The sequence below is a fragment of the Procambarus clarkii genome, chromosome 3 (assembly GCF_040958095.1).
Source record: "Procambarus clarkii isolate CNS0578487 chromosome 3, FALCON_Pclarkii_2.0, whole genome shotgun sequence".
Lineage (NCBI taxonomy): Eukaryota > Metazoa > Arthropoda > Malacostraca > Decapoda > Cambaridae > Procambarus > Procambarus clarkii.
In genome coordinates, this window is record NC_091152.1 from 38,669,328 (window position 1) to 38,741,416 (window position 72,089).

The 72,089-nt window shown below is 46.0% G+C and overlaps 1 protein-coding gene across 1 annotated transcript; it reads right to left on the minus strand.

Moving 5' to 3' along the window:
* Positions 1-634: 634 nt before the first annotated feature.
* On the minus strand, positions 635-57,164 carry LOC123760939 (zwei Ig domain protein zig-8). Its single transcript, XM_069331595.1, has 6 exons — positions 56,918-57,164; positions 49,345-49,422; positions 38,343-38,475; positions 33,848-33,895; positions 9,004-9,176; positions 635-772 (listed from the first exon to the last, which is right to left on the minus strand). Exons 2-6 carry the CDS (start codon positions 49,411-49,413, stop codon positions 635-637), a joined length of 561 nt encoding a protein of 186 aa, XP_069187696.1. The 5' UTR covers positions 49,414-49,422; positions 56,918-57,164.
* Positions 57,165-72,089: the final 14,925 nt, after the last annotated feature.

Sequence of the window (72,089 nt, forward strand, 5' to 3'; positions counted from 1 at the left end):
AAGTAATCTTTCAGAACATTATATACCACATATGTCAGACCAATCCTGGAGTATGCGGCACCAGCATGGAGTCCATATCTAGTCAAGCATAATACTAAAATGGAAAAGGTTCAAAGGTTTGCCACCAGACTAGTACCCGAGCTGAGAGGTATGAGCTGCGAGGAGAGACTACGGGAATTAAACCTCACTTCGTTCGAAGACAGAAGAGTTAGGGGGGGACATGATCACCACATTCAAGATCCTCAAGGGAATCGACAGGGTTGATAAAGACAGGCTGTTTAACACAAGGGGCACACGCACTAGGGGACACAGGTGGAAACTGAGCGCCCAAATAAGCCACAGAGATATTAGAAAGAACTTTTTTAGTGTCAGAGTGGTTGATAAATGGAATGCATTAGGAAGTGATGTGGTGGAGGCTGACTCCATACACAGTTTCAAGTGTAGATATGATAGAGCCCAATAGGCTCAGGAACCTGTACACCTGTTGATTGACGGTTGAGAGGCGGGACCAAAGAGCCAGAGCTCAACCCCCGCAAGCACAACTAGGTGAGAACACACACAGTCACCCACCAGACTGGACGTGCACACACACACACACACACACACACACACACACACACACACACACACACAGTCACCTACCAGACTGGACGTGCACAGAGATGGACGAGACTCCGCCAGTATCTGGTCGACAGGTGTATCTGCCAGAGTCGTTGGGGGTGACCGCTGACAACATCAACCTGCTCACCGTTCTGCTCGGCGCCTTCTCTGTCTGGGGAGTGCACACACACACCTCCTTATTATTATCTTCACACAACACACCCTTCACTCTACCAACTCCCATAATATACATATCTATATATCTGTTTAGGTGTGAAATTATTGGCTAAATTTTTCCAGCTTCGTCTTGTACTTGATATCATGGTATATCTGTAAAAAAAATATATGTTAAGGAAAGAGTGAGTATATTTGTATATGTTAAGGCGCATGGGAATGTTTATAATGAAGTATGATTTATATTTAATAATTCTAGACTATGAAGGTGATTGACGCGGCCAACCACACCACCTGTGTGCTGGAGTGTGTGTGGGGATCATGTCGAGTAAACTGCGTGTTTTGAGTTTGCACGATATTTCCTAAAGTTTACTTTGAACTTTGCAAACTAAAATGGCATTTTTGTTTTTGTCTACAGTTATATGCAGTAATACGAGGATGTTATATTGGATATCACTATGTTATGTTAGCTATGTCTTTACCACATTTTTCAAGTGGCAGCATATTTCAGTCGTCAGAATATCGGCGATTTGCGTTCCATAATCTTGTGTATTTCGTGTGATAAGATCATTGATTTGTGTGTGTTGGTGCAGCGGTGCATGTATCCGGCTGTCACATTTGTGTGTGTTGGTGCAGCGATGCATGTATCCGGCTGTCACATTTGTGTGTGTTGGTGTTGCGGTGCATGTATCCGGCTGTCACATTTGTGTGTGTTGGTGCAGCGGTGCATGTATCCGGCTGTCACATTTGTGTGTGTTGGTGCAGCGATGCATGTATCCGGCTGTCACATTTGTGTGTGTTGGTGTAGCGGTGCATGTATCCGGCTGTCACATTTGTGTGTGTTGGTGCAGCGGTGCATGTATCCGGCTGTCACATTTGTGTGTGTTGGTGCAGCGATGCATGTATCCGGCTGTCACATTTGTGTGTGTTGGTGCAGCGGTGCATGTATCCGGCTGTCACATTTGTGTGTGTTGGTGCAGCGGTACATGTATCCGGCTGTCACATTTGTGTGTGTTGGTGCAACGGTGCATGTATCCGGATGTCACATTTGTGTGTGTTGGTGTTGCGGTGCATGTATCCGGCTGTCACATTTGTGTGTGTTGGTGCAGCGGTGCATGTATCCGGCTGTTACATTAAGTGTGTGTTGGTGCAGCGGTGCATGTATCCGGCCGTTACATTAAGTGTGTGTTGGTGCAGCGGTGCATGTATCCGGCTGTTACATTTGTGTGTGTTGGTGCAGCGGTGCATGTATCCAGCTGTTACATTTGTGTGTGTTGGTGCAGCGGTGCATGTATCCGGCTGTTACATTTGTGTGTGTTGGTGCAGCGGTGCATGTATCCGGCTCTCACATTTGTGTGTGTTGGTGTAGCGGTGCATGTATCCGGCTGTCACATTTGTGTGTGTTGGTGCAGCGGTGCATGTATCCGGCTGTCACATTTGTGTGTGTTGGTGCAGCGGTGCATGTATCCGGCTGTCACATTTGTGTGTGTTGGTGCAGCGGTGCATGTATCCGGCTCTCACATTTGTGTGTGTTGGTGCAGCGGTGCATGTATCCGGCTGTCACATTTGTGTGTGTTGGTGCAGCGGTGCATGTATCCGGCTGTCACATTTGTGTGTGTTGGTGCAGCGGTGCATGTATCTGGCTGTCACATTTGTGTGTGTTGGTGCAGCGGTGCATGTATCCGGCTCTCACATTTGTGTGTGTTGGTGCAGCGGTGCATGTATCCGGCTGTCACATTTGTGTGTGTTGGTGCAGCGGTGCATGTATCCGGCTCTCACATTTGTGTGTGTTGGTGCAGCGGTGCATGTATCCGGCTGTTACATTTGTGTGTGTTGGTGCAGCGGTGCATGTATCCGGCTCTCACATTTGTGTGTGTTGGTGCAGCGGTGCATGTATCCGGCTCTCACATTTGTGCGTGTTGGTGCAGCGGTGCATGTATCCGGCTCTCACAGTTCACAACCCGTGTTTGGTAGTTCATTCCTGACGGAGAGTCTTATACAGAAGGTAAATATGATACATGAAAGTGCAAAACTTTACATAATACACACACTCTCTCTCACACACACACACACACTGTTACGAACCCGATTCCATCGTCGGAGCATGGAGCAGCGACGTCAACGCCATCTGTGAGTCCGCACCCGAAACTCCCACAAATTGGACGGCGCCATCTAGTGGTGGCAGGAACATACTAGCAAGAGGCGCTAGATTCCTGTCCGAGTCAGCTGGAGAGGTAGCTGGTGCTGACCTCTGGTGAGGTGGCGCCTAGAAAATCAGCGCCATCTATTGTGGGAGGAGTTGTATGTCTATGTCAGAGTACGTAAGTGATGTTTCCTAGTGTCCCATGTACTGACCAGTGTACTGATGACGTGTCTGTATCCACAGAGGCGAGGTAGGGCTGCTGTGGTACGAGGACAGTCAGTCTACCCAGGGCAGCCAATATCTTTCTACTCCATTCTGCTTTACGGAAGCAGTGAGCCGCTGCCGAAGAGGAACTGTGTAGTGTTCTACTGTCTGCCTGTGAAGTGGCAGTGACAAAATTCGGTGTATCCCGGGACTGGCTAGAGGAAGAGACGACTGACAGTGAGGTGCTACGGAGGAGTGTAACTAGCTAGTTGCAAGAAGCTCCTGCCAGGGGTTCGCTACCCTTGTATTTGTTCGTGAAGAGGCCCAGCAGCGCGAGCCTGATGTTCTCTGCCAGCACCAGGCTGGAGAGTGATTGTGGGCGTTCACAAGGAGCACCTAGTGAGACTGTGTATAGGCTGGCCCGTGGCTAGGGTAGACTCGTTGGTGTTTCCCAGTACTGGTTGAGGACGGTACTGTGTGTTGAGGAAACACGGAAGTTGACAAGACTGCATCGATTGAGCATCGAGGAGCGCTTAGTGTCCAATGATAGTGACACTTGTGTATATATCAGTGTAGTAATACTTCCTTTATGATTTTATATGAGGTGATGGGAAAGTGATTATATGTGAATATATTGATAATTGGTGAAATGTCGTATTCAATGCACCTCCACCATTGTGTTTTACTTGCATTACCAAGCTCACCCCTTGAAAGCCACTACTAACTTGGGGTTGGATACCAGAACTTTAGTTCCTCTAGCAAAGAACCCGGTTGGGACCCATCGTGGCCGTAACACATACACACACACACACACACATGAAATCTCGCCATGGGTATTGAAAGAGTGTGCAGGAGCACTTTGCCTACCACTCTCCATAGTATATAGTAGGTTACTGGAAATGGGGGACCTACCAGAAATATGGAAGACTGCTAATGTAGTACCAATATACAAAAAGGGTGACAGACAAGAGGCACTGAACTACAGGCCAGTGTCCTTAACTTGTATACCATGCAAGGTGATGGAGAAGATTGTGAGAAAAAAACCTAGTAACACATCTGGAGAGAAGAGACTTCGTGACAACCCATCAACATGGGTTCAGGGAGGGTAAATCTTGCCTTACAGGATTGATAGAATTCTACGATCAGGTGACAAAGATTAAACAAGAAAGAGAAGGGTGGGCGGACTGCATTTTTTTGGACTGTCGGAAAGCCTTTGACACAGTACCCCATAAAAGGTTGATGCATAAGCTGGAGAAACAGGCAGGAGTAACTGGTAGGGCGCTCCAGTGGATAAGGGAGTACCTAAACAATAGGAAGCAGAGAGTTACAGTGAGGGGTGAGACCTCAGACTGGCGTGAAGTCACCAGTGGAGTCCCACAGGGCTCTGTACTTGGACCTATCCTGTTTCTGATATACGTAAATGATCTCCCAGAGGGTATAGACTCATTCCTCTCAATGTTTGCTGACGACGCCAAAATTATGAGAAGGATTAAGACAGAGGAGGGACAGCTTGAGGCTTCAAGAAGACCTGGACAAGCTGCAGGAATGGTCGAACAAATGGCTGTTAGAGTTTAATCCAAGCAAATGTAATGTAATGAAGATAGGGGTAGGAGGCAGGAGACCAGATACAAGGTATCACTTGGGAGATGAAATACTTCAAGAGTCCGAGAGAGAGAAAGACCTGGGGGTTGATATCATGCCAGACCTGTCCCCTGAAGCTCATATCAAGAGGATAACAGCAGCAGCATATGCCAGGTTGGCTAACATAAGAACGGCCTTTAGAAACTTGTGTAAGTAATCTTTCAGAACATTATATACCACATATGTCAGACCAATCCTGGAGTATGCGGCACCAGCATGGAGTCCATATCTAATCAAGCATAAGACTAAAATGGAAAAGGTTAAAAGGTTTGCCACCAGACTAGTACCCGAGCTGAGAGGTATGAGCTACGAGGAGAGACTACGGGAATTAAACCTCACTTCGTTGGAAGACAGAAGTTAGGGGGGACATGATCACCACATTCAAGATCCTCAAGGGAATCGACAGGGTTGATAAAGACAGGCTGTTTAACACAAGGGGCACACGCACTAGGGGACACAGGTGGAAACTGAGTGCCCAAATGATCCACAGAGATATTAGAAAGAACTTTTTTAGTGTCAGAGGGGTGGACAAATGGAATGCATTAGAAAGTGATGTGGTGGAGGCTGACTCCATACAGTTTCAAGTGTAGATATGATAGAGCCCAATAGGCTCAGGAACCTGTACACCTGTTGATTGACGGTTCAGAGGCGGGATCAAAGAGCCAGAGCTCAACCCCCGCAAGCACAACTAGGTGAGTACAACTAGGTGAGTATACACACACACACACACACACACACACACACACACACACACACACCAGTCACATCTCTCCTGTGTGAAGAAGGGAAGGGAGCAATCAGATTAAAGCACCAAGCCATTACGACTATACAGCACTGGGAAGGGGTCAGGAGAAGGATTTGGGATGGGACGGGGGAAAGGAATGGTGTGAATAGACTCTGAATGTATATGGTATGGGGTCAAACACATTTACGATGCCTCTAACCAGATGAATAAATCTATCATGAACTATGAACAACCAACTTTCAATAACACTGAGGCAGGATTTCGAAACTTGTGATGGTGGTGTATTAAAAAATTGGTTTGTTGCAGAGTATTATACATTTAGGTGATGCGCTACTCTCCTTAGACCAGCCAGAGTTTCCTAGTGCATTTGGAGGCAACATGTTTGTACATTTGCACTACCATTATGGTAATTGGCGGGTTGCATATTTAGCGTTTTTTTTTGTCTAGTCTTATGAGATATGATATATTTGGCGTCTCCTTGAAGTAGTCTTCAGTTGGGGTCTTATCTTGAGGCAACAATAGCTGGCCTCCCTCGTCCTCACGATCAAGAGTTTTAAGTTTATTATCAATGTGATTCTCATCATATTGTCTCCAGAGGCGTCAGCGTTCACACATTAACATGGGCGCCGGCTTCGGGTAGGAACTATGGTGTCGCTGAAGCAGATGTTCCACAGGAGCAGTTCCCTTACAGTGATCAAGAGTTATCTTGAGATGATTTTGGGGCTTTTAGTGTCCCCGCGGCCCGGTCCTCGATCAGGCTTCTATCCCCAGGAAGCAGCCCGTGACAGCTGACTAACACCCAGGTACCTTTTTTACTGTTAGGTAACAGGGGCACAGGGTGAAAGAAACTCTGCCCATTGTTTCTCGCCGGCGCCTGGGATTGAACCCAGGACCACAGGATCACATGCCCAGCGTGCTGTCCGCTCGGCCGACCGGCTTCCAGCGGGTAAGAAGCACTATGGACACACCTGGTGAGAGCGGCAGACAGCGCACATGCCCTAGGGTAGGGTGCCCTATTCTTCATGGTGTACTCCACAGGAGCACTCCAGTCACACTACACGGGTAAATAAGTGACATCTGGCGTGACCAATTCATTATCTGCCCCGGAGGAAAACTAATGTTTTTATGGTACAGAAGCAAACATTTTCCGCTGGAGATATAAAGCTTGTTAAGTCTCGTCTACGACCTAGAGAGAACCAGTAACTGCAAGAGCACCTTTGGCAGTGAGAGAGGACACACCTGCATATGTGTGGGATACATCCAAGAGAACAAATCCACAAGGGCCGTGATGAGGGTTCGAACCTACACTCGGGATAATCCTAGACGCGCGTTAGTCGACAATGCCACGACATGGTTAAAATAATTACAACCGGGAGTGCTACTGCCCTCACACGGATCCTGCAGCCTCTCCGAGACACAGACCGGGGTTGTACACAATTCTCCCATGCACCCGGGCTCTGTCAACCAGATGTTCTACCTCTTCATCATCACTTCAATACACACAGAAATATTTGTGCTTGGGAGAGGCTGCGGAAGCCTCGTGAGGGCAGTAACACTCCAGGTTGCAATTCTTTTAACCATGTAGTGGCATTGTCGACTAAGGCGCGTCTGAGATAATCCCGGAGGTGGGTTCGAACTCTCATCACGGCCCGTTTGGATTTGTTCATTTGATTTGTTCACACAGAAATCACTCTATTGTGATTTCTGTGTGAACATCCAAGAACTAGGATACATAGGTGGCTGACAACACACACACACCTGCCACACACACACACACAAACACACACACACACACACTGCCTTCAACTGATTTTTCAGGCATCCCTGTTTACAGGAGTTGTAGCTGATGTGTGGAAAAAGGCTAACATAGTTCCAATCTACAAACGTGGAAGCAGGGAAGACCCCCTTAATTATAGACCGGTATCATTGACAAGTGTAATAGTCAAAATATTGGAAAAAATAATTAAAACTAAATGAGTAGAACACCTGGAGAGAAATGATATAATATCAGACAGACAGTATGGTTTTCGATCTAGAAGATCCTGTGTATCGAATTTACTCAGTTTCTATGATCGAGCAACAGAGATATTACAGGAAAGAGATGGTTAGGTTGACTGCATCTATCTGGACCTAAAAAAGGCTTTCGACAGAGTTCCACATAAGAGGTTGTTCTGGAAACTGGAAAATATTGGAAAGGGTGACAGGTAAGCTTCTAACATTGATGAAAAATTTTCTGACTGATAGAAAAATGAGGACAGTGATCATAGGCAATGTATCGGAATGGAGAAATGTCACAAGTGGAGTACCACAGGGTTCAGTTCTTGCACCAGTGATGTTTATTGTCTACCTAAATGATCTACCAGTTGGTATACAGAATTATATGAACATGTTTGCTGATGATGCTAAGATAATAGGAAGGATGAGAAACTTAGATGATTGTCATGCCCTTCAAGAAGACCTGGACAAAATAAGTATATGGAGCACCACTTGGCAAATGGAATTTAATGTTAATAAATGCCATGTTATGAAATGTGGAATAGGAGAACATAGACCTCACACAACCTATATATTATGTGAGAAATCTTTAAAGAATTCTGATAAAGAAAGAGATCTAGGAGTGGTTCTAGATAGAAAATAATCACCTGAGGACCACATAAAGAATATTGTGCGAGGAGCCTATGCCACGCTTTCTAACTTCAGAATTGTTTTTTAAATACATGGATGGCGATATACTAAAGAAATTGTTCATGACTTTTGTTAGGCCAAAGCTAGAATATGCAGCGGTTGTGTGGTGCCCATATCTTAAGAAGCACATCAACAAACTGGAAAAGGTGCAAAGACACGCTACTAAGTGGCTCCCAGAACTGAAGGGCAAGAGCTACGAGGAGAGATTAGAGGCATTAAATATGCCAAAACTAGAAGACAGAAGAAAAAGAGGTGATATGATCACTACATACAAAATAGTAACAGGAATTGATAAAATCTATAGGGAAGATTTCCTGTGACCTGGAACTTTAAGAACAAGAGGCCATAGATTTAAACTAGCTAAACACAGATGCTGAAGAAATATAAGAAAATTCACTTTCGCAAACAGAGTGGTAGACGGTTGGAACAAGTTAGGGGAGAAGGTGGTGGAGGCCAAGACCGTCAGTAGTTTCAAAGCGTTATATGACAAAGAGTGATGGGAAGACGGGACACCACGAGCGTATCTCTCATCCTGTAACTACACTTAGGTAATTACACACACACACACACACACACACACACACACACACACACACACACACACACACACACACACACACACACACACACACACACACACACACACACACACACACCTGCCACACACACACACACACACACACACACACACACACCTGCCACACACACACACACACACACACACACACACACACCTGCCCCACACACACACACACACACACACACACACACACACACACACACACCTGCCATACACACATGAGGTACAGACCTGGAGAGCTATTCCGCCTCTCGGAGCATCGTAGTCCAGTCTGCGGGCGCCCTGGTACCACACCACGGCGTGAGGACCCTTCATGTGGTGGTGGGCGACGGTACAGGTCACCGCCAGCACGCTGCCCTCCTGGATGTACCGTTCCTCAGCCCCCGAGATGTGTACCTGGGTACCTGCAAGTATTAGTTCACATGTACTTCAGTTCCCCTTGTACCTGTAACGTTACATCATATGTACATCACCAATTATACTTTCTATAAGTCCTGATTTGTAGTAGAGTAATTATCAGTTCGGATCACAGAGTTTACCTTTAGTGATGAATGTGATTGATATATTTAATAATTTCTTGATTTTAAACAAATGGATTTGTTGTATGCAAATATTTATCAAACATACCTCATTAACTAAACAATATAATCAGGACAGAGTAAAAATTTTTACGCCATAACCAAACATTCAGTTAGATTGACAATCTCGGCTGGACTCCTTAAACGAAGGGTCAAACCAGAGGGGATAGGGCTTTGCGGAGTAAGATTACCTCAGGGATCACATACACTCATGACTCGCTGTGTACAACATAAGCACACTCACATGCACACACACGCACACTGACGCACTCAAACATGTAAATGTGATTCTCATTTGTTCACGAGGGTGAACACAAAAGAGGACCTGATAGCAAGGAAGAGCGGATTAGTTAATGTACTGAAGTTCAAAAAGTATTCCTGCCGAGGGATAAGACAAGGTGAATGAGTGCAGCAGCCGCGAGGAAGGAGCGCAGGGAGAAAGAAAGGAATTAGGGAAACACAACCCCGAACCCTACAATCCCAGAGGAGAGTGGGAAACCCTCCACAAGCAGTTCAACAGACACAGTGAGAGGAGCACCACTTGCACCTTCCACCCAATAGACGTCCTACCTGCCCCAACCCTTGCTATCACCCCACTAAGTGCCCATCTTGGGCCTCCTCCCCCAATCCCCCCCTCTTCCCAGGACCTCCCATCTCCCCCCCCCAAGCCCTCCCTTCTTCCCCACCCCCCTAGGCCTTCCTTTCCCTCTCCCCACCCACCCAAGCCTTCTCTTCTCCCCCACCCCTAAGCCCTCTCTTCTCCCCCACCCCCTAAGACCTCCCGTCTCCCCGACTCCACCTAAGCCCTCCCTTTTTCCTCTCTCCCTAGGCCCTCCCTTCCCCCACAGCCCAACCCCTCCCTCCTCTTCTGCCTCCCCAAGCCCTCCCTCGTCTCCCGCCCCATCAAGCTCTCCCTTCTCCCCCATCCGCCAAGCCTCCCCCTCTCACTCCCTCAAGCATCCCCCTCCCCCCCACAAGCCTTTCCTCCTCCACCACTCCCCCCATGCCAGATCCTCCCAGCACCCTCACACCCCAGATCCCCTAGGTCCTCCTTCCTAGGCCCTCCCATCCCGGTCCATCCCTGTTTCCCCTGCTTCAGGTGAATCAACAGAAACTGAGGAAGGACAGAAGAGAGTCAGTTTTAAGGTGATGTACTCGGACATAGATGGGATTACAGCAAGGCAAGTGAACTAAAGGAAAGAGCACAAAAAGTGAACCCAGATGTAATCGGACTCATAGAAACAAAACTCTCAGGAATCATAATGAATGTTATGTTACCCCAGGACTACACTGTAATAAGGAATGAGAGAGAAGGAAGGGGAGGAGGCAGAGTGGCCCTACAAATAAGAAAGGAATGGAGTTTCAAGGAGATGGTTATCCCGGGCTGCAAGGGATTCAGAGACTACATAACAGGCACCAAGACGATGGGAGGACCAAGAATAGTAGTAGCAGTGATATATAACCCTCCACCAAATGACAGAAGATCCGTGCAAGAGTATAACAACAACAACAATACAATACAATACAATTTTATTTAGGTAAGGTACATACATACAATAAATATTTACAAGGATTGTTTAACTTATAGGTATAGCTAGTACATACAATGCCTAAAGCCACTATTACGCAAAGCGTTTCGGGCATGATAAACTTAAATGACAAGCTTAATACTAATTGAGCATAATGAGTAGAATGAAAACAAGAAATGAAAACATAGATGAAAAAGCAGCACAAATACAATTATGTCGACAAACAGCGCTCTTTAAAGAAAAAAACAGACATTGGTTGACAATAGAAGGGTAAGGTAGGTTACAGGGAATTTATTAGGTATAGCTTCGCTTTTAACTTAAACTGGTTGAGAGAGGTACAGTCTTTAACATAGTTGGGAAGGTCATTCCACATTCTGGGCCCCTTGATTTGTAGAGCATTTCTAGTTTGATTAAGTCGTACTCTAGGAATATCAAAACTGTATTTATTTCTGGTGTGATGCTCATGGGTTCTGATACAACCTTCTATGAAGCTTTTGAGATCAGGATTGGCATTATAGTTTAGCGTTTTATATATGTATAATACACATGAGAGAATGTGCAGTGACTTAATGTCTAACATATTCAGAGATTTAAGTAGGGGTACCGAGTGGTGTCTGGGGCCAGAATTGGATATTGTCCTAATAGCAGCTTTGTGTTGAGTAATTAGAGGACGTAAGTGATTTTGGGTAGTAGAGCCCCAAGCACAAATACCATAGTTGAGATATGGATAGATAAGGGAGTAATAGAGAGTCACCAGGGCAGGGCGTGGTACATAATATCTGATCTTAGAAAGAATGCCCACAGTTTTTGAAACTTTTTTTGATATGTTTAGAATGTGTCCCTGGAAATTAAGCTTGTGGTCAATGAGAATGCCAAGGAATTTGCCATCTAATTTGTTACAAATTTGGGTATTGTTTATTTTGAGATTTATTTGATTAGAGGAACAACATGGCAGTTAACACTATAATTGAGAGGGAAGCCCCTGTTGCTTGTAGAAATAGATCCCATCTGCTCATCGTAGAGGACTTCAATCAGGGAAGGATCGACTGGGAGAACGTGGAACTGCATGGAGGTGAGGATACATGGAGAGCTAAACTATTGGAGGTAAAGACAAGAAACTTCTTAAGCCAGCATGTCAGGGAACCTCTGGCATTCCGAAAAGGGAAGGCTTCCATTCCGAAAGGGAAACTATGAGGAGATAAGAAAATTCCTAACAGATATAACATGGGAAACAGAGCTCAGGGGAAACCCGGCCCAAGACATGATGGACTACATCACGCAGAAGTGTTAGGAGGCAGCAGACAAGTTTGTCCCGGTCCAAAAGGAAAACAACGAAATGCAGATGAGAAACCCATGGTTTAAAAAGAGATGTAGGTTAGCTTAGCGGCAAAGTAAAAGGGCGTGGAGAAACTGTAGAAATAACAGGACTCTTGAGAGCAGAGAAATACCAGAGCGCTAGAAATGATTGTCAGGTTGAGAAGAGAGGCAGAAGGGTAATACGAAAATGACATCGCAAGCAAGGCAAAGACTCGACCTAAATTGCTGCACAGTCACATCAGGAGAAAAACAACAGTAAAGGAACAGGTAATGACATTGAGGATAGGGGCAGACAGATTCATTATAAACGATAAGAAGAGTGCGAGGAACTGAATAAGAAATTCCAGGAGGTTTTCACCATAGTGCAATGAGAAGTTCCAGAAATAATAGAGGGAATAGAACAAATCCACAAGGACCGTGGAGTTGTGTAGAGGGAATAGTTAATCAGGCACCACTAGAAGAATTTGAGATTACCAGTGGGGATGTAAGAAAGCTTTTGCTAGAGTTGGATGTGACAAAGGCTATAGGCCCAGATGGAATCGTCCCATAGATACTGACGGAAAGAGCAGAAGCATTGTGCCTACCACTCTCCATTGTGTATAACAAATCACTTGCAACAGGGGAACTGCCAAAAATTTGGAAGACGGCTAATGTAGTCCCGATATACAAGCAGGGGGATAGGCAAGAGGCACTGAACTACAGGCCAGTGTTCCTAACCTGCATACCATGCAAGCTGATGGAGAAGATTGTGCGAAAAAAGCTAGTGGAACATCTGGAGTGGAAGAACTTCGTAACACAGCATCAACATGGGTTCAGGGATGGAGAGTAGTGGAGAGCAGTGAAAGACAGGGGTCTTAAGAAGACCTTGACAAGGCCACCTACAGACGCCCTAAGGATGGCAAATTCATTTGCCGTGTTGGAGAACAAGTGCTGTAGTGCGCCTGCAGCGAGGAAATCAGCGAGGAACGGCGGAGCGCAGGCCCCTCAGGCTGCTCAGAAAGTTCGGGCGGTACCGAAGCGAATTTTGGTTGTGGGAGATTCCCAGGTGAGGTATTTAGACAGAACGTTTTGTGCCAGAGATAGGGGGAACAGATTAAGGGTTTGCTATCCGGGAGCTGGAATTGGTGATATTGTTGAAAACATGAATGATATTATGACGGGAAATGGGAACAAACCCATTATTTGTATTAGTGCAGGGGGTAATGATGTTGGGCGAGTTAGGAGTGAGGAACTAATACAGAGATTTAGGACAGCCATTGAATTAGTTAGGAGCAAGGGAGGAATCCCGATCATATGTGGCATTCTTCCAAGAAAGGGAGTGGGAAATGAATGGATGTCGAGGGCACTTGGTGTCAATTGCCGGCTGGAAAGATATTGCAAATCAAATGCAATATCTTTCATAGACAACTGGGAACGCTTCTATGGAAGAAATGAAATGTATGCTCGTGATGGGGTGCATCTATCGAGGGCTGGGGTTGTTGCTGTTGCGAACTCGTTGGAACCAGTGGTTAGAGGTGTTTGTTTTGGTTTAAACTGTTAGTAGATAGTGGTATGGGAATTGATTTGGAGGAAGGAGGTAATAAAAGTATGTGTTCGTGGGAGAAAAGAATTGGCAAAATGATCAGGGAAAGAAAAGGGCCTCAAAATAACAATTCACTTAGGATATATTACACTAACAGTAGAAGTCTAAGAAATAAAATTAATGAATTAAATGCTCTTGTCTGCACAGAAAAAATAGATATTATTGCACTTACCGAAACGTGAATGAACGTAGAAAATAGAGAACTATTAGCTGAATATCAGATAAATGGATTTAAACTATTTCACTCAGATAGATATATTGGACGAGGAGGGGGAGTAGCCATATATGTTAGGGACAATTTGAAATGTAGTCTCAAAGAGGGAATCAAAACTGAGCCACACACAGAAACTATTTGGATAGAATTAAACAAAAAAGCAAATAATATTATAATAGGAGTTATATATAAGCCACCAAATTTAGACAGAATGGAAGCAAAGCATCTATGGAATGAAATATCTAGAGCATCTAGATCTAACAGTATTTATGTCATAGGTAACTTTAATTTGAGTGGAATAAACTGGGTGAACAAAACAGGGAATAGTGAAGCAGAAGATTTTCTAGAATTAATTGACGATTGCTTTCTTACGCAACACATTAAGGAACCAACGCGGGAAAATAATATTTTAGATTTAGTGTTTGTTACAAAAATAGATGTGGGGGCTATGGGGTACTGGTAATATTAAGGGGTAAGGGTAGTTAGAAGACAAGAGTATCAAATATGGGAGAGCTAAAAGGCCCGGCCCCCAAAATAAACTATCCACAGTAGTAATAACTTGCTACTAGACCATATATGTTAGTCTAAGGGTTGATCAATGCGCTCCCACACTGGAAGAAGGGATACTCTGTAATTCATGTACTTATTTATTAACCCCTTAACAACCCCCCATATACACTCACACCAATAACAATAATAATAATAACTTTACCACACTATCTTACGTTAAAAGCCTTGGTCCACATAGGCAGGATACAAGGTTACACTAATAACAAGCTAGGGTAAAGTACTACTGGATAAGCACTGAAGCTGGATGCAGCTTAGGGTAGTGAGACCATGTGGTACCCTAATACAAAACACAACACTTAGGGGTAAACAAAACACTGGCAAATACTAACCCCAGGTCTCACCAATATTTACTACCAGAGTAGGTTCACTTAATAATGCCCCGTACTTAACTTAAGGATACAGGAACTTCAGGTAAGGGAAATAAGTAAGAGGAGAAGGGAGAAGAGTAGGGGTGCAACCACAGAGTAGGTCTTATCCGCACGACACCAGCCAGAGAAGAGAGAGCTCCTCGCGACCACCTGGCCTCCCTCATGTCATGGTGCCGGAAGGAGCCTAATTGATCGTGCAGCTAAGCACATTAAAGATCTTCCCCTATGCAACGTATTGTTACTTAATGAATGATTAGAAAGTATTAGTAAGCAAAGTTGGTGCCTATGTTATTATTTAATAATCAACCCCCAGCTCAGTCTTTAAATGCTCTTTGAGAAACAATAATAGTCTTACGTCTGGCAGGGAAGATACAAACAATTGCCATTCGAGATGCACTTAACTGTACTACTAGGAAGTTTAATAGCTCAATTTTGACCTCTGGTTTCCACTGGAGAACCCAGGGTCGTAACACTCCTCCCCCCTTCAGAGAAAAAAAAAATGTGACTACTAGAATAGTAGTCATATTTTTTTTAAGAGTATACAGAGAATAAAAAGAAAAACATATGACAAAACAAAAAATCAATCAAAAACAATTTCTCTGCAAAAAAAAATACAAAGGAGTTCTCTGAAAGAAAAAAAAACACAAAAAATAAAAGAACAGGGAAGTAAAGAAATTGGACACGGAATATTTAATGTCACAGGAGAACCTAAAAAAAATAACTAAAGCATGACAGTTGGTAAATGGCTTCCTGTGGCTCAGATGAATGTAATTCAGGCAACCGGGACAGAGCGTCGGCCATCACGTTGAGTCTGCCCGGTAGGTGGGTAATGGAAAGATTGAAGTCCTGTAGGTACAACGCCCACCTGAGGATGCGTTTATTCTTACCCTTCATCTGAGTCAGGAAAACTAGTGGGTTATGGTCCGTGTACACTTCCACTATATTACCTGTGAGGTAAACTTCGAACTTTTTACAAGTTAACACTAGCGCCAACGCCTCTTTTTCTACCACTGAATAATTGCGTTGCGCCTTGTCGAATTTCACAGAGTAATAATATACTGGGTGTTCCACCTGATCATCCCCAGTTTGCAACAACACTGCACCAGCACCCGAGTCAGACGCGTCAACATGAATTTTAAACGGTCGGTCGAACCTTGGACTAGCAAGCACTGGGGCGGAAGCTAAGATCAATTTCAAATTTTTAAATGCCTCTGCACAGTCTGATGACCACTTAAATTTAACGGCTTTCCGCAACAAGTCTGTGAGAGGAGTGGCAACACTGGAAAAGTTCTGACAAAAACGTCGATAGTACGCACACATACCGATAAATCTTTGAACGTCCTTTTTAGACTTTAGTACTGGATACTCCAGAATGGCATTGATTTTATCTTGCCGAGGTAACACTTTTCCTTGGCCCACTTCATAACCTAGGTATGTCACTGTGCCTTGGCCAAAATGACACTTTTTAGCATTTAAGGTAAGATTTGCCCTTTTCAAGATGGCAAACAACTGGCGTAACCTAGCTATGTGGTCAGCCCAATTACTGTCAAACAGCACGATATCATCTAAATACGCCCGACAATTTGGCACCTTAGCGAGTAGAGAATTCATGAGTCTCTGGAACGTGGCAGGGGCATTACGCAAGCCGAACAGTAACATTTGATACTCAAAAACACCCTCGGGTGTCACAAACGCCGTTAGCTGTTTAGCACGTTCAGTGAGTGGGATTTGATAATACCCCCTCGAGAGGTCGAATTTCGAAACGTACTTGGCATTTCCCAACTCGTCGATGCAGTCCTCGAGGAGGGGCAGCGGATAGGCATCCACAATGGTCACCTTGTTGAGCTGCCGATAGTCGGTGCATAATCGCCAGGAGCCGTCTGGTTTGGGGACCAAAAGGCAGGGCGAGCACCAAGAGCCCTGGCTCGGCCGGATGAGGCCGTGCTGGAGCAAGAAGTCGATCTCCTTCCGTACGATGGCCTTCTTTTCTGGACTCATCCGATAGGGTTGAAGGCGAATGGGAGTGTAGTCCGTCAACTCGACATCATGGCAAATGGCATCAGTCTGGGTCGGGACCTTCCCGAACAGACTGGAGAATTCATCAACCAACGACTGCACCTCTTCACGTTGGGCCATCTGCAAATGGGACAGTTCCTCCACAGCATTCACAGAACTAGAATTATTGAAAATGAGATTAGTTGGGTCCCCAGAACAATCATCCCCTCTCTCACTGGAAATGGAAACATTGGTTAGTGCAATGGGCCTGGGGCCCTGGAACTTCTTCAGTCGATTTACATGTATGAGCATTACCTGGTTACGTTTGTCAGAGTGCCTCACTTTGTACGTGAGGTCCCCCAGTCTTTTCTGTCACAATGTAGGGGCCTTCGTACTTGTGGGACATAGTGTTCCCTAGTCGAGGCTTTAATACCAGGACAGGGTCGCCAGGCTGAAATACCCATAACTTAGATTTAGCATCGTTACGTTCTTTCATCTTTTCTTGGGCCTTGCCAAGATACTTAAATGCAGCCGCCTTGCAGTCCTTGAGTCTCTGGTGGTGTTGCGCAAAGAAAGCCGAACCTTCGGTTAACGTTACGTTCCCTAACAGATTCTCCTGTAACATTTGCAAGGGTCCACGAACTTTATGGCCAAAGACTAACTCAAAAGGAGAACAGCCCAGTGAACTTTGTAATCCCTCTCTAGCCGCAAACAAAACATACGGTAAATTCTCATCCCAGAAGGTGTGGGAACTCTCGCACGATGTCTTCAACATCTGCTTCAGAGTTAGATGGAAACGTTCAATTACCCCCTGACTCTGTGGATGGTATGGGCTGGAAACCTTATGAGTTATTCCATGTTCCTTACAAAATTGCTCAAAAACATCAGATTTAAAATTAGTACCATTGTCAGTTTGCACGACCCGAGGCAGTCCAAAAGTGGAAAAAAATTGCAACATACGAGCAACAACAGTTTTTGCTCGGATGTTCCTTACAGCAAAAGCCTCTGGGTAACGAGTAGTGATACACATCATCGTGATTAGGTAAATATTACCAGACTTAGTTCTAGGTAATGGTCCAACACAGTCCATTACCACATGAGAAAATGGTTCCTCTGGCATGACAATAGGCCTTAGAGGAGCTTTAGGTGGAGTCTGGTTTGGTTTCCCAACCAGTTGACAAACAACATACGCATTACAAAATTTTGCCACATCGCTTTTCAGCTTGGGCCAGAAAAAATACTTTAAAATTTTGTGATACGTAATATTAATACCTTGATGTCCCCCCATAGGATCATCATGAGCAGCTGCCAAAACTCTTTCTCTATAGCAGGTCGGCAACATAACCTGGTGGACTACCTCCCACTCATTTGACAAGGGAGCACTCTGTGGTCTCCATTTACTCATCAAAATCCGATCATTGTAGTAGTACCCAGTTGCTGCGTCTACAATTTCCTCCATAGAGACGGCTGTTTCATGACAATCTGCAAGAGTGGGGTCAGCTTTCTGTAACTCACTCAAGGAGGCATCTAGGCCTTGGTCAGATGCCATTGGCCGAGGCTCAACAGTGTTCTCCTCCACCTCCCCACTACTCTCTGTAGATGGCGGTGGCAGGCTCTCCACAATGTCCTCGGCCACGTCATCAAGTCGGGCCATGAATGTGTCCGCGAGGTCCACTTGGTTTTCACCACTCGGAAAGCTCCTCGTGACCTCGGGATTTACCACCTTGGCAAGCACAGGGCTGCCCTTACATTTAAGTCCCATAGACCTGGTCACCGCGCACGCAGGGTACACAACATTATCCTCTGCGGCGGGTGGATCCAGGCAAACCTTAGGGGTAGGCATCATAATAGGCAGTCTGGAGTCCCCTACCTTATCCCCTGCTAAATCATTACCAACTATTACATCAACATTAGGGAAAGGTAGGTATGAAGTGACTCCGACTGTACAAACACCCTTGTGGAAATCAGATTCCAGGGTAACCTTATGGAGGGGTACTGCCCGAGTATCACTAGTGACACCCTCGACCAGTACCACCTCTCCAGTGTCGAGAGTGTTGGCACCTTGCAACGCACTCTCTAAAATTAAAGTCTGGATGGCACCGGTGTCTCGGAAGATCACCACGTCCTTCCAGGAAGAACCCTCAGACAAAAGTAGTCTCCCTTTCGATAAGAATGGGGTAAGCAAGTCCAACCACTGTGGGTTGGAGGTCTTACTCCCTAACCCTTCTGAAAGCCTCAAGCCCTGTGTCACAACTAGAGCATTGGGTCTTTTTTCAGGGTGCAGTTGCCAACAACGGCTAATAGTGTGGTTTGGACGATTACAGTGACCACAAAAACGTCGGGGAGAAGAGACATTACTAACAGAATTACCTTTCGGTTCACCTTTAGGTGCCGTTGGGCTAGACACTTTAACAGGGTTAGTTATGTCTGAAACAGAAGATGCATTACGTAAAGGGTTAGAATGAGCTGGTCTGGACTGGCTGTGGGTATAAGTTTTGCTACTCTGTGGGGTATAAATATTTTTATTGGGCCTTTTGCCCGCCAATTGGTAGTTTTCTGCCAACTTGGCCAAATCCCCTATTTTAGAATTTAACTCTATCCTTCCTTTAATGTACTGTGAAACATTCTCTGGCATAATATCTATAAAATGCTCCATTAAAATTAAGTTCCTGAGAGCCTCGTATGTTTCGGCTTTCGCCGAGCGAATCCATCTATCAAACAATCGAATTTGATCATTCACAAATTCAGTGAGCGGTTGGTTGTGAGTAGGCCTAAGGTTACGATAAGCTTGGCGGTGAGCTTCAGGAGTAATTTCATATGCCCGCAAAATACATTCCCTGACTTTATCATATTCGAAACACTCATCGTCAGGCATGTTTATAAAAATATCTTGTGCTTTACCCCTAAGTCTTCCCTGTAGGATTTTCACCCACTCTTGCTTTGGCCAGTTCATGGACGTGGCCAATCTCTGAAAATGGTTGAAAAACCTTTCAGGGTCTGACTCGGAAAATTCAGGCAAATTATGCTTTTTCTCATAATGCCTGGGGTTTGAATCCCCGGCAGGTGGAGTTCCAGTGGCATTCGCTCTAATTTTAGCCTCCTCGGTTTTGAGTCTTTGCTCCTCTAATTTTATTTTTGCTAACTCTAAAGCTAATTCTCTCTCCCTATGAGTTGCACTTTCTGCTTGGCTAGGCTGGCATAAAGGTGTATCACTTGCCAATAGTTCTTCATCAATACAATGTTGTAATATTTCATTCACCAAAGTCCACTTTTTATCTGCAACATTTAATTCTAGGCCAAATTCCTGGCCTAACAATACTAAATTAGACTTTTTAAGTTTCTTTATCTCTACCACTGAAGGCTCCCTTGCCAGTTTCTGCATTTCAGAAGACATCACTAATAATTTTAGCTCCCAGCCAAAGAAAAAATTAAAAAATAAAAATTGGAAAAAAAACAAAAATTTGCACGGCCCCTAACACAAGGCCACACTAACCTTAATCGTGAAGGGATCCAGCTGGGTGTCCAGTCAGTGCAAGAATGTCCTTTGCTAGATGAGCTGGACCCTAGGCTAGCACACAACCGTTCTGCGGAAAACAAAAAATTTTAATTATGGCACTCAAGAATCTAATTTTTTACACTTATAATGTTCCTCCCGGACTGGCCAACCACTTATTACAAAAATAGATGTGGGGGCTATGGGGTACTGGTAATATTAAGGGTAAGGGTAGTTAGAAGACAAGAGTATCAAATATGGGAGAGCTAAAAGGCCCGGCCCCCAAAATAAACTATCCACAGTAGTAATAACTTGCTACAAGACCATATATGTTAGTCTAAGGGTTGATCAATGCGCTCCCACACTGGAAGAAGAGATACTCTGTAATTCATGTACTTATTTATTAACCCCTTAACAACCCCCCATATACACTCACACCAATAACAATAATAATAATAACTTTACCACACTATCTTACGTTAAAAGCCTTGGTCCACATAGGCAGGATACAAGGTTACACTAATAACAAGCTAGGGTAAAGTACTACTGGATAAGCACTGAAGCTGGATGCAGCTTAGGGTAGTGAGACCATGTGGTACCCTAATACAAAACACAACACTTAGGGGTAAACAAAACACTGGCAAATACTAACCCCAGGTCTCACCAATATTTACTACCAGAGTAGGTTCACTTAATAATGCCCCGTACTTAACTTAAGGATACAGGAACTTCAGGTAAGGGAAATAAGTAAGAGGAGAAGGGAGAAGAGTAGGGGTGCAGCCACAGAGTAGGTCTTATCCGCACGACACCAGCCAGAGAAGAGAGAGCTCCTCGCGACCACCTGGCCTCCCTCATGTCGTGGTGCCGGAAGGAGCCTAATTGATCGTGCAGCTAAGCACATTAAAGATCTTCCCCTATGCAACGTATTGTTACTTTATGAATGATTAGAAAGTATTAGTAAGCAAAGTTGGTGCCTATGTTATTATTTAATAATCAACCCCCAGCTCAGTCTTTAAATGCTCTTTGAGAAACAATAATTAATAGTCTTACGTCTGGCAGGGAAGATACAAACAATTGCCATTCGAGATGCACTTAACTGTACTACTAGGAAGTTTAATAGCTCAATTTTGACCTCTGGTTTCCACTGGAGAACCCAGGGTCGTAACAGTGTTAACTAACAGGGAAACACAAATTAATGACATCGAAATAGGGAGTGAGCTAGGGAACAGTGATCACAAAGAAATCAGATTTAGCATAGAATGGAATAGACCTGTAGGAGAAAATTCTGTTAAAGTGCCAGATTTTCGAAATGCTGATTTTAATAGCCTAAGAAATTTTTGGGGGCAAATAGATTGGAAACTCTTGGGTATGGGGTGTGGGCCGGTCTTAGAGCGAGACATGAACCCAGCGATAGGTGACGTAAAAGGGAATTTCAACGTGGATTTAATATATAACTTATTTAAGAATATTCTAAACAAAGCACAGGAACGTAGTGTACCATACAAATTGAATAGGTCGAATACTAATGACCCAAAGTGGATAACAAATAATTTAAAGAACCTTATAGGTAAAAAGAGAGCTTGGTACAAAAGGATTAGGAATGGGGAAGTCAGGTTAGAACAGGAATTCATACAACTGGTTAGAAATGTTAAAAAAGAGATTAGGAAAGCAAAAAGAAACTATGAAGTTCGCATAGCAGAGCAAGCAAAGTCAAATCCTAAAGGTTTTTTTCAGTTATATCGAACTAAGACTAGGGAAAGGATAGGTCCATTAAAATCTGAGACAGGTCAAATAATGGATAATGACAAGGAGATGAGTAGTATTTTTAACAAATATTTTATATCTGTATTTACTAAAGAAGAACTTAACAATATGCCTTCAGCCCAACAAGTCTATGTGGGTGGGGATGAGGACAGGTTGACTAGTTTAGCAGTTACCAGGGAGGATGTAATTAAACAATTAGAAAAACTAAAACCAAACAAATCCCCAGGGCCGGATGAAGTGTTTGCCAGGGTGCTTAAAGAATGCAAAGAGGAGCTTTCCGAGCCACTGTCTACCATATTTAATAAATCAATTGAGTCAGGCAGAGTGCCAGAGTCATGGAAGGTAGCTAATGTGGTACCAATTTTTAAGAAAGGAGATAGATCACTTGCATCAAACTATCGGCCAATTAGCCTAACGTCTATTGTGGGAAAGTTACTTGAATCAATAATTGCAAATACAATTCGTCTCCATCTTGAAAAACATAGATTAATAAATGAGTCGCAACATGGTTTTACAAATGGCCGTTTATGTTTAACAAATTTGCTAACTTTTTATTCCAGCATAGTTGAGGCAGTTGATAGTGGTAAGGATTGTGATGTTGTGTACCTTGACTTTAGCAAAGCTTTTGATACAGTGCCACATGAAAGACTAATTAAAAAAATAGAAGCTCATGGTATTGGGGGTGCTATATGAACTTGGATTAGGGCATGGCTATTCCAAAGGAAACAGAGAGTTAGTATAAATGGGGTTAAGTCAGAGTGGGATAATGTTGTTAGTGGAGTACCTCAGGGCTCTGTCCTGGGACTTCTGTTGTTTATAATATATATAAATGATTTAGATTCAGGTTTGAGTAGCAACATTTGCAAATTTGCCGATGATACGAAAATCGGTAGGGAAATTAATTCGGAGGAGGACTCACTATCACTTCAAGTTGATCTAGATAGGGTTTTGAAATGGTCAAAGGATTGGCAAATGCAGTTTAATGCTGATAAATGTAAAATCTGAGACTAGGTAATGATGATAGAGTTACAAGATACGAGCTAGATGGTGTTGAGATTGCGAAGTCGGATTGCAAAAGGGATCTGGGAGTTATGATTAGTAAGAATTTAAAACAAAAGGATCAATGCATGAATGTTCGTAATAAGGCGAATAGGACACTGGGATTTATTAATCGAAGTGTTAGTAACAAGACACCTGGTGTGGTTCTTAAGCTATATCTTGCTCTGGTTAGGCCCCATTTAGATTATGCAGTTCAGTCTTGGTCGCCGTATTATAGAATGGATATAAATTCACTTGAACGTGTCCAACGTAGGATGACTAAGTTAATTCCCCAAATTAGAAATCTTTCATATGAAGAAAGATTAACAAAGCTTAAGTTGCATTCACTGGAAAGGCGAAGAGTTAGGGGTGACATGATAGAGGTTTACAAGTGGATGAATGGACATAACAGGGGGATATTAATAGGGTATTAAAAATATCAACACAAGACAGAACACGAAACAATGGGTATAAATTGGATAAGTTTAGATTTAGGAAAGACTTGGGTAAATACTTGTTCAGTAACAGGGTTGTTGATTTGTGGAACCAATTACCGCGTAACGTGCTGGAGGTGGTGTCCCTCGATTGTTTCAAGCGCGGGTTGGACAAGTATATGAGTGGGATTGGGTGGTTATAAATAGGAGCTGGCCCGTATGGGCCAACAGGCCTTCTGCAGTTGCCTTTGTTCTTATGTTCTTATGTTCTTATGATGGCAAGTCCTGCCTCACAGGATTAACTGAATTCTACGACCAGGCAACAAAACTCAGGCAAGAAAGAAGGGGTGAGCAAACTGCATATTTTTGGATTGCCAGAAAGCCTTTGACACAGTACCACACACAAGGCTAGAGCAAAAGCTGGAAATGCAGGCTGGAGTGAAATGGAAGGTACTCCATTGGATAAGAGAGTACCTAAGCAATAGAAGACAGCGAGTCACTGTGAGAGGTGAAGTCTCAGATTGGCGAGACGTTACAAGTGGAGTCCCGCAGGGGTCAGTCCTTGGACCTATACTGTTTCTGATATATTTAAATGATCTCCCAGAGGGTATAGAATCGTTCCTCTCATTGTTTGAGATAATGCAAAAATTATGAAGAGGATGAAAACAGAGGAAAAGAGTATGAGGCTACAAGAAGACCTAGACAGACTAAATGAATGGTCCAACAAATAGCTATTAAAGTTCAACCCGAGTAAATGTAAGTAATGAAACTAGGCGGTGGAAACAGGTCAGACACAGGATACAGAATAGTAGATGAAGTACTTCATGAAACGGACATAGAGAAAGATCTAGGAGTTGATATCACACCAAACCTGTCTCCTGAAGCCCACATAAACAGAATTACATCTGCGGCGTATGCAAGACTGGCTAACATCAGAACAGCCTTCAGGAACCTGTGTAAGGAATGCTTCAGAACCTTGTATACCGCATATGTAAGACCAATCCTGGAGTATGCGGCCCGAGTATAGAGCCCGTACCTTGTCAAGCACAAGACGAAGCTGGAAAAAGTTCAGAGGTATGCCACTAGACTAGTTCCAGAACTAAGTGGCACGAGTTACGAGGAAAAGCTGCGTGAAGTGCACCTCACGACACTGGAAAACAGAAAAGTAAAGGGAGAAATGATCACTACCTACAAAATTATCAGAGGTGCACCTCACGACACTGGAAGGCAGAAAAGTAAGAAGAGACATGATCACTACCTACAAAATTATCAGAGGAATTGACATGTTTAACACTGGTGGTACGCGAACAAGGGGACACAGGTGGAGGCTGAGTACCCAAATGAGCCACAGGGACGTCATAAAGAACTTTTTCAGTGTTAGAGTAGTGAACAGGTGGAATGCATTAGGCAGTGATGTGGTGGAGGCTGACTCCATACACAGTTTCAAATCTAGATATGACAGATCCAAGTAGGTTCAGGAATCTGAACACCAGTTGATTGACGGTAGACAGGCGGGACCAAAGAGCCAGAGCTCAACCCCCGCAAGCACAACTAGGTGAGTACACACACACACACATGCACACACACACACACACACACACACACACACACACACACACACACACACACACACACACACACACACACACACACACACACACACACACACACACACACACACACACACACACACACACACACACACAAATGGGACAGGAGTGATTGTTGTAAACAACCGATGGCTGGAAAGGCGGGATCCAAGAGTCAATGCTCGATCCTGCAAGCACAAATAGGTGAGTACAAATAGGTGAGTACACACATCATGAATCATGATGAAGAATCAAGACGGATGAAGATAGACAGAGACTACAGGATGACCTGGATAAACTGGAGGAATGGTCTAGAAAATGGCTGCTGAAGTTCAACTCTGGAAAGTGTAAGGTGATGAAATTAGGCGAAGGGAGCAGGAGGCTGAACACAAGGTATCATCTGGGAGGGGAAATCCTGCAAGAATCAAATAGAGAGAAGGATCTGGGGGTTGATATCACACCGAACCTGTCCCCAGAGGCCCACATCAAAAGAATATCATCAGCGGCATATGCTAGACTGGCCAACATAAGAACTGCCTTCAGAAACTTGTGTAAGGAATCTTTCAGAACCCTGTATACCACTTATGTAAGACCAATCCTGGAGTATGCAGCTCCAGCCTGGAGTCCATACCTAGTTAAACACAAGACAAAGTTAGAGAAGATTCAGCGGTATGCCACCAGGCTCGTCCCGGAACTGAGAGGATTGAGCTACGAGGAAAGACTAAAGGAGCTGAACCTCACATCCCTGGAAAACAGAAGAGTAAGGGGAGACATGATAACCACCTACAAAATTCTCAGGGGAATTGACAGGGTGGACAAAGACAAACTCTTCAGCACGGATGGGACACGAACAAGGGGACACAGGTGGAAACTTAGTACCCAGATGAGCCACAGAGACGTTAGAAAGAATTTTTTCAGTGTCAGAGTAGTTAATAAATGGAATGCACTAGGAAGTGATGTGGTGGAGGCTGACTCCATACACAGTTTCAAATGTAGATATGATAGAGCCCAGTAGGCTCAGGAATCTGTACACCAGTTGATTGACAGTTGAGAGGCGGAACCAAAGAGCCAAAGCTCAACCCCCGCAAGCGCAATTAGGTGAGTACAATTAGGTGAGTACACACACACACAGGTGAGCTGAGCCATAGATTAGCTAGGACACAGGTGAGCTAGAACACAGGTGAGCTAGGACACAGGAGAGCTAGGATGAGCTAGTACACAGGTGAGCTAGGACACAGGTGAGCTAGGGTGAGCCAGGACACAGGTGAGCTAGGGTGAGCTAGGACACAGGAAAGCTAGGATACAGGTGAGCTAGGGTGAGCCAGGATACAGGTGAGCTAGGGTGAGCCAGGACACAGGTGAGCTAGGACACAGTTGAGCTAGGGTGAGCTAGGACACCGGTGAGCTAGGGTGAGCTAGGACACAGGTGAGCTAGAGTGAGCTAGGACACAGGTGAGCTAGGACACAGGAGACCTAGGACACAGGTGAGCTAGGGTGAGCTAAGACACGGGTGAGCTGGGGTGAGCTAGGATACAGGTGATCTAGGACACAGGTGAGCTAGGGTGAGCTAGGACACGGGTGAGCTAGGGAGAGCTAGGACAAAGGTGAGCTAGGGTGAGCTACGACACAGGTGAGATAGGGTGAGCTAGGACACAGTTTAGCTAGGGTGAGCTAGGACACAGTTTAGCTAGGGTGAGCTAGGACACAGGTGAGCTAGGACACAGGTGCGCTAGGACACAGGAGAGCTAGGACACAGGTGAGCCAGGACACAGGTGAGTTAGGGTGAGCTAGGACACAAGTGAGCTAGGGAGAGCCAGGACACAGGTGACCTAGGGTGAGCCAAGACACAGGTGAGCTAGGATGAGCTAGGACACAGGTAAGCTAGAGTGAGCTAGAACACAGGTGAGCCAGGACACAGGTGAGCTATGGTGATCAAGGACATAGGTGAGCTAGGGTGAGCCAAGACACAGGTGAGCTAGGGTGAGCTAGGACACAGGTGAGCTAGGGTGACCTAATATGAGCTAGGACACAGGTGAGCTAGGGTAAGCTAGGACACAGGTATGCTAGGATGAGCTAGGACACAGGTGAGCTAGGGTGAGCTAGGACACTGGTGAGCTAGGGTGAGCCAGGACACAGGTGAGCTAGGGTGAGCTGGGACACAGGTGAGCTAGGGAGAGCTAGGACACAGGTGAGCTACGACTAGGGTGAGCTAGGACACACGTGAGCGAGGGTGAGCTAGGGTGAGCTAGGACACAGGTGAGCTAGGAAACAGGTGAGCTAGGACAGAGGTGGGCTAGGGTGAGCTAGGACAAAGGTGAGCTAGGAAACAGGTGAGCTAGGACACAGGTGGGCTAGGGTGAGCTAGGACACAGGTGAACTAGGGTGAGCTAGGACACAGGCGAGCTATGGTAAGCTGGGACACAGGTGAGCTAGGACAAACAGGTGAGCTAGGGTGAGCTAGGAAAAAGGCGAGCTAGGACACAGGTGAGCTAGGGTGAGCTAGGACACAGGTGAGCCAGGGTGATCTAGGACACAGGTGAGCTAGGACACAGGCGAGCTAGGATGAGCTAGGACACAGGTGAGCTAGGGTGAGCTAGGAAATAGGTGAGCTAGGGTGAGCTAGGACACAGGTGAGCAAGGGTGAGCTAGGACACAGGTGAGGAAGGGTGAGCTAGGACATAGGTGAGCTAGGATGAGCTAGGACACAGGTGAGGAAGGGTGAGCTAGGACATAGGTGAGCTAGGATGAGCTAAGACACAGGTGAGCTAAGACACTGGTTAGCTAGGGTGAGCTAGGACACAGGCGAGCTAGGATGAGCTAGAACACAGGTGAGCTAGGACACAGGTGAGCTAGGACACAGGTGAGCCATGGTGAGCTAGGACACAGGTGAGCTAGGACACGGGTGACCTAGGGTGAGCTGAGACACGGGTAAGCTAGGATGAGCTAGGTCACGGGTGAGCTCGGGTGAACTAGGGCACAGATGAGCTAGGGTGAGCTAGGACACGGGTTAGCTAGGACACAGATGAGCTAGGACACGGGTTAGCTAGGACACAGATGAGCTAGGGTGAGCTAGGACACGGGTGAGGACACAGGTGAGCTAGGGTGAGCTAGGACACAGGTGAGCTAGGACACGGGTGAGCTAGGACACAGGACAGCTAGGATGAGCTGGACACAGGCGAGCACGGGTGTGCTAGGACAAAGGTGAGCTAGGACACGGGTTAGCTTGGGCGAGCTAGGACACAGGTGAGCTAGGGTGAGCTAAGACACGGGTGAGTCACGGTGAGCTAGGACACAGGTGAGGTAGGGTGAGCTAGGACACAGGTGAGCTAGGACACAGGAGAGCTAGGACACAGGTGAGCTTGGACACAGGTGAGCCAGGGTGATCTAGGACACAGGTGAGCTAGGACATAGGTGAGCTAGGACACAGGTGAGGTAGGATGAGCTAGGACAATGGTGAACTAGGGTGAGCTAGGACACAGGTGAACTAGGGTGAGCTAGGACACAGGTGAGCTAGGACACAGGTGAGCTAGAATGAGCTAGGACACGGGTTAGCTAGGGTGAGCTAGGACACAGGCAAGCTAAAATGAGCTAGGACACAGGCGAGATAGGATGAGCTAGGACACGGGTGAGCTAGGGTGAGCTAGGACACAGGTGAGCCAGGGTGAGCTAGGACACAGGTTAGCCAGGGTAAGCTAGGACACAGGTGAGCTAGGACACGGGTGAGCTAGGATAAGCTAGGACACAGGTGAGCTAGAGTGAGCTAGGACACAGGTGAGCTAGGACATAGGTGAGCTAAGGTGAGCTAGGAAACAGGTGAGAAGGACACAGGTGAGCTAGGGTGAGCTACGAAACAGGTGATCTAGGGTGAGCTAGGACACAGGTGAGTCAGGGTGAGCTAGGGTGAGCTAGGACACAGGTGTGCCAGGGTAAGCTAGGACACAGGTGAGCTAGGGTGAGCAAGGACACGGGTGAGCTAGGACACAGGTGAGCTAGGGTGAACTAGGAAACAGGTGAGAAGGACACAGGTGAGCTAGGGTGAGCTAGGACGCAAGTAAGGTAGGGTAAGCTAGGACACAGGTGAGCTAGGGTGAGCCAGGACACAGGTGAGCTAGGGTGAGCTAGGACACAGGAAAGCTAGGATACAGGTGAGCTAGGGTGAGCCAGGACACAGGTGAGCTAGGACACAGTTGAGCTAGGGTGAGCTAGGACACCGGTGAGCTAGGGTGAGCTAGGACACAGGTGAGCTAGGGTGAGCTAGGCCACAAGTGAGCTAGGGTGAGCTAGTACACGGGTGAACTAGGGTGAGCTAGGACACAGGAGAACCAGGGTGAGCTAGGACACAGGTGAGCTAGGGTGAGCTAGGACACGGGTGACCTAGGGTGAGCTGAGATACGGGTAAGATAGGATGAGCTAGGACACGGGTGAGCTAGGGTGAGCTAGGACACAGATGAGCTAGGGTGAGCTTGGACACGGGTGAGTTATGACACAGGTGACCTAGGGTGAGCTGGGACACGGGTAAGCTAGGACACGGGTGAGCTAGGACACAGGTGAGCTAGGGTGAGCTACGACACAGGTGAGCTAGGGTGAGCTACGACACAATTGAGCTAGGACACAGGTGAGCCAGGACACAGGACAGCTAGGATGAGCTAGGACATGGGTGAGCTAGGATGAGTTAGGACACGGGTTAGCTTGGGTGAGCTAGGACACGGGTTAGCTAGGGTGAGCTAGGACACAGGTGAGCTAGGACACAGGTGAGCTAGGGTGAGCTAGGACACAGGTAAGCTAGGGTGAGCTACAACACAGGTGAGCTAGGGTGAGCTAGGACACAGGTGAGCCAGGGTGAGCTAGGACACAGGTGAGCTAGGGTGAGCTAAAAGACGGGTGAACTAGGGTGAGCTAGGTCACAGGTGAGCTAGGCTGAGCTAGGACACAGGTGAGCTAGGGTGACCTAGGACACGCGAAAGCTAGTACACAGGTGAGCTAGGGTGAGCTAGGAAACGGGTGACCTAGAGTGCGCTAGGGTGAGCTAGGACACGGGTGAGCTAGGACACGGGTGACCTAGGGTGAGCTAGGACACAGGTGACCTAGGGTGAGCTAGGGTGAGCTAGGACACGGGTGAGCTAGGGTGAGCTAGGACACGGGTGAGCTAGGACACAGGTGAGCTAGGGTGAGCTACGACAAGGGTGAGCTAGGGTGAGCTAGGACACAGGTGAGCCAGGGTGAGGTAGGACACAGGTGAGATAGGGTGAGCTAGGAAACGGGTGAACTTGGGTGAGCTAAACACAGGTGAGCTAGGATGAGCTAGGACATAGGTGAGCTAGGACACAGGTGAGCTAGGACACGGGTGATCTAGGACACAGGTGAGCTACGACACAGTTGAGCTAGGACACAGGTGAGCTAGGGTTAGCGAGGGTGAGCTAGGACACAGGTGAGCTAGGGTGAGCTAGGACACAGGTGAACTAGGGTGAGCTAGGACACAGGGTGAGCTAGGGTTAGCTAGGATGAGCTAGGACACAGGTGAGTTAGGGTGAGCTAGGACACAGGTGAGCTAGGGTGAGCTAGGGTGAGCTAGGACACAGGTGAGCTAGGGGTGAGCTAGGGTGAATTAGGACACAGGTGAGCTAGGGTGAGCCAGGACACAGCTGAGCTAGGGTGAACTAGGGCACAGGTGAGCTAGGACACAGGTGACCTAAAGGTTAGCTAGGACTCAGGTGAGCTAGGGTGAGCTAAGACACAGGTGTACTAGGGTGAACTAGGACACAGGTGAGCTAGGGTGAGCCAGGACACAGGTGAGCTAGGGTGAGCTAGGACACAGATGAGCTAGGACACAGGTGAGCTAGGGTGAACTAGGACACAGGTGAGCTAGGGTGAACTAGGACACAGGTGAGCTAGGGTGAGCTAGGACACAGGTGAGCTTGGGTGAGCTAGGACACAGGTGAGCCAGGGGGAGCTAGGACACAGGTGAGCTAGGGTGAGCTAGGACACAGGTGAGCCAGGGTGAGCTAGGACACAGGTGAGCCAGGGTGAGCTAGGACACAGGTAAGCCTGAGTGAGCTAGGACACAGGTGAGCCAGGGTGAGCTAGGACACAGGTGATCCAGGGTGAGCTAGGACACAGTTGGGCTAGGACACAGGTGAGCTAGGGTGAGCTAGGACACAGGTGAGCCAGGGTGATCTAGGACACAGGTAAGGTAGGGTGAGCTAGGACACAGGTGAGCTAGGGTGAGCTAGGTCACAGGTGAGCTAGGGTGAGCTAGGACACAGGTGAGCTAGGGTGAACTAGGACACAGGTGAACTAGGGTGAGCTAGGACACAGGTGAGCTAGAGTGAGCTAGGACACAGGTGAGCTAGGGTGATCTAGGACGCAGGTGAGAAAGGGTGAGCTAGGACACAGGTGAGCTAGGGTGAGCTAGGACACAGGTGAGCTAGGGTGAACTAGGACACAGGTGAGCTAGGACACAGGTGAGCAAGGGTGAACTAGGACACAGGTGAGCTAGGACACAGGTGAGCTACGACACAGGTGAGCTAGGGTGAGCTAGGACACAGGTGAGCTAGGGTGAACTAGGACACAGGTGAGCTAGGACACAGGTGAGCTAGGACACAGGTGAGCTAGGACACAGGTGAGCTAGGGTGAACTAGGACACAGGTGAGCTAGGACACAGGTGAGCTAGGGTGAGCTAGGACACAGGTGAGCTAGGGTGAGCTAGGACACAGGTGAGCTAGGGTGAGCTAGGACACGGGTGAGCTAGGGTGAGCTAGGACACAGGTGAGCTACGACACAGGTGAGCTAGGGTGAGCTAGGACACAGGTGAGCTAGAGTGAGCTAGGACACAGGTGAGCTAGGACACAGGTGAGCTAGGCTGAGCAAGGACACAGGTGAGCTAGGGTGAGCTAGGACACAGGTGAGCTAGGACACAGGTGAGCTAGGGCGAGCAAGGACACAGGTGAGCAAGGGTGAGCTAGGACACAGGTGAGCTAGGACACAGGTGAGCTAGGATGAGCTAGGACACGGGTGAGCTAGGACACAGGTGAGCTAGGGTGAGCTAGGACACGGGTGAGCTAGGACACAGGTGAGCTAGGGTGAGCTAGGACACAGGTGAGCTAGGGTGAGCAAGGACACAGGTGAGCTAGGGTGAGCAAGGACACAGGTGAGCAAGGGTGAGCTAGGACACAGGTGAGCTAGGGTGAGCTAGGACACGGGTGAGCTAGGACACAGGTGAGCTAGGGTGAGCTAGGACACAGGTGAGCTAGGGTGAGCTAGGACACAGGTGAGCTAGGGTGAGCTAGGACACAGGTGAGCTAAGGTGAGCTAGGACACAGGTGAGCTAGGGTGAGCCAGGACACGGGTGAGCTAGGACACAGGTGAGCTAGGGTGAGCCAGGACACAGGTGAGCTAGGACACAGGTGAGCTAGGGTGAGCCAGGACACGGGTGAGCTAGGACACAGGTGAGCCAGGGTGAGCCAGGACACAGGTGAGCTAGGGTGAGCTAGGACACAGGTGAGCTAGGGTGAGCTAGGACACAGGTGAGCTAGGGTGAGCTAGGACACGGGTGAGCTAGGACACAGGTGAGCTAGGGTGAGCCAGGACACAGGTGAGCTAGGGTGAGCTAGGACACAGGTGAGCTAGGACACAGGTGAGCTAAGGTGAGCTAGGACACAGGTGAGCTAGGGTGAGCCAGGACACGGGTGAGCTAGGACACAGGTGAGCTAGGGTGAGCCAGGACACAGGTGAGCTAGGGTGAGCTAGGACACAGGTGAGCTAGGGTGAGCCAGGACACGGGTGAGCTAGGACACAGGTGAGCTAGGGTGAGCCAGGACACAGGTGAGCTAGGGTGAGCTAGGACACAGGTGAGCTAGGGTGAGCTAGGACACAGGTGAGCTAGGGTGAGCTAGGACACGGGTGAGCTAGGACACAGGTGAGCTAGGACACAGGTGAGCTAGGACACAGGTGAGCTAGGGTGAGCAAGGACACAGGTGAGCTAGGGTGAGCTAGGACACAGGTGAGCTAGGGTGAGCCAGGACACAGGTGAACTAGGGTGAGCTAGGACACAGGTGAGCTAGGACACAGGTGAGCTAGGGTGAGCCAGGACACAGGTGAGCTAGGGTGAGCTAGGACACAGGTGAGCTAGGGTGAGCCAGGACACAGGTGAGCTAGGACACAGGTGAGCTAGGGTGAGCTAGGACACGGGTGAGCTAGGACACAGGTGAGCTAGGGTGAGCTAGGACACAGGTGAGCTAGGGTGAGCTAGGACACGGGTGAACTAGGACACAGGTGAGCTAGGGTGAGCTAGGACACAGGTGAGCTAGGGTGAGCCAGGACACGGGTGAGCTTGGACACAGGTGAGCTAGGGTGAGCCAGGACACAGGTGAGCTAGGGTGAGCTAGGACACAGGTGAGCTAGGGTGAGCCAGGACACGGGTGAGCTAGGGCACAGGTGAGCTAGGGTGAGCCAGGACACAGGTGAGCTAGGGTGAGCTAGGACACAGGTGAGCTAGGGTGAGCTAGGACACAGGTGAGCTAGGGTGAGCCAGGACACAGGTGAGCTAGGGTGAGCTAGGACACAGGTGAGCTAGGGTGAGCCAGGACACAGGGGTAACATACTCACCATTGTCAGAGGCCTCCAGCTGGTAGAACGGGTCGTCCATATTCTTGTCTGGAAAAGATAACACCATAAATATGTTTCTATAACAATTGATGAATATACAATCAATACAGATTATGTCTCTTTACCTGCAATGTTGCAGCGTGTATGACGTTATTTAGAGGTTTAGTCGCTTATACATCCATACACACACACACACATACATGTACTCATGTATACACACACCCACACACACACACTCTCACACTCTCCCACAGTACCTCACACTCTCCCACAGTACCACCCACTCTCCTACAGTACCTCACACTCTCCCACAGTACCTCACACTCTCCCACAGTATCCCACACTCTCCTACAGTACCTCACACTCTCCCACAGTATCCCCACACTCATCCTACAGTACCTCACACTCTCCCACAGTATCCCACACTCTCCCACAGTACCTTCACACTCTCCCACAGTACCTCACACTCTCCCACAGTATCCCACACTCTCCTACAGTACCTCACACTCTCCCACAGTACCTCACACTCTCCCACAGTACCTCACACTCTCACCACAGTACCTCACACTCTCCCACAGTACCTCACACTCCCCCACAGTATCCCACACTCTCCTACAGTACCTTGACACTCTCCCACAGTACCACCCACTCTCCTACAGTACCTCCACACTCTCCCACAGTACCTCACACTCTCCCACAGTACCTCACACTCTCCTACAGTACCTCACACTCTCCCACAGTACCTCACACTCTCCCACAGTACCTCACACTCTCCCACAGTACCTCACACTCTCCCACAGTACTCACACTCTCCCACAGATCCCACACTCTCCTACAGTACCTCACACTCTCCCACAGTACCACCCACTCTCCTACAGTACCTCACACTCTCCCACAGTATCCCACACTCTCCTACAGTACCTCACACTCTCCCACAGTACCTCACACTCTCCACAGTACCTCACACTCTCCCACAGTATCCCCACACTCTCCTACAGTACCTCACACTCTCCCACAGTACCTCACACTCTCCTACAGTACCTCACACTCTCCCACAGTACCTCACACTCTCACACAGTACCTCACACTCTCCCACAGTACCACCCACTCTCCTACAGTACCTCACACTCTCCCACTGGTACCTCACACCCTCCCACAGTACCTCACACTCCCCACAGTACCTCACACTCTCCCACAGTACCTCACACTCTCCCACAGTATCCACACTCTCCTACAGTACCTCACACTCTCCCACAGTACTTCCACACTCTCCCACAGTACCTCACACTCTCCCACAGTACCTCACCACTCTCCTACAGTACCTCACACTCTCCCACAGTACCTCACACTCTCCCACAGTACCTCCCACTCTCCCACAGTACTTCACACTCTCCCAACAGTACCTCACACTCTCCCAACAGTACCCTCACACTCTCCCACAGTACCTCACACTCTCCCACAGTACCTCACACTCTCCCACAGTATCCCACAGTATCCCACACTCTCCTTACAGTACCTCACACTCTCCCCACAGTACCTCACACTCTCCCACAGTACCACCCACTCTCCTACAGTACCTCACACTCTCCCACAGTACACTCACACTCTCCTACAGTACCTCCACACTTCTCCCACAGTACCTCACACTCTCCCACAGTACCTCCCACTCTCCCACAAGTTACTTCACAACTCTCCCACAGTACCTCACACTCTCCCACAGTACCTCACACTCTCCCACAGTACCTCACACTCTCCCACAATACCTCACACTCTCCCACAGTATCCCACAGTATCCCACACTCTCTACAGTACCTCACACCTCTCCCACAGTACCTCACACTCTCCCACAGTACCTCACACTCTCCTACAGTACCTCACACTCATCCCACAGTACATCAACTCTCCCACAGTACCTCCCACTCTCCCACAGTACTTCACACTCTCCCACAGTACCTCACACTCTCCCACAGTACCTCACACTCTCCCACAGTACCTCACACTCTCCCACAGTATCCCACAGTATCCCACACTCCCTACAGTACCTCACACTCTCCCACAGTACCTCACACTCTCCCACAGTATCCCACAGTATCCCACACTCTCCTACAGTACCTCACACTCTCCCACAGTACCTCACACTCTCCCACAGTACCTCACACTCTCCCACAGTATCCCACACTCTCCTACAGTACCTCACACTCTCCCACAGTACCTCACACCCTCCCACAGTACCTCACACCCTCCCACAGTACCTCACACTCTCCCACAGTACCTCACACTCTCCTACAGTATCCCACACTCTCCTACAGTACCTCACACTCTCCCACAGTACCTCACACTCTCCCACAGTACCTCACACTCCCACAGTACCTCACACTCTCCCACAGCACCACTCACTCTCCTACAGTACTTCACACTCTCCCACAGTACCTCACACTCTCCCCACAGTACCACTCACTCTCCTACAGTACTCACACTCTCCCACAGTACCTCACACTCTCCACAGTACCTCACACTCTCCAACAGTACCTCACACCCCTCCCACAGTACCTCACACTCTCCCACAGTACCTCACTCCCTCCCACAGTACCTCACACTCTCCCACAGTACCTCACACCCTCCCATAGTACCCTCACACTCTCCCACAGTACCTCACACCTCTCCCACAGTACCTCACACTCTCCCACAGTATCCCACACTCTCCCACAGTACCTCACACCCTCCCACAGTACCTCACACTCTCCCACAGTACCTCACACTCTCCCACAGTACCTCACACCCTCCCTCAGTACCTCACACTCTCCCACAGTACACTCCACCCTCCCACAGTACCTCACTCCCTCCCACAGTACCTCACACTCTCCCACAGTACCTCACACCCTCCCATAGTACCTCACACTCTCCCACAGTACCTCACACTCTCCCACAGTACTCACACTCTCCCACACTCTCCCACAGTACCTCACACCCTCCCACAGTACCTCACACTCTCCCACAGTACCTCACACTCTCCCACAGCACCTCACACCCTCCCACAGTACCTCACACTCTCCACAGTACCTCACACTCTCCCACAGTACCTCACACCCTCCCACAGTACCTCACACTCTCCCACAGTACCTCACACTCTCCCACAGTACCTCACACCCTCCCACAGTACCTCACACTCACCCACAGTACCTCCCACTCTCCCACAGTAACCAACAGCCTCACAAGGAAGAGTTAAACAGAGCAGAGAGGGTAAAACTCTGATGTAAACTTTGAAAATAAAAATATCTTGCTGGCAGGTGTGAGGAAAACTGTAAACTTTACCTCTGACGTATTTTTGTGGTCTACGGCGACCGGTCACGATACTCGGGTTTACATCACCCTTCTCTTGGTCCTACTTACCTTTTTACATTTTAGGGAAAAGGGAACTTTTTTGTAAATATTGGATTCCAAAATATAATTTATGTAATTTTTCGTGTTCAAGAATTTGGATGAACTTGTTCATAGTGATAATTTAGTGATTATTCTTTGAAAAAATAATTATAAAAGGTAATAAATATTAAAATAAATAATAATCATACTGAGGCTGGTGTATGATGTGCTCAAACTATATAGTGATATATTGGCTAATTAGCCTATTATCACGAATGTTGTAATTACTAGCTAATCTTTTGACCGTAAATGATTATATTTTGTGTATTGACACTGTATGTCATACATAACCTACTATATTATATTTCTGTATCAAAGTTGTATGCCATGTAATTGTGGATTGATATATTAGATGTCTAGTGTATAGCAGTAGCCTACTGTCACGTAGCTTGAAAATCTTCTTGTATGGTTATTGTATGAAATGCTACATAAATGTTGTATAGGAAGTATTATGTGAACCATGATGGAGAATGTATACATTTAGGTCTCGGATGTATTACTCACATGTATACTGTGTAATTTCCATTTCACTGTTGTTCCTTGCATTGTCCTCTTGTCATGACATTAAATGAAATTATGGCTCTGTGACATATATATATATAACGTAGACAAGCTTTTGATACACATATTGTGTATTATATATATATATATATATATGTATATTTTTTTTTTCCACACACACAAACACATACCCCTAGGAAGCACCTGTCTAACTCCCAGATACCTATTTACTGTTAGGTAACAGGAGCATCAGGGTGAAAGAAACTCTACCATTTGTTTTTCACCTCCACAGGGGATCGAACCCGGAACCTCAGGACAAAGAATCCGAAGTGCGGCCCACTCAGCTGTCAGGGCTCCCCCCAGGCATTAATACACCCCCCCCCCAGTGTACTCACGTAATTGTGCTTGCGGGGGTTGAGCTCTAGCTCTTTGGTCCCGCCTCTCAACCGTCAATCTACAGGTTCGTGTGTGTGCGTGTGTGTGTCTCATAACTCACAAACATATGCCACAGTCTTAACAAGCCAGGTGTTATCCTCACAATGAGTGAGGCCACCAACCAGAGTGAGATACTGACCCTTGACAATGAGGAGGACAGGCCTGGTGATCTTGGGGTCAGAGTTGACCTGACACTCGTACCAGCCACCGTCCCCTGGCTGGGCGTACTTGATGTGTAGCGTCCACTCGTCCGTGTTCCCCGGGTGGAGCACCTGCCACACAACCTTACCATTATTATATATAACAATATTATCACAGGTAATAATGTGTAGCGTCCACTCGTCCGTGTTCCCCGGGTGGAGCACCTGCCACACAACCTTACCATTATTATATATAACAATATTATCACAGGTAATAATGTGTAGCGTCCACGAGGCGCGAACCTGCGACCTTGGCATTGTCAAGTCGCATACTCTACCACTGGACTACCGGGTCTTATCATTGATATATATCACGTTAATGTAATTACTGTGTAAAAATATTATTAATATTAAATTATTAATATTAAATCATTCATATAATAATAACAGTTATGGGAAGAATGATAATATTAAACCCATGATTCTGGTGCATTACTCCGCTCAATACTTCAGCGTTCATGTTGCCGTTCGCGAAGCCGGATCACCGCCTCGGCGCTCAAGAACGCCACATGTGTGTGATGTATGGCGGAGGAAGATCTTGTACCCGTGAAACACGGCTTGTAATGGCTTACTGTGTCCTCCTCATAATTATCTTACCTCACCTTGCACGCTTACACTTATCACCAAACTTATGAGAACACGTGAGTGTGTGAGGAAGTGGTGCGTGTGAGGACCGCGAACAACAGTTATGCTGGCCAAACACCTTTAACCTTTAACCTTTAACCTCTTAGACCTTTAATTCGCGGCTAGAGAACAATTCTAGAAAATTCGACCCGAAACGAGAGGAAGAAAGAAGCGGGTATATAGAGAGTCCCACCACCTGCCACAGTCAGTGGAAGTGTAGACGTGGACCAGTACACATGCTGCTCCTCCACGTCATATATAAAGCTTATTTATAGAGTCTGGGAAACCTTTGTGAAGTTTCAACAAATTGTAAGAAAGGAAAATATGAAGAAAAAAACGGAAATGTTGAGCCAGAGTGGAAGAGTTTATCCTGACCCTTTGCCAGTGCTGTATACTCGTAATGACTTGGCGCTTTCCCCTCATAGTTCTCTACCCTTGCAATATGCTTAGCACATGAAGAATCAACATACAACACAATTGGTAATAATTGGCCACTATTGATGACCATAGCTTGCTGGACTGTGCACTTATTAATGTGAAGCTGTGGTGGTGCTGTGGATGACTGCTGCAGTAGTGTGGTACTGGTTTCCGAGGAAGAAGGGCACACAGTGTGTGTGTGTGTGTGTGTGTGTGTGCGTGCGTGCGTGTGTGTGTACTCACCTAGTTGTGCTTGCGGGGGTTGAGCTCTGGCTCTTTGGTCCCTCCTCTCAACCGTCAATCAACAGGTGTACAGATTCCTGAGCCTATTGGGCTCTATCATATCTACACTTGAAACTGTGTATGGAGTCAGCCTCCACCACATCACATCCTAATGCATTCCATTTGTCAACCACTCTGACACTAAAAATGTTCTTTCTAATATCTCTGTGGCTCATTTGGGCGCTCAGTTTCCACCTGTGTCCCCTTGTGCGTGTGCCCCTTGTGTTAAATAGCCTGTCTTTATCTACCCTATCAATTCCCTTTAGAATCTTGAATGTGGTGCTCATGTCCCCCCCCTAACTCTTCTGTCTTCCAGCGAAGTGAGGTTTAATTCCCGTAGTCTCTCCTCGTAGCTCATACCTCTCAGCTCGGGTACTAGTCTGGTGGCAAATCTTTGAACCTTTTCCAGTTTAGTCTTATCCTTGACTAGATATGGACTCCATGCTGGGGCTGCATACTCTAGGATTGGCCTGACATATGTGGTATACAAAGGTCTGAATGATTCTTTACACAAGTTTCTGAATGCCGTTCGTATGTTGGCCAGTCTGGCATATGCCGCTGATGTTATCCTCTTGATATGTGCTGCAGGAGACAGGTCTGGCGTGATATCAACTCCCAAGTCTTTTTCTTTCTCTGACTCCTGAAGAATTTCCTCTCCCAGATGATACCTTGTATTTGGCCTCCTGCTCCCTACACCTATCTTCATTATATTACATTTAGTTTGGTTAAACTCTAACAACCACTTGTTCGACCATTCCTGCAGTTTGTCTAGGTCTTCTTGAAGCCTAAAACAGTCCTCTTCTGTCTTAATCCTTCTTATAATTTTGGCATCGTCCGCAAACATTGAGAGAAATGAATCTATACCCTCCGGGAGATCATTTACATATATCAGAAACAAGATAGGATCGAGTACAGAGCCCTGTGGGACTCCACTGGTGATTTCGCGCCAATCGGAGGTCTCACCCCTCACCGTAACTCTCTGCTTCCTATTGCTTAGGTATTTCCTTATCCACTGGAGCACCTTACCAGCTACACCTGCCTGTCTCTCCAGCTTATGTACCAGCCTCTTATGCGGTACTGTGTCAAAGGCTTTTCGACAATCCAAGGAAATGCAGTCCGCCCAGCCCTCTCTTTCTTGCTTAATCTGTGTTACCTGGTCATAGAATTCAATTAAGCTCGTCAGGCAAGATTTACCCTTCCTGAACCCTTGTTGTCGATTTGTCACGAAGTCCCTTCTCTCCAGATGTGCTACCAGGTTTTTCTCACGATCTTCTCCATCACCTTGCATGGTATACAAGTCAAGGATACTGGCCTGTAGTTCAGTGCCTTTTGCCTGTCGCCCTTTTTGTATATTGGGACCACATTCGCCATCTTCCATATTTCTGGCAGGTCTCCCGTCTCCAGTGACCTACTATACACTATGGAGAGTGGCAAGCAAAGTGCCTCTGCACACTCTTTCAGTACCCATGGCGAGATCCCTTCTGGACCAACAGCCTTTCTAACATCCAGGTCCAGCAGGTGTCTCTTGACCTCCTCTCTCGTAATTTCAAACTCTTCCAAGGCCGCCTGGTTTACTTCCCTTTCTCCTAGCACAGTGACCTCACCTTGTTCTGTTGTGAAGACCTCTTGGAACCTCTTGTTGAGTTCATCACACACCTCTTTGTCATTCTCTTTATACCTATCCTCGCCTGTTCTAAGTTTCACTACCTGTTCTTTCACTGTTGTTTTCCTTCTGATGTGACTGTGGAGTAGCTTTGGTTCGGTCTTGGCTTTGTTTGCTATATCATTTTCATAACTTTTCTCTGCTTCTCTTCTCACCCTGACATACTCATTCCTGGTTCTCTGGTATCTCTCTCTGCTTTCTGGTGTTCTGTTATTCCAGAAGTTCCTCCATGCCCTTTTGTTCAGTACCTTTGCTTCCATACATGCCCTATTATACCATGGATTCTTCTTTTGCTTCTCGGATTTTTCCTTTTGGGCCGGGATGTATCTGCTTACTGCCTCCTGACATTTTTGGGTGACATAGTCCATCATATCTTGTACAGACTTATCTCTGAGGTCTGTGTCCCAAGGTATTTCCCTTAGGAAGCTTCTCATCTCATAATTTCCCTTTCGGTATGCCAGCCTTTTGTTTCCTAGTTCTTTTTTGGAGGGGATAATTCCGAGCTCTACCAGGTACTCAAAGTTCAATTCACTGTGATCACTCATTTCCAAGGGTGCTTCCATCTTGACTTTCCTTATATCCCACTCATTTAGGGTAAATATCAGATCAAGCATTGCTGGTTCATCCTCTCCTCTCATTCTTGTTGGATCCTTGATGTGCTGGCTTAGAAAGTTTCTTGTTGCCACATCCAGCAGCTTAGCTCTTCATGTTTCTGGTCCTCCATGTGGGTCTCTGTTCTCCCAATCTATCTTCCCATGGTTGAAGTCTCCCATGATTAGTAGTCCAGATCCATTCCTGCTAGCAACAGAAGCTGCTCTCTCTATTATGTTAATGGTGGCCATATTGTTTCTATCATATTCCTGTCTGGGTCTTCTGTCATTTGGTGGCGGATTATATATGACTATGACTATAATTTTTTGCCCTCCATTTGTTATTGTTCCTATTATGTAGTCACTGAAACCTTCACATCCCTGAACAACCAACTCCTCAAAATCCCAGCCTTTTCTTACCAGCAGAGCTACACCACCACCACCTCTTCCTTCTCTCTCTTTCCTCATAACATAATAGTCCTGTGGGAACACTGCATTTGTTATTGTTTTCGTCAGCTTTGTTTCTGTGAGAGCTATTATGTCTGGGTTTTCCTCTAGTACCCATTCTCCAAGTTCATTTGCTTTATTTGTAATACCGTCTATGTTAGTGTACATTGCCTTGAGGCTCACTTTCTTCTGTCCCTTCTCAAATCTCCTCCTTGGTGAATGTTCTGCTGGTATGTATGTGTGTGTGTGTGTGTGTGTGTGTGTGTGTGTGTGTGTGTGTGTGTGTGTGTGTGTGTGTGTGTGCGCGTATGTTCAGCAGCACACTATTAAGGGGTCCACTATGCCTCCCTCGGCTCCCTTCACCAATCGATTCAGATCTAATTATTAGTGTCGGAAGCGGTTGGGGAGGGAAGTCTTTTATAATTATCCAGGCAATTAATATTGTAGCAATTATTAGTATTAAGTTTTCCTTCCTAATTACTTGCGTTTAGGGATGGTTGGTGCGGCTCCACATATTTGATGACCTTCTTCATCAAATGGGTAATATTTATTTAATATGTACAACGTATATCAAACTTGTTTATCAAAACATTAATCTATACTATGTGTATGTTTGTTTTTATATGTATATGTGTATACTATGTGTATACAATGGTTTTAATCTATACTATGTGTCTGTCTCTGTAAAACTGGAGGCCAGAGGGTTGAGAGCTGCCTCACTCAGATTGTCATAGGGAAGGGTCAGGGGTATGGGTTGAACATAGGCCCCACACAGGATACCCATCCAGGGATTAATATCCTGGTTGTAAAGCTCCAGTGCCTCCCAGTGAAGTCAGTAGAGTTCTGGGTTAGTGAGCCTTTTGTACCCTCATGGCTGAGTCGGTTAAGGCAGGTGTCTGGGATTCACCAGAACGCTGGTTCGAGTCACTTCGAGTTTGAGTTCGAGTCACCTCCTCCCCCAGGAAGCAGCCCGTAGCAGCTGTCTAACGCCCAGGAACCTATTTAGTCTCCCCTCTTGTCTGTGTTTCCTCCTAAAATGTTGCGTCAGGAGGTTTCTTTCTGCACTCTACTAATTTTGCTCTCCATGTCTTCTTCCATTCTTAGATCGACTGATTCCCAGTCAACTTGCCGCATGGTTGAACTCTCCCATTACTAGTAACTTTTGTTCTCAATCTACGAGATAATTCAGTTACACTTTTGATATATATATATATATATATATATATATATATATATATATATATATATATATATATATATATATATATCATGCTAACAAGCTTGAATGGTCCCCAAGAATATTTGCGAAAGAAAACTCCACACCCCAGAAGTGACTCGAACCCGGACCGCTGTGAGAGTTTTGAGTTGAGAATTTGTGGAATAAATTATAATTGGTATAAGGAATTTTAGCTCGGAAAATTTCTAAGAACTTTCTTTATTCTTTAACCTTTATTCCTATCGTGATATTCAACTAGGTCGCCTGAGGAAGGACTTGCTTAGCTAACACACCAGTGTAGTAACCAGCTCATTCCTCACTTTGGGACCATGTATGAACAATTGACTAGGCGCGAGCAAACGCCGAGACCCCAATGAAAATTGAAATCCCCCCCACTTAGGCCGCCGACCTTCGCCAATCGCCGAAGCGAATTTAACGAGTAGGTCACGGGCTCTCACAACAATAATTTATTGTTGTGTGGTGCCGTATATTCGATCCAAAGCTCAGAAAATTAGTCTCAATTTTAGTCGAGTGTGAAGAACATTTGCATAACAATAATAATGTGTGGGGGTGTTACGAAAAGACAGTGTTAACCATAACAACTTAGTTTATTCAATAAAGTACTAACTACTACAACAAAACAAAAGAAATGTCAATGACGTTACTCGAAATCCTTCCTGTGACACTATCAATGACAGCTAGACACCAGCCCCTCGGACTGCATAATGAACTAACTCGAACATAAGCGTGACCACAGAGGAATCAACAAGAAACAAGAACTAACAGATCTATAATCACAATTACAACAATTGACACAGTAGGTTCTGAAATACGTCTCCAGTAACCTCCTAACTGTTCTACGCCTCAGTGCAGTCTACACCTGCAACAGCGGTTGCAATGCAATCAAATCAGTAGTCTTTCAATGACAACAATAACTAATGGGTTCACTGGCAACTCCAGCACCCTTCCTCAAATTAATCCTTACGTTAACACTCCGTCCCACGGACAATCAACAATCAATAACAATTGATTTACGTTAATAACACAATAACATTTACGTTAATTACAAGGTAACATTTACGTTAAATTAACAACTCTTACAACTGTCACTAGTAACGCGGAAATTACACAACACTCTACCCGTCGAGCATTCAGTGAGAAAATCCCATTAATCCCTGTACTTCCAGACAGCTGATTAATCTCTTTACTAGTTACGTTAATTTACGTTAATCGGTTACTAATCACTCAGCGATGGTAAACTCCGATTTACAATGTCCAAAGTGCTAAGAGAACGGTAATCACTCGTGATTACCTTTAGAGTAATTAATTACTATCCTCAAGATCAATAATTAAACAATTAAAATACGCAACCTTTCACACTGGCTCAGCAATTTACAGTAAGGTATGAATTCCGTCTAAGCCTTCCATACTCAGACCAATTCAGGCGACTAATAACAGTAATTAGCCCCACGTTTACGTTATTCTAAATGACGTTACTCCTCTCACGAGTCAATCCAATGCCGGTACTTCCGGGCAGATAACGACGTTACGTTAATGGAACAATGTAGCCTTCGTGTGAGTCGATCAAACAAGGATCGAGGTTAATTACTTTGACTTCCTGAAACACGTCAATTACCCGGCCCACTGACCGTTAATTACGACAGACAATACTCTAATTCTTATCTGGCTGATGGCTAGGCTCCTCGAGACTACCGTAGCTGCTTACAGGAAAGTAAATTAACCCAAACGCATTCTACGTTACTCAAATTGTCAAAGAACAAATTCTCTTAAAGCAATGGGCGTTCCCTTGGTTACGTTATATTAGTTGCCTCGCAATCACCTCACTGAATACTGGACTTCGATGTCCTACCAGATAACCAGGAAAATATATGTGTACCCAAGTACTCGTCTACAGCCGAGTTCCCCCACGACAATGACAAATCACGCTAACAAATCACAGTGATTTACGTTACAATCCGGTTGAAATGACAATACTGCAGAACCTAGTAAAATAACCTACAGGACATGAACCCTCTAGAACACTGCCCCACAATGGCTTTACTGGACTGCAATCACATCCGGTGATTGCTCAACACTAGCAACAATCACCATCAAATAACAACCCCCTTTGCAATAACACACACGGCAAGTACTCCAATTTCCAAATATTAGGATACTGCACACACTTACTTACTTACTGCTGCAAATGACCCCTAGAACATAGGTCAATATATTGCAATCACCACACAGTAAATAACACATTAACACTGGGCACCGTGACACTACGATTACATATATATATATAATTACCGCTGACACATGTAGCCTACAGCTATCAAACGTTATTGGGAACACTAAGGAGAATCTCACACTCCTTAAATCACATGGTGAGTGATTTATCGGTCACGCATGCCGATAAACACTCGAGAGTTACGTTACTCGACAGAGCGGGGGCGGTCTCTCTAGACGGCCTCGTCACTCACCAAACCTCACCAAAATTACGTTAATTAATACTGCAACCACAATATATATATTTATATAAATCACACTTGTCACGGCCCTGGGAACACTACAAGAAATTTAAGCCACACTGTGGCACACTCCACAATAATCATTGCCAGGAATCACTGGCGTTACACATACCTGAGCGCTCAGTGTTGGAATTCCACACCTGCAAGACCACACATGGAAATGATATCACTCCGTCCCACGGACGATCAAAAATGATTACCACAATGAAATAAAAGAATTTATTACATGGACATCCTCTCCGTCCTTGGCTAAACTATGTATCCTGTTCCCCGTGTGTACCCACACACTCACACACACACCCTGTACGTCTGTGTACACCAGACTTAAGTCCCTCTGGACTGACAAGATGACAACACAGGTGATTAATCTCCTCGCCCACAATTCACTCCACCTGAACAGGTGCTGCGTGACAATGTGACGGAACACTTGACCTCGAATTCAAGCTTTAGCGACTACTAATCACCGAAATACACACATAGGTACTTACTCATTCACACTGCCGGCTTTACACACCATTCCCATACATCAGGCACCCCGCTATAGGTGGCTGGCTCGCTCCGGGTGGCGTAGGCGGCGGTAGTTCCTGACCGTAGTACTTATACGGAAAATTGGCGCACACTCGAACCCCTCCCACTCAACACGGCTGAGTTCGCACCCTCGACTCCCCGGTGAAGTGAAGCGTTCATACCCAGGTGACACGCCCAACGATAGCGTCTCACACCAACATTGGGAAATTGCCTTAACACTGACACGAATTTCCCCGTTCCCATCGACTGCTACAGAGCACTAGCAAGTCTAATCATCACTGGTATGGGATCTACGAGTCTGTTGCTGCTCGTATGCACATTCCCCACGATCTCAGATCACTGTACCTCTACCCCCTGCATACAATAATGTCTTAAACCCCTCCAAGCGACGACTTCGGCCGGATTCTGTGACGACCGATGTCGTAGGTGAAGCAGGAAGCATCAGCAGTTGTAGTCCAGCCACCACGACGCCCTATACATCAATTTGGCCGAATTGAGTACAGGAACGTCTTGACAAGGTGGCGGCTGAGTTCAGAATGAGGCTCACAACGGCTATCCCCGCGTCCTTCTCGAAATAACCAATGAGAGGAAGGCATACAGCGGCCTACCCCTCTCATCCAATCAGCGACGGTGTAGCATAGCCCCTAGGGCAGCTCCAAGATGGCCGACCAACATGGCGGCTCAAGATGTTTCTAAGATGGCGGCTGGTTTCCATGACAACCACTCAAGTGGCCGGCGAGCGTGGGACCCCACATGTTTCACCCCACGCCTGCGGCCTAGCCGTTCGCGCGCAAAGTTGTCTGGCTCCATGCCATACAATGAGATGATGCTATCAGCTCTAGCACTGTCCACAGACATGCCACCCCGGCCAGGGTAACATTTATGGACTGCTGATGACTGGGGCTCTCACATGAGCCCAAACACTAGATGTTTCGGTTGCTGGTACAAAACTTAAGTCCGCCCACTTAACAAGTGTACTGGCTCCCACAGGCATAAGAGCACTATTGTAAGTGAGCTGGTGAACCACCTCCTCACAACCGCCAGGAGCACATTGCAACTGGTGTACACGGTGCCTTAAAGCACTCGACCATCAGTGACCATACAAAAAGTGGTGATAGCCGAGGCTATTTGAACCACCACCCCGACGGCACTTTGATGGTAATCTTGTAACTCTATCATCATTACCTAACCTCAGAACTTTACATTTATCAGCATTAAACATACTTTTATTGCTTTGATGGTAATCAAAATGAAGCTTTGATGGTAATCTATATATATATATATATATATATATATATATATATATATATATATATATATATATATATATATATTAGTATATTTTGGTAGCAGTCTTTCCTGTAGACATATATTATTAAATATGACCGAAAAAGTAAGATTAATAATTCTAACACGAATTTTCTCGATCTTTCTTACGTTTCTTTTCACTGTTGATGGTAATTCAAAGATCAATTCTTTGAATTACCAAAGATCAAAGAATTGATCTTTGAATTACCATCAACAGTGAAAAGAAACGTAAGAAACATCGAGAAAATTCGTGTTAGAATTATTAATCTTACTTTTTCGGTCATATTTAATAATATATATGTATATATATATATATATATATATATATATATATATATATATTCTTATCTGGATCTTCTGTGACTGGGGAGATTTGTAATAACAGCCTCAACCACTTGTTTCCTTCCAGCAAAATGATTTCTGTGATAAAGTTCACATAATTGGTATCGTTTTGAGATGTCTTTATATCTGGTGTTTTTTCTCACCTTCTCAACCAACTTTCAACAGCCAGCCAACAGTTGCTTTCTACCATCTTAAGAGTCTGGTACTGCCCGGGGTCTACCCAAGTGCGGGTATGTCTCACGTGTGTCAGTATGTGTCGTGTGTCATGTGTGACAGTTTGAATCACATGTTGTTTATCATGTGTTAGCAAGTATCATGAGTCGGCATGTGTGTCAGCATGTATCACATGTCAGTATATGTCGGTCTTCCTCTCTATCTCTCTCTCTCTCTGTCTCTGTCCCTCTCTCTGTCTCTCTCTCTCAATATCAATTAGATTTATTTTTATTTGGAATGATTAGTGCGCAATGTTTTACAATATGACAATAATAATAATAATAATAAATAATAACACAGAGAAATTACACTAACGTGATATATATCAATAAGAAAATCAACTGCAACTTTGCGGTTACTCGTGCAGAGGTTGCAGCTGGCAGTACGCTGGTCGCGGGTTCCAGGCACCTAAGAGCACCAGTTGATTTTTATAAATAATAATAATTATAATAATAATAGTAACAATTCAGAGTCGTGTCAGATTGGTTTGCGCTCACTGCGGAGATTTTAGGTTTGGAGGGGGGGGGGGGCACATGACATTTTTTATTAATGCCACTCCCGACTTGCCAAATTTGGCAACAGTAACTATTAGACAAACTAAGAAACTAACAAACAAATATACAGGTATTTCCTATTATAGATATAGATATGTATATATTCATAAACAAATAATTACATAAAGACCTGACAGGAGGTTTTTCTCTGGCCAAAGCACTCATTTTAAGCCAAGTAAGAGTGCATTAAGTGACCTGAGTGTTGAGTGTGTGTGGAGTGACTTACTCTGTAGCGGTCGTCAGGAGAGTAGGTGAGGAGTCCCGCCGTGATGATGTGCAGGTTTCGTCGTCTCATCCACGTCACCTGCAGGAACACAACACTTGTAGCAACACCTGTGACACAACACCTGCAACACAGCCTCAGTGGGTGTTACAAGTCTCCGCGGGCTCTCCATAGCCTCAGAGAAATGATTATTCAGAGAGAAATAGTCAAATCTTTTTTATTTGACTCTAAAGCCGTGTCAGTATTTGCTTCTGCTACCTCCCCATTTTTTAATTATAATTATTATACACTTTGTTATATACGATTATTCATTTATGTATATAATTGGTATCTAAATGAGAACATTAAGAAGAAATAAAAGGAATTTGGTTTCCAAAAGGCTGTAAATGAAGGAAGTTTCCTAGTGGCTATATAAATATATATATTTAGAGAGAGATCATGATCATGATCCCAAATCATGAGTCATGATCCCAAATTCGCGGAAGGAGCCGGTCAGTGGGACACTCTTGTCAACTCTCATCCTCGACCGACTTTTCCAAATGACTGCAAACAGTCCAAATGGGATAGCCCCATAGTGGAGAACATCGCCACATCATTGCTGGAGGCAGCTTCCAGGAAGGACAAAGCGCGTCTTCTAGCTGTGCAAGCTCCCCATGCCGGGGACTTCCTGTTGGCAGTCCCTAATTCCGCCTTGGGCACCCGCCTGGACCATCGGACCCTAAGTATTGGTGTTGCTCTGCGCCTTGCCGCCCCTATCTCCACCGAGCACCGGTGTATTTGCGGCCATGCACGGGCAGACCAATACGGCAGCCATGGTCTCATCTGTCGTAAGACACAGGGAAAGATTGCCAGACATGAAGCAGTCAATGACATCATCAAGAGAAGTTTGGCTTCAGCTGGGTGCCCAGCACAAAGGGAACCTCAGTTGTGCAGGCCTGACAACAGCCAAAAACGCCCAGATGGAGTCACCCTGCAGCCGTGGAGGGAAGGTAAACAGGTCGTGTGGGACTACACGTGTGCATCCACATTGGCTGATACCTATCTACCTTACAGCGCAGCTGAGGGAGGCGGGGCGGCCACCTTCAGGGAGACCCAGAAAACTAACAAGTACAGGGACCTAGAACGTTGTTACAGGTTCGTGCCAATAGGCTCTGAGACTCTGGGCGCCTGGGGTAAATGTGCACTTAAGTTCCTGAAGGAGCTGGGCGAGGAACTCATTGGGAAGACTAGAGACCCAAGAGCGGCCAGTTTTATGTTCCAGCGCCTCAGTGTCGCTGTTCAGAGGGGAAATGCGTGTTGTATCTTGGGTACGCACCCGACCCCCGAGGAGCTGGACGAGGTCTTCGAACACTGATTGGTATATTGTTATATAAGTGTGTTTTCTGTAAACTGTAACATTGCAATAAAATCAAATAAAAACAAAAACAAAAAAAAATAATAGGGGTGGTAGGAGAGGAAAAGATTAAAGTATTCAGCAAGAATCCACAAGGTCTTCTCTGAACACTATTTATTTTCTTCTTCGAGGATGTGGGTCCCTTTAATTAAACCAGTGGTGGTACCCCTATATACTATATATATATATATATATATATATATATATATATATATATATATATATATATATATATATATATATATATGTCGTACCTAGTAGCCAGAACGTACTTCTCAGCCTACTATGCAAGGCCCGATTTGCCTAATAAGCCAAGTTTTCAAGAATTAATTGTTTTTCGACTACCTAACCTACCTAACCTAACCTAACCTAACTTTTTCGGCTACCTAACCTAACCTAACCTATAAAGATAGGTTAGGTTAGGTTAGGTAGGGTTGGTTAGGTTCCATCATATATCTACGTTAATTTTAACTCCAATAAAAATAAATTGACCTCATACATAATGAAATGGGTAGCTTTATCATTTCATAAGAAAAAAAATAGAGAAAATATATTAATTCAGGAAAACTTGGCTTATTTGGCAAATTGGGACTTGCATAGTAGGCTGAGAAGTGCGTTCTGGCTACTAGGTACGACATATATATATATATATATATATATATATATATATATATATATATATATATATATATATATATATATATATATATTAGTATATTTTGGTAGCAGTCTTTCCTGTAGACATATATTATTAAATATGACCGAAAAAGTAAGATTAATAATTCTAACACGAATTTTCTCAATCTTTCGTACATTACGCTTCACTGTTGGAGGTAAATCAAAAATCACTTCTCCAAAATTCATTTTTATTTCTAGTCTGACGCGACACGGGCGCGTTTCGTAAAACTTATTACATTTTCAAAGACTTCACAAATACACAACTGATTAGAACTTGCGTATCTCTGATTTTATATCTACATTTGAGTGAGGTGGGAGGGGTGATGTGGCATTAACACAAGACAGAACAAGAGGGGATATTAATAGGGTATTAAAAGTATCAACACAAGACAGAACAGAAACAATGGGTATTGAATAGAAGTGTTTGTAGAAAGCCTATTGGTCCATATTTCTTGATGCTTCTATATTGGAGCGGAGTCTTGAGGTGGGTAGAATATAGTTGTGCAATAATTGGCTGTTGATTGCTGGTGTTGACTTCTTGATGTGTAGTGCCTCGCAAACGTCAAGCCGCCTGCTATCGCTGTATCTATCGATGATTTCTGTGTTGTTTACTAGGATTTCTCTGGCGATGGTTTGGTTATGGGAAGAGATTATATGTTCCTTAATGGAGCCCTGTTGCTTATGCATCGTTAAACGCCTAGAAAGAGATGGTGTTGTCTTGCCTATATACTGGGTTTTTTGGAGCTTACAGTCCCCAAGTGGGCATTTGAAGGCATAGACGACGTTAGTCTCTTTTAAAGCATTCTGTTTTGTGTCTGGAGAGTTTCTCATGAGTAGGCTGGCCGTTTTTCTGGTTTTATAGTAAATCGTCAGTTGTATCCTCTGATTTTTGTCTGTAGGGATAACGTTTCTATTAACAATATCTTTCAGGACCCTTTCCTCCGTTTTATGAGCTGTGGAAAAGAAGTTCCTGTAAAATAGTCTAATAGGGGGTATAGGTGTTGTGTTAGTTGTCTCTTCAGAGGTTGCATGGCTTTTCACTTTCCTTCTTATGATGTCTTCGATGAAACCATTGGAGAAGCCGTTATTGACTAGGACCTGCCTTACCCTACAGAGTTCTTCGTCGACTTGCTTCCATTCTGAGCTGTGGCTGAGAGCACGGTCGACGTATGCGTTAACAACACTCCTCTTGTACCTGTCAGGGCAGTCGCTGTTGGCATTTAGGCACATTCCTATGTTTGTTTCCTTAGTGTAGACTGCAGTGTGGAAACCTCCACCCTTTTCCATGACTGTTACATCTAGAAAAGGCAGCTTCCCATCCTTTTCCGTCTCGTAAGTGAAACGCAGCACGGAACTCCAAAGGAATTTGTGGACTTACTGCGGGGCACACGGGCCACAGGGATAAGAGCCTCGTTGGACGTAGAATCGCTGTTTACCAACGTACCTGTGGACGAGACAATCGGAATGATAGCCGACAGAGTGTATCGTGATCCAGCCTGTACTCCTCTTGACATGTCAGAAAGTATTCTGAGGAAACTACTCCAAGCTTGTACTAAAGAGGCACTCTTCTTGAGCCCGGATGGGCACATGTATAAGCAAGTAGATGGGGTCGCCATGGGTTCTCCCCTAGGTGTCCTGTTTGCAAACTTCTACATGGGGCAAAAAGTCTTAGTCGACATGAACTTGAAACCGGCCATATACTGCAGGTATGTTGACGACATTTTTACACAGGTACCTGATGTCAGACATCTGCAGGAGCTGAAGGAGGCATTTGAGCAGAGTTCCGTGCTGCGTTTCACTTACGAGACGGAAAAGGATGGGAAGCTGCCTTTTCTAGATGTAACAGTCATGGAAAAGGGCGGAGGTTTCCACACTGCAGTCTACACTAAGGAAACAAACATAGGAATGTGCCTAAATGCCAACAGCGACTGCCCTGACAGGTACAAGAGGAGTGTTGTTAACGCATACGTCGACCGTGCTCTCAGCCACAGCTCAGAATGGAAGCAAGTCGACGAAGAACTCTGTAGGGTAAGGCAGGTCCTAGTCAATAACGGCTTCTCCAATGGTTTCATCGAAGACATCATAAGAAGGAAAGTGAAAAGCCATGCAACCTCTGAAGAGACAACTAACACAACACCTATACCCCCTATTAGACTATTTTACAGGAACTTCTTTTCCACAGCTCATAAAACAGAGGAAAGGGTCCTGAAAGATATTGTTAATAGAAACGTTATCCCTACAGACAAATATCAGAGGATACAACTGACGATTTACTATAAAACCAGAAAAACGGCCAGCCTACTCATGAGAAACTCTCCAGACACAAAACAGAACGCTTTAAAAGAGACTAACGTCGTCTATGCCTTCAAATGCCCACTTGGGGACTGTAAGCTCCAAAAAACCGAGTATATACGCAAGACAACAACATCTCTTTCTAGGCGTTTAACGATGCATAAGCAACAGGGCTCCATTAAGGAACATATAATCTCTTCCCATAACCAAACCATCGCCAGAGAAATCCTAGTAAACAACACAGAAATCATCGATAGATACAGCGATAGCAGGCGGCTTGACGTTTGCGAGGCACTACACATCAAGAAGTCAACACCAGCAATCAACAGCCAATTATTGCACAACTATATTCTACCCACCTCAAGACTCCGCTCCAATATAGAAGCATCAAGAAATATGGACCAATAGGCTTTCTACAAACACTTCTATTCAATACCCATTGTTTCTGTTCTGTCTTGTGTTGATACTTTTAATACCCTATTAATATCCCCTCTTGTTCTGTCTTGTGTTAATGCCACATCACCCCTCCCACCTCACTCAAATGTAGATATAAAATCAGAGATACACAAGTTCTAATCAGTTGTGTATTTGTGAAGTCTTTGAAAATGTAATAAGTTTTACGAAACGCGCCCGTGTCGCGTCAGACTAGAAATAAAAATGAATTTTGGAGAAGTGATTTTTGATTTACCTCCAACAGTGAAGCGTAATGTACGAAAGATTGAGAAAATTCGTGTTAGAATTATTAATCTTACTTTTTCGGTCATATTTAATAATATTAGTGTTCAGTGAGAAACCACAAGGTCTCCTCTGAATACTTTTTATTTTCTTCTCCGAGGCTATGGGTCCCCACATTGGCACCAGAGGTGGTACCCTCACAAACTTTAAAAAAAAAACAAATATATATATATATATATATTATATATATATATATATATATATATATTAAAGAAACAAAGATTCATTCCTAAAAAAAAAATTGTTTTACATCTGACGGAAAATTTACATTTTGAAGCCTTATCGAAAGGATTTAAATGTGAGTAAAAAATTTGTGTTAATAGTCTAGTGAGGTGTAACTAGGAGTGAACACTAGCGTCTGTTGGCTGGTCTAGTGTGGTGTAACTAGGAGTGAACACTAGCGCCTGTTGGCTGGTCTAGTGTGGTGTAACTAGGAGTGAACACTAGCGCCTGTTGCCTGGTCTAGTGTGGTGTAACTAGGAGGGAAACACTCACTCCTGTTGGCTGGTCTAGTGAGGTGTAACTAGGAGTGAACACTAGCGCCTGTTGGCTGGTCTAGTGAGGTGTAACTAGGAGTGAACACTAGCGCCTGTTGGCTGGTCTAGTGTAGTGTAACTAGGAGTGAACACTAGTGTCTGTTGACTGGTCTAGTGTGGTGTAACTAGGAGTGAACACTAGCGTCTGTTGGCTGGTCTAGTGTGGTGTAACTAGGAGTGAACACTAGCGCCTGTTGGCTGGTCTAGTGTGGTGTAACTAGGAGTGATTGAATGATTGATGAAGATTAAGCCACCCAAAAGGTGGCACGGGCATGAATAGCCCGTAAGTGGTGGCCCTTTTAAGCCATTACCAGTATCAAGAGCTGATACTGGAGATCTGTGGAGGTGCGAATGCACCCTGCATGACGGGAGATGTCTCCCTTATGAATGTGTTTAAGATGAAGATGAAGCAACCCAAAAGGTGGCACGGGCATAAATAGCCCGTAAGTGGTGGCCATTTTAAGCCATTACCAGTATCAAGAGCTGATACTGGAGATCTGTGGAGGTGCGAATGCACCCTGCATGACGGGAGATGTCTCCCTTGTGAATGTGTTAAGATGAAGATGAAGCCACCCGAAAGGTGGCACGGGCATAAATAGCCCGTAAGTGGTGGCCATTTTAAGCCATTACCAGTATCAGGAGCTGATACTAACTAGGAGTGAACACTCGCTCCTGTTGGCTGGTCTAGTGTGGTGTAACTAGGAGTGAACACTCGCTCCTGTTGGCTGGTCTAGTGTGGTGTAACTAGGAGTGAACACTCGCTCCTCTTGGCTGGTCTAGTGTGGTGTAACTAGGAGTGAACACTCGCTCCTGTTGGCTGGTCTAGTGTGGTGTAACTAGGAGTGAACACTAGCGCCTGTTGGCTCCACCGAGTCGGAACTTGGGACATGATAATTAGCCTAAAGTTTTACTAATTTGTTGGTTAATTATATTTAACAATATACATATTTGGATTTAATTTTGCATGTTTGGTGTTGGACTTAAAGCCTATAAAAACCTCTGGAGCGCTCTAGGTATACCAGACTTCTTGGTGTATGTATATACACCGAAAGTTATCTTTTGCCGTTGAGTATTTGCTGGCTGGTCAGAGAGAACTTGTGCAAGACATAGGAAATCTCCAAAGGTTGTTTGGCCGTAATACTAACACCTGGCAATGGCTCTGGAGAGCTATTAATGCCACCACAATAGTTTACTGATCAATCAGCAAGTATACTTTAGGTAGTGTACTGATCAATCAGTAAGTATACTTTAGGTAGTGTACTGACCAATCAGCAAGTATACTTTAGGTAGTGTACTGATCAATCAGCAAGTATACTTTAGGTAGTGTACTGATCAATCAGCAAGTATACTTTAGGTAGTGTACTGATCAATCAGGAAGTATACTTTAGGTAGTGTACTGACCAATCAGCAAGTATACTTTAGGTAGTGTACTGATCAATCAGCAAGTATACTTTAGGTAGTGTACTGATCAATCAGCAAGTATACTTTAGGTAGTGTACTGACCAATCAGCAAGTATACTTTAGGTAGTGTACTGATCAATCAGCAAGTATACTTTAGGTAGTGTACTGATCAATCAGTAAGTATACTTTAGGTAGTGTACTGACCAATCAGCAAGTATACTTTATGCTTGAACATAGTCCAGCACTAAAGTGAACTCTCTGTGTGTGAAGGGGGGGGCTTTGACAAGCCGCCTGCTTCCTGTCCTTGTCGAAGGTACTAGTGTTAGTGGCTCTCGGGTAAATTCAGGTAAATATTTCCTAGCCGAATTGTAAGGCTAGGAAGTGCAAGACTTTCTGCAGGAGATTTCGTGAGAAAAAGACTGAAGAGTGGTTATTAGAGCCAACAGAACCACTCTTACACCTCTTTCAACTTTCCAGTCAACTGGTTGAAGCAAAATCTCCCGCGCACAATAAACAGTTTGAGAAATGAGCATATACTCACGGATCTGTCGCCGAGGTTGGCCACCCGGCAGGGGAGGAAGGCGTGGGCGCCCTCGCTCACCGTCACGTTGGCGGGAGACTCCACGAAGACCGGACCCGCCACCCACGAGCACCAACCTGCGCCGGAAACCTCTATTATTATTGTGTGTCATGAGGCTATGGTCGTGTGCAGGCTAAGTCAGTCGCAATAACTGGATGTCAATAAGACACACTTCTCTCTCTCAGTTATATTCCAGACCATCCTCCCGTTTTAGATAGTACTTATAGCTACGGTGTGCACCATTGTATTATTGAAGTAATGGGCATTTGGAAAGTAGAATTTGGTACCACTGAATTTAGACAAACCGCAAAACATTTTGTTCACATTTTGTTAATAAATCTTACCTAGCCTAAACATCTTAGGCCTAATACACGGTAGCTGAGGCCTAATATAGTACATATATATACTATACCAAGCCTAGGAATATTTAAGTTTGTTTTTGCCCTTTTTTCAGACTAATAGTACCAAATTCTACTATCTAATTGTCCATTACGTCAATAGACGATGTGAGGTACGAAGGTCCACACAGTTACACAAAGTACTATATAAGCAGGAGGATGGTTTGTAATATTAGGTCGTACAAGCAAGATTATATTCACTTCTACTCGGCCTTTGAAAATGTTGACATGATCAACGAATCGCATCTCCGTCCGGCTATAAAAAGACTGTAAAAATAACTTTTGTAAAGTTAATGTTTCAACTTCATTCTCAGGTGAAACGCGTCATAATATAAATAATAAACATTAGACATTTCAGTATAAGAAGCAATAAAACACAAACATAACAGGAAGAAGGTTACCTAATGAAGCCATTCATGTTCACACTTTCATTTCACTTTCACTTAAATAAAACACTTTTATTTTGGGATCAGCGAGGAAATGTTAGGAGCTACAAAATGAGGTTGTTGACGCAGATATCAGGCTGTTGACACAGATATAAGGCTGTTGATGCAGATATGAGGCTGTTGACGCAGATATGAGGCTGTTGATGCAGATATGAGGCTGTTGACCCAGATATGAGGCTGTTGACGCAGATATGAGGCTGTTGACGCAGATATGAGGCTGTTGACGCAGATATGAGGCTGTTGATGCAGATATGAGGCTGTTGACGAAGATATGAGGCTGTTGACGCAGATATGAGGCTGCTGACGGAAGCTTCATCCATAGTTTTATGATTGATGAGCCCAGTGCTGATAGGGACGCGAGGCTTTGCTACATAAAATCTTTATCAAAACGCTGAAGCTTATTTATACAAATTAAAAAATGTGCAAACTAAACAACTGGGCGAGTAGATACACACCTATACACACACACACACACACACACACACACACACACACACACACACACACACACACACACACACACACACACACACACACACACACACACACACATACATATACCTGCAGTTCCTTCAAGCATTTTAACCCAGCCTCTTCTGGATTGTACTTGGATGGGGTTCTGGGAGTTCTACTGCCCAACAGCCTTCTTTCTACCCCCATTGATTGATTGATGAAGATTAAGCCACCCAAGTGGTGGCACGGGCATGAATAGCCCGTAATTCTACCCCTCATATCCTTACATCTTTATACTCCTGTTATTATATCCGTCTCACCTCCCCTACCTCTATGTTTATCTTATAAACATGCTCAACCTCTTCTGGTAATCTTATGCCCCATTACAGCCCTTCTCTCCCTCCTAACACATTGTTGTTTTGTCCTCTCCTCACCCATTCTCTCCCTCTCAAAAAATCAACCATCCACCCAGCACATCAAGTATCCCTACCTTCACTTTCTGCTCCTTCTCTCTCTCTCTCCTTCCATCTCACCTTAACGCTGCTCTACTTCTCCCTCCCACCCTCCGTCACACCATCCCATCCTTCTCACATTTGAGTCCCACGAAGGGAAAGCCTCGCAGCTTTAACACCCCAGAGCCTCGGTCCGCGTTTCTCAGCTCACGCATTTTTTCCTCTCTCTCTCTCACTCCTCCTTCCTTTCACTCTTCCCTCCCCTCACAACACATTCCTTACTAACATTCCGAGCACTAACTTTCCCCTCACCTAAACAGTATTGCTCTCTCTCTCTCTCTCATCTACAAGAGTTAACTTTCCTCACAATACTCTGTTTTCCGACCAACAATATTTTTTCATTCAGTGCTATATTTATCCTCTGCCCTGACCCTTGCGTCCCCCCCCCCTCCACATCCCGGCCTCCCATCGCGACTGTTCTTATTTCATTTATTCCATCAACCTTTGCTTCTTATCTCCCTCTGTCCATTTCTCTAACTTCTCTAGCCACTAGCAGCCTCTCTAGCCTCTAATTCACTAGCTAATCATCCTCATTTGTCCCACACCGTACCTCTAATTTCAACAGTATTGCCCATTCCCACCACTTCCACCCCATTACATCCTGAGCAGTGATCGTATTCTGTAAACTAGCAAGATCATATTCTGTTAAATATTGATGGAGGTTACAGGTATTCTAGTGAAAAGTTTGTACTGAATGATAGAATGTCTATTTGCCTGTCCAAAGCTGGAGGCCAGACGCTTGGGGCGAGCTTCACGTAAATTGGCAGAGGGAGTGGTGTGGGGTAAGGGATGATCATAGGCTAGTCGGGGTTGCTAGAATTCATAAGGGAACAGCGTGCCAGTGCCACATTCAAACCCCTACAACAGTTTTTGGCACTGCCCGCCACGATACCTGTGAAATTAATAACGAAAATTAAAGACTTTTTCCTTATAAAAATATACACCATTATTCATTGATCTTGGGAAAACTAACATACATTTCTTGTTGTTTAAAGTAAGGCCGCAGTTCTATAAAACAGGAAAATTATATTCTAAACCTCCAGCTCCAATGGAAAACTGAAGAACCATACATTTGAATGGGGTAACTATTATATTCTACAAAGATAACATGGATAGAAGGATAGATAAACAGATCGAAAGAAGATCGATGAACAGATGAACAAACGAATCGATGGTGTGGGATATTTGGGCTTGATTCTGATTAATTAATAATTAAAGTAGTAAATTAAATTACGAAGGACCACCCGCTTTTAAAGTAAAGAGGGAAACTGAGAATTTCAGATCATTAGATAAAATTCTAGAGAAAACCAGTGACTATGGATATAACTAGAAAGTATGATCATAAGAATAATTAATGGGCTGTATTATTAAAGAAACAAACTTCAAACACCTACATTGGGGGGTTATTACTGGAGGTAAGTACGTCCAGGAATCAGTGTGATTCGTTCACTAATTCAATTAATAATAATCTAATCCTATAAATAATGCTGAATATAATATCATTCACATAAAGAAGAACATGAATATCAGCATAATAATGAGTTACAGTAAATCACACATTAATATCAAACATTCTGAATAAATCAAATTGCAAGTAAATGGATAAAAAGAAATAAGCCTTAGCTGGAAGCAGATTCCTTTAGATAACCATAGTAGTCCTCTTAACTCTCCAGATTCGGTACACTGACGAGTGGTATGGGTTAACATGGAGGAGGCAGCCGGAGGAATTCTTCTCTCGGGCTGCAAGATTAATAACTACCAGTAGCAATTGATTTAACTACTCAATTCATATTCAAAAATATTAATATCTACAGATGGAATTCTAATCACCTGTTATTAGGTGTTATCCCGCTGCTTAACGAGCAATCACCCTGCTATTATTAGACCTGTAAATGATGCAACAAATAAAGGGTACTTAGCTGTGGGCACTGTATAAGTATTAAGATTGCCGTAATTTCGCATCCCAGGCTCCGGTGAACCTATCCTGGATTGTGATGCGTTTCAAGCTGGCTGATCACGTGTCGTCAGGAACCAAGTCTAGGGGTCCCTCATTTAACACCAGCACTAGTTGAAGATATTATCTGCAAGGTCGTTCACGCCTCACAGTGGCGGCTTTCATCTGAGGATGGATAACACCTGCCCGATTTGCTGGGCAATGGCGTCTTTTATGAGTACGGTAAGCACAGTTCTGCCTCCTTTCGGCTCTGCACGTGTCCGCGTACTGAGGGGGATGGCGTCCCTCCAACCCACGCCTAGTCGACGTTCATAACACAAATTATTGTCATGAACATTAATATTTCTCGCATTCGCGCTTGAAACTTTAAAGACTGGACGGGTTTATTATTTTGAGGAACGAAATATTATTATTTACCGATTTAAGAATAGTAAATATATAAGGGAGAAGAATTAATGTCTCCCCATGGCATTCATTGATGACGTTAACACTATCGCGAGGTAGACGCTATGATTCTAACTCTCTATTCGACTTTTAGTTAGAGAACAATTCGTCTGCAATCAGTTGTCATACAGAATGCTTTAATTATGGAGAATCGTATTTAATTCTCACACAAATTGAATATAATGTGTTTTACTGTAAAGAAATCTGACGCAATACTGGCGTCAGGTGACGTGAGAATTCTAGCCTAATGCACAGATGAATTATTAGTACATGAGAATTCTACGAGTTGTTAATTTTACTTACTACAATATTAAGTATGGTTAGTAATAAGTAATGAGAATACAACAATGCTCTATTCGATGTTGGAAATATCCAACAGATGGATATATGAATAGACAGCTGGAGAAATGGATGGCCAAGTGAATAGATAAATAGATGACTTCGACTGATAGATAAATAGATGACAAGAGACCCCGGGCAATGCCGGGTATCCCGACCAAGTCTTTTATACCCCGGGTGTTTGGGCATGGAGATGGGATGGCAGACACATATCCTGCCCCAACACCCGTCGTTAGTTTGACACGTTTTTAATGTATGTCTTGAAGCCGTCTAGGGCGCCAGCCATTAATCACGGTGCTTGTCGCCGTCTTAAGTATTCATCAGCCAGCGCCCTGATGCTGGCAGCGTCTCCCGCCTCATCTCCAGACTCAGCATCCTCTGCCAGATTATCAATATATGGTTCAGAGAGATGGCTGGCCCCGTGGTGGGTGATGGAGGCTTGCGAGCATCCCGTGAGTCATACTAGCGAGATCAAGGCTTCGAAGCCTCTCAGTACTGCAAGCGACCTTCAGGCTAGGCTTCTTAAGACAGGTTTAATATGGAGACGCAGATTGTGTTCGTTTGTCTGCTGTCAATGGGCAGATTGTGTGATTTGCTGTCAAGAGCGACAAATCAATCGTTTGATTGATTTGGAACTTGGATTGGATTTGAATTGGATTTCGTTTGATTAATCGTACTGGAACACTTGATGATATATTGGACTTGTATCCAAGATTGACCATGTAATATATCAATCATACAATGTATATATATGATGTAACTATATAACCTGAGCTTGTAAAAGCACCTTCATCACCTTCAGTGATTAAGTGCTTAATTGCACACTAGTTTCTTTATCAGCTACCTCACCCAGTCAGAGTAAATGAGACAAATGTATGTGAATGCATGTGTGTGTGTATATATGTATGTATATGTGTGTGTGTGTATGTATATGTATGGGTATAAAGTATATATGGAAGCTGATCAGAATTACATTTCACCTTTGTGAATGTACATTAATGACACTATGTAAAAGACTCATCTAACACTTTATGTAGGGCATACGTAAATCTGTGTATCTATGTATTTACGTATGTAGGTTAGCTTAGCATTTTAAAAGCACCGAATCACCTTCTGTGGTTGAGTGTTCAATAAACCCTTGAACTATATGTTTAACACTTCTTTAACCCTGTCCATGGAGGACAGAAGAAAATGTATATATGCTGCTTAGCATTGTAAATGTGTGGCCACGTCTGTGGTAGAAAATAATAATAATAATAACAAAAAAATCAATCGTTATTTCAAATTCTATCTGGTCATTCAGTGAAATTTTCTTACTAAATTTGATGAAAAGAATTTTATTTGTGGCAAGTTATAGAACTTTTATTACATGTCAGAAGAATGGAATTAAAATAAACTTGCCTTGATCATGACACAGACACCACGTGTGACAAAGACACCAGCCTCACGTGTGACAAAGACACCAGCCTCACGTGTGACAAAGACACCAGCCTCACGTGTGACAAAGACACCAGCCTCACGTGTGACAAAGACAACAGCCTCACGTGTGACAAAGACACTAGGCTCACGTGTGACAAAGACACCAGCCTCACGTGTGACAAAAACACCAGCCTCACGTGTGACAAAGACAACAGCCTCACGTGTGACAAAGACACCAGCCTCACGTGTGACAAAGACACCAGCCTCACGTGTGACAAAGACACTAGCCTAACGTGTGACAAAGACACCAGCCTCACGTGTGACAAAGACACCAGCCACACGTGTGACAAAGACACTAGCCTCACGTGTCACAAAGACACCAGCCTCACGTGTGACAAGGACACCAGCCTCACGTGTGACAAGGACACCAGCCTCACGTGTGACAAAGACACCAGCCTCACGTGTGACAAAAACACTAGCCTCACGTGTGACAAAGACACTAGCCTCACGTGTGACAAAGACACCAGCCTCACGTGTGACAAAAACACCAGCCTCACGTGTGACAAAGACACCAGCCTCACGTGTGACAAAGACACCAGCCTCACGTGTGACAAAGACACCAGCCTCACGTGTGACAAAGACACTAGCCTCACGTGTGACAAAGACACCAGCCTCACGTGTGACAAAGACACCAGCCACACGTGTGACAAAGACACTAGCCTCACGTGTGACAAAAACACTAGCCTCACGTGTGACAAAGACACTAGCCTCACGTGTGACAAAGACACCAGCCTCACGTGTGACAAAAACACTAGCCTCACGTGTGACAAAGACACCAGCCTCACGTGTGACAAAAACACTAGCCTCACGTGTGATAAAGACACTAGCCTCACGTGTGACAAAGACACCAGCCTCACGTGTGACAAAAACACTAGCCTCACGTGTGACAAAGACACCAGCCTCACGTGTGACAAAGACACTAGCCTCACGTGTGACAAAGACACCAGCCTCACGTGTGACAAAAACACTAGCCTCACGTGTGACAAAGACACTAGCCTCATGTGTGACAAAGACACCAGCCTCACGTGTGACAAAGACACTAGCCTCACGTGTGACAAAGACACCAGCCTCACGTGTGACAAAGACACCAGCTTCACGTGTGACAAAGACACCAGCCTCACGTGTGACAAAGACACCAGCCTCACGTGTGACAAAGACACCAGCCTCATGTGTGACAAAGACACCAGCCTCACGTGTGACAAAGACACTAGCCTCATGTGTGACAAAGACACCAGCCTCACGTGTGACAAAGACACCAGCCTCACGTGTGACAAAGACACCAGCCTCACGTGTGACAAAGACACCAGCCTCACGTGTGACAAAGACACCAGCCTCACGTGTGACAAAGACACCAGCCTCATGTGTGACAAAGACACCAGCCTCACGTGTGACAAAGACACTAGCCTCATGTGTGACAAAGACACCAGCCTCACGTGTGACAAAGACACTAGCCTCACGTGTGACAAAGACACCAGCCTCACGTGTGACAAAGACACCAGCCTCACGTGTGACAAAGACACCAGCCTCACGTGTGACAAAGACACCAGCCTCATGTGTGACAAAGACACCAGCCTCACGTGTGACAAGGACACTAGCCTCATGTGTGACAAAGATACCAGCCTCACGTGTGACAAAGACACTAGCCTCACATGTGACAAAGACACTAGCCTCACGTGTGACAAAGACACCAGCCTCACGTGTGACAAAGACACCAGCTCACGTGTGACAAAGACACCAGCCTCACGTGTGACAAAGGACACTAGCCTCACGTGTGACAAAGACACTAGCCTCACGTGTGACAAAGACACTAGCCTCACGTGTGACAAAGACCTTCAGCCTCACGTGTGACAAAGACACCAGCCTCACGTGTGACAAAGACACCAGCCTCACGTGTGACAAAGACACCAGCCTCACGTGTGACAAAGACACTAGCCTCACGTGTGACAAAGACACTAGCCTCACGTGTGACAAAGACACTAGCCCTCACGTGTGACAAAGACACTAGCCTCACGTGTGACAAAGGACACCAGCCTCACGTGTGACAAAGACACCAGCCTCACGTGTGACAAAGACCACCTAGCCTCACGTGTGACAAAGACACCAGCCTCACGTGTGACAATGACACCAGCCTCACGTGTGACAAAGACACCAGCCTCACGTGTGACAAAGACACCAGCCTCACGTGTGACAAAGACACCAGCCCTCACGTGTGACAAAGACACCAGCCTCACGTGTGACAAAGACACCAGCCTCACGTGTGACAAAGACACCTAGCCTCACGTGTGACAAAGACACTAGCCTCACGTGGTGACAAAGACCCTAGCCTCACGTGTGACAAAGACACCAGCCTCACGTGTGACAAAGAAACACTAGCCTCACTGTGTGACAAAGGACACCAGCCTCATGTGTGACAAAGACACCAGCCTCACTGTGTGACAAGGACAACCTAGCCTCACTGTGTGACCAATAGTACACCAGCCTCACGTGTGACAAAGACACTAGCCTCACGTGTGACTAAGACACCAGCCTCGACGTGTGACAAAGACACCTAGCCTCACGTGTGACAAAGACACTAGCTCACGTGTGACAAAAGACACTAGCCTCACGTGTGACAAAGGACACTAGCCTCACGTGTGACAAGACACCAGCCTCACGTGTGACAAAGACACTAGCCTCACGTGTGACAAAGACTACCAGCCTCACGTGTGACAAAGACACCTAGCCTCACGTGTGACAAAGACACCAGCCTCACGTGTGACAAAGACACTAGCCTCACGTGTGACAAAGACACCAGCCTCACGTGTGACAAAGACACCAGCCTCACGTGTGACAAAGACACCAGCCTCACGTGTGACAAAGACACCAGCCTCACGTGTGACAAAGACACCAGCCTCACGTGTGACAAAGACACCAGCCTCACGTGTGACAAAGACACCAGCCTCACGTGTGACAAAGACACCAGCCTCACGTGTGACAAAGACACCAGCCTCACGTGTGACAAAGACACCAGCCTCAGCGTGTGACAAAGACACTAGCCTCACGTGTGACAAAGACACCAGCCTCACGTGTGACAAAGACACTAGCCTCACGTGTGACAAAGACACTCAGCCTCACGTGTGACAAAGACACCAGCCTCACGTGTGACAAAGACACCAGCCTCACGTGTGACAAAGACACCAGCCTCACGTGTGACAAAGACACCAGCCTCACGTGTGACAAAAGACACCAGCCTCACGTGTGACAAAGACACTAGCCTCACGTGTGACAAAGACACTAGCCTCACGTGTGACAAAGACACCAGCCTCACGTGTGACAAAGACACCAGCCTCACGTGTGACAAAGACACCAGCCTCACGTGTGACAAAGACACCAGCCTCACGTGTGACAAAGACACTAGCCTCACGTGTGACAAAGACACTAGCCTCACGTGTGACAAAGACTACCAGCCTCACGTGTGACAAAGACACCAGCCTCACGTGTGACAAAGACACCAGCCTCACGTGTGACAAAGACACCAGCCTCACGTGTGACAAAGACACCAGCCTCACGTGTGACAAAGACACCTAGCCTCACGTGTGACAAAGACACCTAGCCTCACGTGTGACAAAGACACTAGCCTCACGTGTGACAAAGACACCAGCCTCACGTGTGACAAAGACACAGCCTCACGTGTGACAAAGACACTAGCCTCACGTGTGACAAAGACACCAGCCTCACGTGTGACAAAGACACCAGCCTCACGTGTGACAAAGACACCAGCCTCACGTGTGACAAAGACACCAGCCTCACGTGTGACAAAGACACCAGCCTCACGTGTGACAAAGACACCAGCCTCACGTGTGACAAAGACACCAGCCTCACGTGTGACAAAGACACCAGCCTCACGTGTGACAAAGACACCTAGCCTCACGTGTGACAAAGACACTAGCCTCACGTGTGACAAAGACACCAGCCTCACGTGTGACAAAGACACTAGCCTCACGTGTGACAAAGACACCAGCCTCACGTGTGACAAAGACACCAGCCTCACGTGTGACAAAGACACTCAGCCTCATGTGTGACAAAGACACCAGCCTCACGTGTGACAAAGACACTAGCCTCATGTGTGACAAAGATACCAGCCTCACGTGTGACAAAGACACTAGCCTCACGTGTGACAAAGACACCAGCCTCACGTGTGACAAAGACACTAGCCTCACGTGTGACAAAGACACTAGCCTCACGTGTGACAAAGACACCAGCCTCACGTGTGACAAAGACACCTAGCCTCACGTGTGACAAAGACACTAGCCTCACGTGTGACAAAGACACCAGCCTCACGTGTGACAAAGACACTAGCCTCACGTGTGACAAAAGACACTAGCCTCACGTGTGACAAAGACACTAGCCTCACGTGTGACAAAAGACACCAGCCTCACGTGTGACAAAGACACTAGCCTCACGTGTGACAAAGACACTAGCCTCACGTGTGACAAAGACACCAGCCTCACGTGTGACAAAGACACTAGCCTCACGTGTGACAAAGACACCTAGCCTCACGTGTGACAAAGACACCAGCCTCACGTGTGACAAAGACACCAGCCTCACGTGTGACAAAGACACCAGCCTCACGTGTGACAAAGACACCAGCCTCACGTGTGACAAAGACACCAGCCTCACGTGTGACAAAGACACTAGCCTCACGTGTGACAAAGACACCAGCCTCACGTGTGACAAAGACACTAGCCTCACGTGTGACAAAGACACCTAGCCTCACGTGTGACAAAGACACTAGCCTCACGTGTGACAAAGACACCAGCCTCACGTGTGACAAAGACACCTAGCCTCACGTGTGACAAATGACAACCAGCCTCACGGTGTGACAAAGACACCTAGCCTCATTGTGACAAAGACACCAGCCTCACGTGTGACAAAGACACTAGCCTCACGTGTGACAAAGACACCAGCCTCACGTGTGACAAAGACACTCAGCCTCACGTGTGACAAAGACACCAGCCTCACGTGTGACAAAGACACCAGCCTCACGTGTGACAAAGACACCAGCCTCACGTGTGACAAAGACACCAGCCTCACGTGTGACAAAGACTACTAGCCTCACGTGTGACAAAGACACTAGCCTCACGTGTGACAAAGACACTAGCCTCACGTGTGACAAAGACACTAGCCTCACGTGTGACAAAGACACCTAGCCTCACGTGTGACAAAGACACCAGCCTCACGTGTGACAAAGACACCAGCCTCACGTGTGACAAAGACACTAGCCTCACGTGTGACAAAGACACTAGCCTCACGTGTGACAAAGACACTCAGCCTCACGTGTGACAAAGACACCAGCCTCACGTGTGACAAAGACACTAGCCTTCACGTGTGAGCAAAGACACCTAGCCTCACGTGTGACAAAGACACTAGCCTCACGTGTGACAAGACACCTAGCCTCACGTGTGACAAAGACACCAGCCTCACGTGTGACAAAGACAACTAGCCTCACGTGTGACAAAGACACCTAGCCTCCCGTGTGACAAAGACACCAGCCTCACTGGTGACACAAAGACACCAGCCTCACGTGTGACAAAGACACCAGCCTCACGTGTGACAAAGACACCAGCCCTCACGTGTGACAAAGACACCAGCCTCAGCGTGTGACAAAGACACCAGCCTCACGTGTGACAAGACACCAGCCTCACGTGTGACAAAGACACCAGCCTCACGTGTGACCAAAGGACACCAGCCTCACGTGTGACAAAGACACCAGCCTCACGTGTGACAAAGACACAGCCTCACGTGTTGACAAAGACACAGCTCACGTGTGACAAAGACACAGCCTCACGTGTGACAAAGACACTAGCCTCACGTGTGACAAAGACACAGCCTCATGTGTGACAAAGACACCAGCCTCACGTGTGACAAAGACACCAGCCTCACGGGTGACAAAGACACCAGCCTCACGTGTGACAAAGACACCAGCCTCACGTGTGACAAGGACACTAGCCTCATGTGTGACAAAGATACCAGCCTCACGTGTGACAAAGACACTAGCCTCACATGTGACAAAGACACTAGCCTCACGTGTGACAAAGACACCAGCCTCACGTGTGACAAAGACACCAGCCTCACGTGTGACAAAGACACCAGCCTCACGTGTGACAAAGACACTAGCCTCACGTGTGACAAAGACACTAGCCTCACGTGTGACAAAGACACTAGCCTCACGTGTGACAAAGACTTCAGCCTCACGTGTGACAAAGACACCAGCCTCACGTGTGACAAAGACACCAGCCTCACGTGTGATAAAGACACCAGCCTCACGTGTGACAAAGACACCAGCCTCACGTGTGACAAAGACACTAGCTTCACGTGTGACAAAGACACTAGCCTCACGTGTGACAAAGACACTAGCCTCACGTGTGACAAAGACACCAGCCTCACGTGTGACAAAGACACCAGCCTCACGTGTGACAAAGACACTAGCCTCACGTGTGACAAAGACACCAGCCTCACGTGTGACAAAGACACCAGCCTCACGTGTGACAAAGACACCAGCCTCACGTGTGACAAAGACACCAGCCTCACGTGTGACAAAGACACCAGCCTCACGTGTGACAAAGACACCTAGCCTCACGTGTGACAAAGACACCTAGCCTCACGTGTGACAAAGACACCAGCCTCACGTGTGACAAAGACACTAGCCTCACGTGTGACAAAGACACTAGCCTCACGTGTGGACAAAGACACTAGCCTCACGTGTGACAAAGACACTAGCCTCACGTGTGACAAAGACACCAGCCTCATGTGTGACAAAGACACCAGCCTCATGTGTGACAAAGACACCAGCCTCATGTGTGACAAAGACACCAGCCTCACGTGTGACAAGGACACTAGCCTCATGTGTGACAAAGATACCAGCATCACGTGTGACAAAGACACTAGCCTCACGTGTGACAAAGACACCAGCCTCACGTGTGACAAAAACACTAGCCTCATGTGTGACAAAGACACTAGCCTCACGTGTGACAAAGACACCAGCCTCACGTGTGACAAAAACACTAGCCTCACGTGTGACAAAGACACCAGCCTCACGTGTGACAAAGACACTAGCCTCACGTGTGACAAAGACACCAGCCTCACGTGTGACAAAGACACTAGCCTCACGTGTGACAAAGACACCAGCCTCACGTGTGACAAAGACACCAGCTTCACGTGTGACAAAGACACCAGCCTCACGTGTGACAAAGACACCAGCCTCACGTGTGACAAAGACACCAGCCTCACGTGTGACAAAGACACCAGCCTCACGTGTGACAAAGACACCAGCCTCACGTGTGACAAAGACACCAGCCTCACGTGTGACAAAGACACCAGCCTCATGTGTGACAAAGACACCAGCCTAGCGTGTGACAAAGACACTAGCCTCATGTGTGACAAAGACACCAGCCTCACGTGTGACAAAGACACTAGCCTCACGTGTGACAAAGACACCAGCCTCACGTGTGACAAAGACACCAGCCTCACGTGTGACAAAGACACCAGCCTCACGTGTGACAAAGACACCAGCCTCATGTGTGACAAAGACACCAGCCTCACGTGTGACAAGGACACTAGCCTCATGTGTGACAAAGATACCAGCCTCACGTGTGACAAAGACACTAGCCTCACATGTGACAAAGACACTAGCCTCACGTGTGACAAAGACACCAGCCTCACGTGTGACAAAGACACCAGCTTCACGTGTGACAAAGACACCAGCCTCACGTGTGACAAAGACACTAGCCTCACGTGTGACAAAGACACTAGCCTCACGTGTGACAAAGACACTAGCCTCACGTGTGACAAAGACTTCAGCCTCACGTGTGACAAAGACACCAGCCTCACGTGTGACAAAGACACCAGCCTCACGTATGATAAAGACACCAGCCTCACGTGTGACAAAGACACCAGCCTCACGTGTGACAAAGACACTAGCTTCACGTGTGACAAAGACACTAGCCTCACGTGTGACAAAGACACTAGCCTCACGTGTGACAAAGACACCAGCCTCACGTGTGACAAAGACACCAGCCTCACGTGTGACAAAGACACTAGCCTCACGTGTGACAAAGACACCAGCCTCACGTGTGACAATGACACCAGCCTCACGTGTGACAAAGACACCAGCCTCACGTGTGACAAAGACACCAGCCTCACGTGTGACAAAGACACCAGCCTCACGTGTGACAAAGACACCATCCTCACGTGTGACAAAGACACCAGCCTCACGTGTGACAAAGACACCAGCCTCACGTGTGACAAAGACACTAGCCTCACGTGTGACAAAGACACTAGCCTCACGTGTGACAAAGACACCAGCCTCACGTGTGACAAAAACACTAGCCTCACGTGTGACAAAGACACCAGCCTCATTTGTGACAAAGACACCAGCCTCATGTGTGACAAAGACACCAGCCTCATGTGTGAAAAAGACACCAGCCTCACGTGTGACAAGGACACCAGCCTCATGTGTGACAAAGATACCAGCCTCACGTGTGACAAAGACACTAGCCTCACGTGTGACAAAGACACCAGCCTCACGTGTGACAAAAACACTAGCCTCACGTGTGACAAAGACACTAGCCTCACGTGTGACAAAGACACCAGCCTCACGTGTGACAAAAACACTAGCCTCACGTGTGACAAAGACACCAGCCTCACGTGTGACAAAGACACTAGCCTCACGTGTGACAAAGACACCAGCCTCACGTGTGACAAAAACACTAGCCTCACGGGTGACAAAGACACTAGCCTCACGTGTGACAAAGACACCAGCCTCACGTGTGACAAAGACACTAGCCTCACCTGTGACAAAGACACCAGCCTCACGTGTGACAAAGACACCAGCCTCACGTGTGACAAAGACACCAGCCTCACGTGTGACAAAGACACCAGCCTCACGTGTGACAAAGACACCAGCCTCACGTGTGACAAAGACACCAGCCTCACGTGTGACAAAGACACCAGCCTCACGTGTGACAAAGACACCAGCCTCACGTGTGACAAAGACACCAGCCTCACGTGTGACAAAGACACCAGCCTCATGTGTGACAAAGACACCAGCCTCACGTGTGACAAAGACAC

Excerpts from the sequence above, each read along its gene's own strand:
- LOC123760939 (XM_069331595.1), bottom strand. The coding sequence starts at position 49,413 with ATGAGACGACGAAACCTGCACATCATCACGGCGGGACTCCTCACCTAC. Across the intron at positions 38,476-49,344 it reads CTCCTGACGACCGCTACAGA|GTGCTCCACCCGGGGAACAC; the intron begins GTAAGTCACTCC and ends GTTGTGTGGCAG. Across the intron at positions 9,177-33,847 it reads GCTGGAGGCCTCTGACAATG|GTACCCAGGTACACATCTCG; the intron begins GTGAGTATGTTA and ends TAATACTTGCAG.